The following is a 60,948-nucleotide window of genomic DNA, read 5'->3' on the forward strand; positions in this document are numbered from 1 at the left end:
AAAAGAATATTTTTTAAAAGAGTCCTACGAGAAAGGAAGTGCTAGAAGTCAGGAACAGTAGGGCCGGGTGGCCCTCACCTTTACTCCCAGCACTCAGGAGGCAGAGTGAGATCAGTGAGTTCCAGGCAGGCCTGATCTACTCAGTTTCAAGCCAGACAGGACTGCACAGTAAGGCCGTGTCTCAAACAAAAAGAGAGAGGTGGGAGATAAGAGAAGAGACAAGACTAGTGGTCTAGGATAAGATCAAGGTCAGTGAAGGGTGAGGCTGAGAATCTGAGACCAGGCATGTAGGCCATAAAAAACGAAGACATTTCTCCCTATGCTCTCTAGAGACTTGGCAGAAGGGAAGGTATGACCACAGCAGAGGCTAAGAAACTTCTAGAAGAGTAATAAGAAGCCTCCAAGTGTGGACCTATTCTTTGCCTAGACAAGGGAGTATGGAGAGTGGGAGGTTTGCTGGCTTGGCTCAGTGCAGAACCGGTACCTAGTAAGTACCTAGCAATATGGGGAGTCATCAAGCTCCCTATTGGGAGCTAGTCACAAAGCTTTAAATCCCACAGTCTGGGAGCTGTGGGTGACTGGAAGCTAAGAGAGTCAAAGGCAGAGATTAGTGATTTTTTTCCTGAAGACCAAAGAGTACCCTGAGAACAGACATTTTCTAATGCCAGTTATAAGGTTTCCCCCCTAGGGTAGCAGGCCAGCTTCCAGAAACATCAGGAAAGTTCCTGAAATGTCATAGACCTGAGACACCAAGGACTGTAGCAAAAAGGTTTGGATCCCCAGGGTCCAGTGACTTACAGAAAACAGCCTGAAGCACAATAGAGGTGACCAGCACCAACGCCAGACAGATGAAGGCCGCACAGATACAGTGAGGTTTCCTTAGAACTGGAGTCAGGTCCTGCTTGGGAGGAGGCTCTGGAAGGGACAGAGAGGTCTGTTAAGGATCCGTGAAGAGCAGTGGTGGGCATAAGCACCAGGTGGGCATGGAACAGTAGCTGGCACTTGCCTCGAGGCCAGAGAGAGATGTTCTGTTTGTCCACCGTGAAGTGAGCATCAGGAACCTCTGTCTCCTTCATCTCCACCTCTGGCATAGGAACATCTCAATGGCTGTCTCCCCAAGGACCTTTTTATCCAGAAAGAAACAGGAAATGAGTCAAGAAGCAGTTCCCTGTTCTTGGCTTGGACGATTTGCCTGACAGAGGCCACAGCTTCATCCTTTCCACAAATATCTGGACTTTGAGGAGGGAAGCCATCTGACTTCTTTCCTGGTACACAGACATTTTAATCATCTTTTTTTTGTGGGTGCAGTGAACTTTATTGATGGTATTCAAGAGAGTAGAGAGGGCTCCCTAGGCCCCTCCTGTTATTATGGGGTCTGGGATGGAATTGTGAGGGAGATGCTCAGTGTTGGGGACTGAGTTGGGATGGGGACTCCTCAGCAACTGAGGGCCTCTCTCTTGCTCTCAGTGTCCTTGCTGGGCAGGGAGTGGGTGGTCCAGGGTTTTTACTCCTTGGAGGCCATGTAGGCCATGATGTCCATCACCCTGTGGCTGTAGCCATATTCATTGTCATACCAGGAAATGAACTTTACAAAGTTGTCATTGAGAGAAATGTCAGCCCCAACATCAAAAGTGGAAGAGTGGGAGTTGCTGTTGAAGTCACAGGAGACAACCTGGTCCTCAGTGTAACCCAGGATGCCCTTTAGTGGGCCCTTGGATGCCTGCTTCACCACCTTCTTCATGTCATCATACTGGGCAGGTTTCTCCAGGAAGCATATCAGATCCACAATGGATACATTGGGGGTAGGAACACAGAAAGCCAAGTCAGTGAACTTCCCGTTCAGCTCTGGGATGACCTTGCCCACAGCCTTGGCAGCATCAGTGGATGCAGGGATGACATTCTGGGCCGCCCCATGACCATCACGCCACAGCTTTCCAGCAGGGCCATCCACAGTCTTCTGAGTGGCAGTGATGGCATGGACTGTGGTCATGAGCCCTTCCACAATGCCAAAGTTGTCATGGACGACCTTGGCCAGGGGGGCTAAGCAGTTGGTGGTACAGGATGCATTGCTGACAATCTTGATTGAGTTGTCATATTTCTCATGGTTCACACCCGTCACAAACATGGGGGCATCGGCCCAAGGGGTGGAGATGGTGACTATTTTGGCCCCACCCTTCAAGTGAGCCCCAGCCTTCTACGTGGTGGTGAACACATCAGTAGACTCCACGACATACTCAGCACCAGCGTCACTCCATTTGGTGTTAGCGGGATCTCGCTCCTGGAAGACGGTGATGGGCTTCCCGTTGATGACAAGCTTCCCATCCTCAGCCTTGACTGTGCCGTTGAACTTGCCGTGGGTAGAGTCATACTGGAACATGTAGACCATGTAGTTGAGGTCAACAAAGGTATCACTGATGGCAATAATGTCCACTTTGCCAAATGCAGAGCACGAGGCAGCCCCAGTAAACAGGCACCAAGTTTGTTCACACTGACCTTCACCATCTTGTCTGCGGGATGAGGCTGGCACTGCACGAGAAGATGCGGCTGTCTCTGGAGCAGGGAGGAGCAGAGAGCCCATTTTAATCATCCTATCCAAAGGTTGCTCTATTCTTGTAAAGAGTCTTTCATCTATTGCCCACCCATTATCTATCCACCCACCCTACAAATTCACATTGAGTGCCTTCTAAAAGCTCAACCCAGGACCCCAGAGATGAACTTCTCAGTCTTCTCACTCAGCAGCTTGCAACCTGATAGGAAAAAGCAGTCTGAGCAAGTGAATTACAAGATGACGAACATGGCAGTGAATGGATAAGCACTGTCAAAGTCTATACAGGGAGCAGGGTGGTGGACGGGAGTGCTGATTGAGGGATGGCCACACTCAGGGGGTGGGAAATAATACTATAGGATACTAGGGAACCTGTAGATAGCTCTGGTCCTGTATACATGTGTGATATGTGACAGAGGTGGGCAAGGGTCTAAAGAACCATCTGGTGTCAGGTGATGAAAGTCCTTTTGAGGCATCTTAAGGAGTTTTACTTCCTTCTTGTGAGTCCAGGCAGAGGACTGGAGGACAGGAAAGAACATTCTGAGGGGCTAGGGAGGTGGTTCAGTCAGTAAAGTGCTTGCCACATAAGCAGGAGCTGTTAGATCTCCAGCACCCATGTAAAAGCCATGTACACCAGCTGACACCTATACTCCCAGGCTAGGGAGGCAAAGACAGGAGCATCTAAGGAGATCACTGGCTAACAAGACTGACAAAGAGGGACCCTATTTCAAAAGATAAGGTGGAAACTGATTGAGGAAGTCACTGGACATTAACTTCTGGCCTCTAAAGCATCCACATACATGTATGTACATATGTGAACATGTGTAAAAAAGAAACGTCCCTCTGGCTATGGTGAGGAACATCGACTACGATACAAGAATCTGAAAGCAGGGAGACCACTACAATAGAATGTTTTCATATGATCTCAGATGTTATAACTATAAAATATAACACAAAGACTTACATCTTTAAGTCTGAGGCTTGGACATCTCACATAAAGTAGAGTTGCTCAGCTGCAGTCGACCCAGACATTTGTCTCTTCTCCCCTCTTTACTCCTCTCTGGAATCAGAACAGAATTCCTCATGTAGAGGGTACTCAGGGTTCTGAGGAACTGACCAGGGACTCAGTGAACAAGTAAGTTTTATCCTGAGAAGTGTTTTGCTTTGAAGAAGGCTGCTATATCTAAGAACTTTGGTAGAAAGCAGACTCTAGACAAATATTCCTCAGAAGGTAGGAAAGAGAGAAGGGTGAAGAAGAAAGGAGAAAAAGAACAGGGAGGAGATGAAGGAACTGGCACAGATAATTGGATGGATGGATGATGGATGGAAGGATGGATGGTGGATGGATGGTGGATGGTGGATGGAAGGATGGATGGAAGGATGGTGGATGGATGGATGGATGGAAGGATGGAAGGATGGTGGATGGTGGATGGATGGTGGATGGATGGATGGATGGTGGATGGTGGATGGAAGGAAGGAAGGATGGATGGATGATGACTGACTGGGTGATGGATGGATAGAAGGTAAACAGCTAGGTATATGAGTAGAAGAGGATGGGATAATGAATAGAAATGTGTGAATTGATCAGTGCTTGGACAGAAGATCAATGAATGGACAGAGAAACAATGGGTGATAAGATGAATGAAAGATCAACAGGTGGATGAGTGGTGGAACAATTGAATAGGTGGATAGACGATAAATGAATGGATGTATATGAATAGAGAAGCAATGAGGATTCTGTGGATAGAAGATCAGTAGATGAATAGATAGGTGATAAATAAACGGGCTATTTGAAGGCTGATCAGAATTCTACCCAATCTATAGCCAGGAATCTGTTTTCTAGAAGTTTCCATTTCCCACCACTGAATACAGCCCCCATTTCATAGAAATGCATAAAGAGGTGTGGCTTATACCGTACATAAGAATTAATAAAAGCTCTGGCCACAGGGCTGGACAGCTGACCTAGCCTCCCTGTGTGTTGACCCTGGATAACAAATGGGTGATATCAGGATATCAGGGCAGCAGGGTAATCAGCAGGGTCAAGGAGTTGCCTACTGTTGCAGGGAACTCGGGAGCATCCTGCCTCCCTGCTCAGCATGGTTCTGTCTAGCATCCTGCTGGGAGCACAGGCGAAGATCCTTGTGTCCACAGATCTCCAGAGAAATCAGGAATGTTAGGCGCACAGGATTGTCTTTCCAAAGCACTGGGGATGATATTACACCAGAAAGCTTTTTTCCATGCTGTATTGTATTTTAAACATGTTGACAATAAACCACCTGGCTTCAGACTGCCCAACGTCTTGGTCCATGTTGATGAAGTCAGTCTGAACCTCATCTCTTCACAGCTCACTTCCCTGTCTGGACACCCCAGGGTCCTCCTCAGCATCCCTTGGAAGTGACAGCCCTCGCTACCTTTGCTAGATGACTGAGCTCATGCTGGAGCTGAGTCTCTGGGTGGGAAATGCAGATAGGATCCCACCAACCATTCACCGTCTAGCCACAGAAAGGAAGCTGGGAAGGGAAGTTGGGGCTCCAGCAGTCCTGTCTCAGGTTCTCCTGCCTCCACTCTGTCTGCAGCTGGTCTGATCTGGCTTTTGGCAGGAGCACTTTCCAAGCCAATTGCTGAACTTGAAGCAATGCTGCTCTGAACTTTCGAGAATGGTGCTGCCTCTTCTTGCTTCCATCCATCTTGGTTCCAGCCATGTTTATAAGGATGATAATAGCGTCCTGTTTCTGGACCTTCCTGGTTAATTTTAATTGTCAACTTGGTTGGATTGATATATGCCTAGGGTGTTAGTGAGGGACTCCTCTGGGTGCATGCGGGGGAGTTTCCAGAGAAAGTTAACTGAGAAGGGAAGACCCTCCCTAAATGCTAATACTACCATCCCACGACCAGGAAACAGATGTGGAGTAAGAGGAAGAAACCAGCAGACCTGGTACTCCCTTTTCTCTACTTCCTATCCACCAGGATTCGAGCAAGCATTCTTCTGCTGCCAGACAGGAACCAGTGCCTCCTCATAAGTCTGTGTAAACTGTATCCCCTGGGCCATGAGCCGTGGTAAATCCTTCTTCTTTAAGTTGCTTCTTGTCAGATATTTGGCCAGAGCAATGGGGAAAGTAGCAATCCAGTGCCCTGTGTAAGCTAAGTCACTCCAGCCCTCTGTTCCAGGCTCTACAGCAGCAACCTGGGGCCAGGGCCAGGAGGTGGAGGAGAATAGAGTACAAGATCCTGGCAGAGAGGCCCAGGTATCCTAGGGCATTGCAAAAGGGGCTGCCACCTAGTGTGTGGGGTGTCTGGTCCCTTCCTCCTCTAGTAAGAAGCTGACTTTTTTTTTCAAGAGACACGAATAAGGAAGGATATTGTGAATATACATCATAAAAGTACAATATAAAAATTGTATATGTAGAACACATTTTTAGCCACGAAGAAGTATAAAATGATGGCTACAGAGACGGCTTGGTGGTTGAGAGCACTTGTTTCTCTTCCTGAGGGCTAGGGTTTAGTTCCTAGCACCCACATTAGGTGACTCCAACCAATTGTAACTCAAGAGTCAGAAGATCAAACACCTCCTTCTGGCCTTAAAGGATACCTATGCATACACACAGAGGCATAAACCCAGTGATACATGAATTAAAACAGTATACATATATTTTTAAAAGAATAAAATGTCATTGGCAGAAAAATGGATACAAGCACAGAGCATCCTATTAAATTAAGTCAGTTGCAGAAAACAAATATATGGCTTCCCTCATTTGTGATTTCTAGAGTTTATGTAGCTATATAAAACCACATGCATATATGCATCATGTATATAGACATACATATGATTTGAAAGTACAAGTGAATTTGCTTAAGAGAGCCAAGGGTGACCTTGCCTGCAGAAATAAGGGTCCCTAATGGTGAGGTGTGGGGTGGGAGCACCAGGGATCGAGGAATAGAAATGACAAAAGCAATAGCTGGGATCGGGAAGTCTGACCTGACATAAGTTGACGACTTATGCCAAGCAAGTTTATTTTTAAAAAAATGGTATCCTATATACTATTTACAGGGTAAAACAAGAAAGGTCAGCAGAGGTCAGACGGACAATGTTGGTGAGGAGAACATGGGGTACCTCAGACACAGCTGCTCTAGGACTGATAACCACGTCCAGGGGGAAGTCCACTCCTGGACAGGACGCAGAGCTAACACTTCCTTTGTCCTTTCACTAGGGCTTCTGAGAAAGTCCTGGGTCAGTCTAGCTCCCAACCAAAGGGGAGCAGTGGAAATGGGGAAGATAAAGGGAGAATGAGGGGTTCAAGGTGAATAGCCCAACACATGATCCACACACGCACACAAAACCACTTAATCTCTTTAGGATGACTTTCTGTTGGGCATGGTGGCACAGGCCTTTAATCCCGGCACTCAGGAGGTGGAAGTGGAGGATCTTCATGAGTTCAAGACTGGTCTTTTCTACATATTGAATACCAGGGCAGCAAGGACTACACAATGAGACCCTGTCACACACACACACACACACACACACACACACACACACACACACACACACACACACAGACGAAATTAAAAATAGTTGACATTTCCCAAATATGAGCATGTTTGTATGCTGAGTGAGAGGTCTCAGTGGTCCAGGAGGCATCTGGGAGCTCCAGCAGGCTGGGGCTCTCTTTGTGGGAAGAGCAGAGGGGGAGACCTGCTGTTTATGAAACAGGTGTGTGGTGATGATCTCTGAGCCAAAGGCTGACCAGTGTGAAAGGAAAAAGCAAAGAATCCTGCTTGGGAGCCACTAGGGGTTCAGGAGAAAAACTCCCAGGCCATACAACTGGCCCCGTCCTCCCCCAGAGGAGACAGACAAGGCAAGAAGGAGCCTTCTTGGTTAGGAAACCGGTCAGGAGCAAACCAGCTCTAAACAAAGAGGAACTCTGCTTTAACCTCAAGAGACTGAAAATCACTCTCTGATGAGAGAAAGAGACGACCGTACCCATTTTTCTGTTCCCCCTTGCTGTGTTCCTGGGGTTCTCAGACTTCCTATGGAGAAGGGAAGAAGAGAGGCCAGCCAGCCATGTTTCTCCTTTTCAGGCGTCCCAGCTGGGGGAGGGAAGCACCGTGAGGGTGACTAAAGGGGGGGGCCATCATCTCAGACCCAAAGCATTGATCACAGAGAGCCAGGGGCATGCTAATCAGAGGAGAGCGTGAGCTTCTCTCATTATTTGACTGGATTTTATGGTTAATGTGATCATGGAGGGTATATACTGTGTGAGATTCTGCCCCAGGATGAAGAGGAACAAGCAAGGAAGCAGCTTTGAAGGAGAAGTGGCAGGAGATGTGAAGTTACCCTCTAACCAGGGCAGTTCCTCTCTCCTGGGTGCAGACTAGTAAAGTTAGGAGACCCTGTGTGACAGTGACCTGGACCCAGCTCTTCCCTCTGCAGCATTTGTCTTCAGGATCACACAAAATGAGCTGCTAATTATCATCACAAATAGAGAAGGAACCCTCCAGAAAACCTGAGCGCAGCTTCACCCGGCATGGGAAGATGTCATAGAACACCCCAAGGAGCCCGTAAGAGGGAAACTGTCCACTTGGCCACAAGTGGTCAGGGGTTAGCACGAGTGCGTCAGCAAGGAGGAACTAAAGCTGATGACAGCAAGAGTCCTGGCAAGGGTCCTGCCATTCATCTATTCAGATGTCACACTGCTGTGGGCCAGTGTCCCCTCCTTGGGGCATGGTGGACCTGGTGGGCAGTGTGCAATGTCATGGTGTGTGTGAATCACAAGTGACGTGCTTTCTCAGGCCTCATGTGTGTGCGTTTGTTCAGAGAGCAATTACCTGGATCTTGACCACAACTGTCCGGTTTGCTGATCAGATTGAGTTTTCTGATGCCCAGAGTGGGCAAAAATGTCCTGCCCTGTGTGCCCCAATTGTCATGCAGAGTCCTGCGTCCAAACCCAGAGAAAGAGTAGGGCTGCCAAGACATGAAATCCCACAATCATACATTTGTATGGGTTGTCAACTTGGTAGGACTTAGAATTTTCCATGAAGCCAGTGAGGTAACTCAGTGCTTTGCTCTACAAGCCTAATGAGTCCATCCCCAAATCCCATATGAAAAGAGTCAGATATGGTGGCACATGTTTGTAATCCCAGCATCCCTATAGCTATAGGTAGTCAAGAGCACTGGCTGCTCTTCCAGAGGACCTGTGTTTGGTTCCCAGCACACAACCATCTGAACTCCAGTTCTTCTGTCTTCTGGAGGCACTAAGCAAGTTCATGGTGCACATACATGCATGTAGGCAAAACGGTCATGCACATAAAATAAAAATGAATTTAAAAATGAAAACTACGTGGAGTGCATTACATGGAAATGCCTAACTCAATAACGCTGAGCATGATGTGCCCCCTACCCCCAAGGTCACATGGACAACAAAGGTATCTGAAAATCTCTTGCTGCTATAGCTCAGAGTTAAGGACCTTGAACCCCTTCAGTTCATTCTGCAGCCACAAAATTAGATGTCCTGACTTAATCCACACCTTAGCTGCTCTGGATCCTCAAGAGTGCACACCAAGCCTTGAAGAGAGGCGCCCACCACCCACCTGTCACTCACAGACCACAAAACACATTTCCAGGGAAATAAAACTTATCAGAGCCTTTCAAGTCTATCTCATGACTTCTATGTGCCAGGTCCCACATAGGTATGCACCAGGCAATGGGAGGCAGATGCAAAAAGACCATCATAAATTTGAGGCTAGCCTGGGCTATATAATACCTTGTCAATAATAATAATAATAATAATAATAATAATAATAATAATAAGCTATATTTTGGTATGTATTGGTTTCTTATACTGTTGCTGTGATAAAATACTCTGACAAGAGAAAGTTAAGGAAGGAAGTGTCCGGGGTTGGGAATTTAGCTCAGTGGTAGCAAGCGCAAGGCCCTGGGTTCGGTCCCCAGCTCCGGAAAAAAAAAAAAAAAGAAGGAAGTGTCCATTTAGCCCACGGGTCCAGGCTGTAGTCTGTCATGGTGGGGTAATTATCATGATGGGGTAGTTATCACAGTGGGGTAGTTATCACAGTGGGGTAGTTATCATGGCAGGGTAGTTATCATGGTTGCGTAGTGATAATGTTGGGGTAGTCAGAGCAGCAAGAGCTTGAGGGAGCTTGTCACATTGTTACAGCAGAGGACCCCAAGTTCAGGTAATGTCAGGCCCATAGTTAAGATGGCTCTCCCTGTATCGATTAATGTAATCAAGATAATTCCCCATAAGTATGCCAGAGGCCCATCTCTCAGATAACTCTGTCAGCAATGAACACTAACCATTACACGGCAAATCCTACTGAGATTCTGAGTCGAATTTTACACAGTTTTGTTTTTTTGTTTTTTTTTTTTTTTCGGAGCTGGGGACCGAACCCAGGGCCTTGCGCTCGCTAGGCAAGCGCTCTACCGCTGAGCTAAATCCCCAACTCCCTGAGTCGAATTTTATAAAGCTATAAAATAACTCATTAAAGACAGTTTGCAGGAGGGAGTCTCTTTCTTTTGTATCTGTTCTGACTATATGTTTTCAGTTTTTGACTGATAATCCTGGTTTGTATTTCATTTAGATTTATTTTAGTTTATATGTCTGAATGTTTTGCTTGCATGTATGTATGTCCACAATGCAAGCCTGGTACCCTCAGAAGTAGAAGAGGGCATTGGATTCCCTGAAATTGGAGTTTCCAATAGTTGTGAGACACCATGTGTGTTCTGGGGACTGAACCCAGGTCCTCTGCAATCGCAACGAGTGCTCTTAACCATAGAACATCTCTCCAGTTCCCAGTCCCAACAACTTTTAAGGGGAGAAAAACAAAAGTATTGCTATTTGTAGCTGATACAATTTTTAATTACTTTTGTGAGACTGGGTCTCACTGTGTGTACCTGGCTGGCCTGGAATTTGCTATGTAGACCAGGCTAGCCTCAAACTCACAGGGCTCTGCCTTTTAAGTGGAGGGGTTAAATGCATGTGCCATCATGCCAACTAAAACTGCTTTTTAACCTATAAGAAGCATTGTGAAAAATATTTAAATTAGAATTCAATATTCAGACAGTAAAAAAGAGTTCACATGAGTAACTTTTCTACTTACTTATTTGTGTCCTCTGTTTTGTTCTATAATACCTGCTACGTAACCAGATTGACCTATAACTCACATCACTCTTTAGCCTCTCAAATGCTGGGGTTACAGGCCTATGTTTCACAAATAATTCACTAGAAAATATGGCTATCAAGCCAGAGAGATGGCTCAGTGGGCAAGTGCTTGCTTCTAAGCCTGACGACCTGGGACATGTGAGGTGAGGAGAATGGACTCCCCCAAAATATCCTCTGAACCTTCAAATGAGCACACACATAAATAAATGTAATTTTTAAAAAAGATTTATTTACTTATTTCATGTATATTAATACACTGTTGCTCTCTTCAGACACACCAGAAGAGGGCATCGAATCCCATTATAGATGGTTGTGAGCCACCATGTGGTTGCTGGGAATTGAACTCAGGATCTCTGGAAGAGCAGTCAGTGCTCTTAACTGCTGAGTCATCTCTCCAGCCCTAAATAATAAATTTATATTTATAATTTTTTTAAAAAATATGAATATAAAGATACGTCAAGGGGATTCAGACAGGATTGGGAACAAAATTAACAAGATGTAGCCCTGCTTTGGTGTAGGCAGGCTGAGCTGAGGCTCACGGACATGACAAGATCAAGGCCTGCCTGGCTTGCCTTTAGCCACTACCTCTCAGCAGAAGAACCTTGAGGCGACACAAACTCATTCCAGTCCTCGGGTGGTACTTCCTGCTGTCCACATCCTCTGCCTCACACACTGCTCCTCCCCTGTCTCCCCTTTAACAGGGCGGAAGTGCAGATTGGCTCCTGCCCCTCACCACCACCACTTCCAGAAACCTGCAGGATAATCTGAAGATAGTTCCATTTGCTCTTTCCTAACAGCTCTGGCTGTTCCTTTGGAGGACAAAGATTCAGTTTCCAGCACCCACATGGCAGCTTGCAACGATCTATGACTCTAGTTCCAAGGTATCTGACACACACTCTTTTGGCCCCTAAGGATACCAGGTCTGCATGTGGTAGACATACATACATTCAGACAAAATATCCATATGCATAAAGTAAAAAATAAATATGGTTGAAACTCGTGATCCAGCTATTTTACTGCTGGGTGTATAGCCAGAGGATTCCACACCCTACCACAGAGATACTCACAGGGCCAGTCTATTGATACTGCGTTCACTGTAGCTAGGAAGTGGGACCATCATGGATGTCCACCAGCAGGGAAATGGGAAATAGAAATATGGTACATATGCAAAATGGGATGCTAGTCAGCTCTGATGAAAAACTAAATCACAAAATTTTCAGGAAAGCAGGTGGAGTTAGAAAATTAAGCAAGGCCACAGAATCTCAGAAACAAAAAACACTTATTCTCCCTCACATGTGACCCTAGAAACAACTGTGTGTGTGGGTACAGCACACTGTGTAGGAGGACAGGAAGGGCAAGGCTAGGAGATTCTAGTTTAACTCTGTCCAGGACTTTTTGACTTACCGCAGTAGAGAAATGCATAACAATGGAACAGATGGTGTGGGTGGGGTCCCAAAGAAGAGCCCCACCCACCACCTTAGAGTGGCTGCTGTTCAGGAAGCTGTGGACCTGGGGTCCAGGCGGGAGACTGTTTGACTGGTTACATTAACCCAGATCTGTGACCTGTTTATCTATTTGCAAGTTTCTTTACAATAAAATGATTTTCATTTAAAGACAAATGCTTCCCGCTTACGGTACCTGATCATGATTGTACCAGTCCAAAAAAACTGAACAAAAAAATAAAAGAAACAAACACCCTCTGTTAGACTCTTACAAACTGTCCTGGAAAGTAGGCTAAGGCGTGGTTCAGTCTCTGTCCTCCACGGCCTCGTCCTCAGCACTCAACGCACAGGATCCACTTCAGGGAGAAAAGATTTCTTCCTGTGTCTCTAAGTTTTGTTTTGTTTTGTTTTGTTTTTAATGAACAACATTACCAACATCAAGTCTTCTCTCAAAGTTAAGTTCACTGGTCCAGGAGAAAAGTTCCGAGAAAATAAAAATAAAGAAAAGAATTTTAAACAAATGGAAATGCGGGTGCAACCCACGACAGCGTTCTCTGTCCAGTGGGGACCCTGGTGTGGCGTATCTGCCGCCTGCCATATTCCCACGGTAGCAAATATTCTCACGGTGTAAATATTCTCACAGTAGCAACGTTCAGGTTGGTGCAGTGTCTCCACACACAGTTGAAACAAGGCACACTGGGGACTCTCAAAAGTCTGCAAGGCCGGTTCCTGCACATCTCCACAGGACAAGAACTGATGTTCTTCTCAGGCCTCAGACTGTCCAATAAAGAGGCTTTCTCCAGATGTAGTCTCCAGGGAGCAGAGAAGAGCCTCTAACTAGAGACTTAAGATCAAAAGATTGGGACACTGTCAAATGCCATCAGGGAGAAACACAAAGACCCCAGGACGAAGTTGAGCCTGAGCCCTGATCTCCTGGGTGTTCTCTAGCCTCAGATGCACCATCCATTTTCACCAGTTCCACCAATAACAGATATTTGCTGGCTGGAGGTTCTGCCTGTGATCTCCAGAAAGAAAGGTTTCCCTTTGCTGGCCACAGAGCCTGCCAGCCCCACAACCACAATGCCCTATGTGAGCATGGTTCCCCACCCTGAAAGTCATGGTCACATTCTCAAAGCAGGTGACTTGCTAGGGGAAACCCCCTGGAAACCAGGTACTTCCTTGGAACAAAATCTACCCAGACCACAAAGCCATATGCTTGGCCACCAGAGACATAGTAGGAGAATGACTATGTGTCTACAAGAAACAAAGTTCCTTTTTATGGGAGGGACAAAATTCTAAGCATAGGAAGACATTTCTTGGATCTATGAAGGCAGTGGGATACATAGCAACTGTACAGCAGGACCCAGCAGAGGTTGAACAGGGGGTGGCTGGGCAGAGCTCCTTGAGGTTGTAGCATCTCTGGAAGCTGATAGTTTTGGAAGCTTTCCTGACTGTATTGTTATTATGGTTGACACTAATGACTCCATTTTAATTCTGACACCTTCACGCATCCTTCCCAGAACCTTCCAGGTCTAGCTGTCTTGATCTGTGACTCTGGCTTGGAACTACAGAGTCTGAGGGTAAGAATCCTCAGTAACAGAGGCAAAACCTTTCAAGGAACTTTATCAAAAGCCTGTGAATTACAGACCCCATGGTGCAGCTGATGAGGTCCAGCCACCATTCTTTCCCATCCTTCCTGCCTCCTGTGTGTGTTTGCCTGCTCCAGTCAGTGTTCACTGCAGGGATCGCTCCTGCAGATCTCCGTCTGACACGGTGGTATAGGTGTATAATCCCACCTCAAGAGGCTGAGTCCAACATGGGCTGCAACGTGAAACCCTATCTTAAAACCAACTAACAAAGAAGTAAGTAAGAAGGACTCTGGTCTCGAGCCAGGGGATTACGTCAGGACAGATCCTCCGGGAAGCAGACTTCAGGGCAGGATTAAACAGACATTAAATGTGTGGGGCATGATCATCACTGGTCGGAAGGAGGCTGACAGCCAGGAGACCACCGTGACAGCCTGACTTCCATGGAGGTTGGAGGAAGGGAAGCCTGTGAGAGCGTTTATCCCAAGCTGGTGTCTGCTTAAGGACTACAAGACACCTACGAAGGGCGTCATGTGCTGGTCCACAGGAAACAAGTCAGGTTCACACATGGCTCAACTCATCTCTCCTGTTGCTCTGAAGCAATTTGTCACTTTAAAGAAAGATTATGTCACTGTGGCATTCACTTCTCACAAACCAACAGGAGTCTGGACTTCGGTTCCGGCTGAAGTATTGTTTGACAGGGCCAGACTGTTACTAAACTCATGCTGTGCACTTTCCTCCATGACCCACAGATGGCGCCATTACCTCTGCATAAACGCAGGACCAGAACTCCATTTGCATCAGGGTCAGGAACCTGGTCCTCCACAGTAGAGTACAGTTGTATAACTGGATCCTGGAGTTGTGACTGGGGCTGGGGCTCAGTTTGTAGAGTGCCTATCACACATGAAGCCCCTCTGCACTGTGCTGATGGACTCCTGTGATCCCAGCACTTGCGAGGCAGAGACAGAAGGATCAGCCACACAGTGAGACTAATATCAGTGTGGGCTGCAACGGAATCTCTCAGGAAAAAAAGGAAAAAGGAGTGGGTCATGGTGGTGTGCTCCTTTAATCCCAGCATTAAGAAAGCAAAGGCAGGGGGGGTTGGGGATTTAGCTCAGTGGTAGAGCACTTGCCTAGGAAGCGCAAGGCCCTGGGTTCGGTCCCCAGCTCTGAAAAAAAGAAAAAAAAGAAAGAAAGAAAGAAAGAAAGAAAGAAAGAAAGAAAGAAAGAAAGAAAGAAAGAAAGAAAGAAAGAAAGCAAAGGCAGGCAGGTCCCTGAGTTAGAGAAAGAGAGAGAGGGAGAGAGAGAGGGAGAGAAATAGGAGACAGAACTAGTGAGAGCAGCAGGCATGTGACCTCCTTCACTCCCTATGCCAGGGCCCAGGATAGTTTAGCAAATATCAAAGCTGCTGTGAAATTTAGGCCCAGGATCCAAATGTGAGAGAAGAAAACCAACCCCTACAGGTTGTCCACACACACACACACACACACACACACACACACACACACACACACATCCCTCAGTGTTCTTAGAAGAGGATTTTCTGCCATGCATATACACACACCACCCTCCTTCAACCCCTTGAGATGACCTGGAATTGAAGAGTGTACCTGAACCTCACAGCAGATTCAACCATGAGTTTCTAGCACCACACAGAGGGCCTGGGATGTGCGCTAGTGACCAGCAATGAGCAACTTCCCAGGAAGTGGCCCACCATGCCTGGGACGCAAAGCTGGAGCACACAGGCTCCAGCTGGGATACCAAGGACAGGCACTAGTTGGAGAAGGTATGGATGACCCGGCCTTGCGCTCGCAGGTCAGCACTAGGGGCGCCAGGAATGTTACACAGGCAGGGTTTCCCTTCTAAGGGAGGACTGTGTGTCCTGTCTTCTGCCCAGAAGGCTGGAGCAGACCTGGTTAATAGCCTTTGTGCTGTGTGGCTGAGACCACACTGGACCCCCCCCTCCCTGACACTTGAGGTGTCAATCTATAAATCCTTTATGGGAGGTGTCACATGTAGTCAAGCTGTAGAATCCATCTTTATGGAAGAGGTCGCATTACATTACGAAGAGTTTTGATGGACTCATGCCTTGAGCTTTATTGTGCACACAGGATTGAGTTAATTATCACCAGGAAATTTTTCACCAAATTGCCCTGTGCTTAAACATGCATAAAATAAACCCTCCAGGGTCAGACTCCTCAAGTCTGAACCAACACCAGTGACTTAGTCCTTGTGGAACCCAATCGCCTTCTTGCCTCAGATTGCTATTCTGCTGGCTGTGGAGGTCAGAGAGCTCCCCCCCACCCCCAGCCTGAGTCAGGGGAGATTACACCTGGTCTGCAGGAGAGAGGTTACCAACTCCAATTTCTACCTATACAGTTAGCACATCTATACCTCTGGCGTGGCAATGGAAGACACAGGCTTGCCATGGTGTGTGGCTCTGAGCAAGTTCCTACACTAACTGAGCCTTGATTTCTCCATTAAGCCAGTGGGGCTCACTGGGTGGCTAAGGAACTCAAGCATGCAAGACAAGGGGCAGAGAGCCCTTCGTATCTCTCTCTCTCTCTCTCTCTCTCTCTCTCTCTCTTAATATGTATGGGTGTTTGACCTACATAAATGTTGTGTATCACATGCATGTCTGGTGCTCACAGAGGCCAAAAGAGCACATGGAATCCCCTGAAACGGGAGTTGCAGATGGTTATGAGCTACAGTGTGGGTCCTGGGGCTTGGCTCAGTCCTTCTGTTGAGCGCAGAGTAATCTCTCCAGCCCTCAGCACATACCTTAAAACTCCACAATTGCCTGGCTGCAAATCTGTTTTATGACTCGTTGACTCCAGAGTGGGCACCAACCATTAGCAAAGTGACAAGCCCACCTAAATGTACCAAGGAGAACCAAGGTGAACCAAGTTTACTTGGGATTACTTCTGGGAACATGAGTGCCCCGCGACTGTCTGCCATCACAACGCTGGTGTGGTGCTGCCCCTGCCACAGGTGGACAGGGAGGAGATGGGGATGAGAGGCGGGAGAGGGAGGAGCTAGGCGGCACCTGAGGCACTGTGCTCAGTGCAGTGAAGGGAAATTGGGAGCACGGCTTCCAAAGAACTGGACATAGGAAGTTCAGGCCAATTTGAATAAATTTTTATTTTAGATTTCGGGGCACCCATCTTTCCAGCATTTGCCAGAGATCCCAATTCTATTGAATGGGCATCCCAATTCATAGTCTGAGATCGAACGAAGAGTTTATGTGGGGGCGGTAACCTCAGATAAGACATCTCTATATCAGGGGTTCACCCAAAACAAAGACCTGGTCTTTATTCGGATGGGGCTAACTGGCGGGACTGCAACTCAGCAGAGACCCCGGAGGGTCCTGGACCCGGAAAGGCAGTAGCTGGGGATGGGTACTCACTGAATCCAAAGAGAAGAGAGACAAGTGGTCCCCCACGTGGGGGCCTGGGGACTTAACTTCTCCCGAGTTTCAGCACCATCTGATAGGTTATTTCTCCGCTGCCGGTGAAATGAGCCAGTTTAAACCAGATTATATTATATTAAAGACAGGTTTATTGGGAAGCTGCTCTCAGTTTATTGGGGCGAGTTCATTGGCCCCAAGGACCAAGGCCAGGGAAGTCGCCATGGGGGAAAGGTGGAAGGTATGGGAGGAAGAGAATGAGAGAAGGGGCAGCTTGCAGAGAGAGAAGAGAAGAGGAGGAGAGAGAGAGCGCGCAAAATGTCTGGATTATATAAAAAAGAGCCTCTGGGGGAAGGGCAGCCCAGAGTCTGGGCTGAAAAGTTCAGGGTTTGGGACAGGGTATTCCAGGTAGGGACTGAAGGATGTTGGGAGGCCAGGTCTGCTTTGGTGTGTAAAATATACCCTCAGTCCCTTGTCCTGGGGTCCGAAACCAAACACCCAGTTTACAGCCAACCTCCCTAAAGAATCTCCTCTTCCCAGAAATCCATTACTGTTTTAACAGCCCCTGGAAAGCCGGCCCCATCCTGAGTCGGCTCCCTCCCCGCAGGAGAGAATGCTTCCACTAGAGGGAGCTAGAGTCTCTCCTTTCGCAGTTGGGAAGCTTGATAGAAAAACTCGCTTGAACTCGCTGTCCAAGAGATCTCCCTGAGTAGAAGACTCTTGTCAGCCATCTTGACCCTGACAGGACCCAGTATTGTCCCAGATGGGCTGGCTGCTCTGGAAGCTGGAATATAGTCAAAGAGCTAAGCAGAGTTATGATGATTTGAAAGAGAAATGTCTCCTTAGGTCCCTCCCCGATTGGTGGCACCATTTTTGGGGAGGTTTAAGGTGGTACAACCTTGCAGGAGGAAGTATGCCACTGGGGGTGGGCTTTGAAAGTAAAGAGGTCTTACCTACTTCCGGCTCTTTCAGCTTCATGCTTATGGTTAAACGATGTACATTCTCAGCGTCCAGTTTCTGCTGCCACATCTGCTATTTCAGCTCCGTGATAGATGCGTATCCTCTAGAGGATAAAATAAACCCGTTTGTAAGTTCTCTTGGTCGTAGTGTTTTTCACAGTAACAGAAAAGTAACCAAGACCAGGATGCAGGTCCTCACTGGCCCTCAGTGCCTGGCTCAGACCACAAACAGAATTAGCTACCTGAGCCCCGTCCCATCCCCTCCGGCTCCAGCTCCCTGGAGCATCCTGGAGCCAGACCTTTGCTCAGAGAAAAGAAGAGCTGTTCTCAAAGCCCACCCGGCAGCCCTCCTCCTCAGAGTCCCTAATACCCAAGAGTCAGCATCTGCCGGGGTCCACCTGCAGCTGAGATTTAACCCGCACCACTGTAGTAATGCATTATTATGAAAATATCTTGTATGTTGTAAAACACAGGAACTTTTGCCACACCTCACAGCCCAATTAATAATGAACCTTGAGGTCACTTAAGACCTAAGACTGCTATCCTACTGTGTACTTAGCCTGATTGTTTCATCTGCCTTTAAGAGAACAATGTAAGGGCTGGAGAGAGGGCTCAGCGGTTAAGAGCCCCGACTGCTCTTCCAGAGGTCCTGAGTTCAATTCCCAACAACCACATGGTGGCTCACAACCGTCTGTAATGGGAACTGATGCCCTCTTCTGGTGTGTCTGAAGACACCTACAGTGTACTCATGTGAAAGAGAGAGAGAGACAGAGAGAGAGAGAGAGAGAGAGAGAGAGAGAGAGAGAGAGAAATGTAACAATCAGCCTGACTTGCCTGGGATTCCCCACGTAGTCAGTTTTTACAACATAAGTTAATGCATAACTCTAATCTTAAGTTATATACTCTCGGGGCTGGGGATTTAGCTCAGTGGTAGAGCGCTTACCTAGGAAGCGCAAGGCCCTGGGTTCGGTCCCCAGCTCCAAAAAAAAGAACCAAAAAAAAAAAAAAAAAAGTTATATACTCTCCTATGTCACTGATGCTTCAGTAGTGTGTGTGTGTGTGTGTGTGTGTGTGTGTGTGTGTGTGTGTGTGTGTGTAGGCTAAGGTAATAAATGCTGGAAGAAACCCTGTCAATAAGTATCTGCCATTTTTTAGTTGGAAACAGCATACAGGATTCAGTGCAGCCCAGAGAGTGGTGGAGTGGGACCTGGCTTGGAGGCAAGGCTGCCTCACTGGGAACTGCTGGAGGGGCACTTCCCTTTCAGGAGTTAGTTCAGGAGAGAAGTCTTGAAACTACTAGGTGGTTTTACATGGCTGTTCAGGGGCCAGGAAGCCTGGAGCACTGTCTCCCCTGTGTGGCTCAGAGTCAGAACCACACCCCACACAAGCATCCGAAGGAGCAGTTTGGCTTTGTCCAGTTTCTGACTGTGTTTAACTTCCCTGTGCACAACGTGCAAGCTGTACATGTGGATCCTACCAGTCTCGTGGACCAAGAATCTCTTCTCCTCGGGTGAATGCCCCTGTGCACACTCCACACACCAAGCCACAGAGACTCATTCCTGACAGGAGAGGTGCACCTCCCTGGGGCTCCCCTCAGTGGATCTGAGGAAGTGCACTCAGAGGTTTCCAGAAGCTTGAGGCCTCTTCCACCCTGGCCTGCACATGGCCACCTACTCCCAGCTTCAACGACTCCTCCCATCTCTAAAGTAGAGAGTTCCTCTCAATGCTGCGGGCTTTCTCCCCCAGCCTGGCACCCCTGATGGAGTGCCTGTTGTGCATTACAGATTGACTGTACATGCACAGTCACAGTCAAATACAGTGCCTACTATGTGTGGCACCACTTACAGAAATGGGCACAAAGATATAAAACTAAGGATGGTTATGGGAGCATCATGAGTTTGTGTGTGCACTGTGTGTATACATGTTAGTGGGAGCATCGTGTGTTTGTGTGTGCACTGTGTGTATACATGTGTGTTAGTGGGAGCATCGTGAGTTTGTGTGTGCACTGTGTATATACTTGTGTGTTAGTGGAAATTCATCAAGATGCCCATTCACAGAAAAACACTTTAATACCTCATGGGCCACACAAGCTGTGGGTTTCTATGCAGCTGACAAAAAGCTTTTTAAGGCACCTTAGTGGGGCAAGGATCTGGAGAACAAAATGAACAGTCTGATTCTATGTAGGTTTTAAGCAACTCTAAGCCCTTTCTGACTACAAGTCCAGACCTTGAAAAGCCAAAGACATGTTGGGAGAACACCCAAGATTACCAGAAATTAGAAGTAGGGAAATCCAAGGAACAACAAAAGCTCCTTCAATTTTGGTTCATTGAAGGTGGAAGACCGGAAGCCACAAATGGGACATTTACATTGAACCCAGGGTTCGGGGACATTTTGGAAAAGGGCAGAAAGACTATAAGCATTTGTGAAGGAGGAGAGTGGACCAATGTCTTTTGAACATATCAGGACCTTGAACTCAACAGCAGCTTTGGCCAGCACAAGACCAAGTCAGCCAACGTTCCAGCATGGACTAGGGAAAGGCTCACAGCCCTCACCTCTAGCTGAGGATGTATTCATAGTTCATGTCTGCTAGAGGAGAAGGGTCCATTCTCTTTAAATGCTGTCCCTTGTAAGCTGCTGATGCTCCACCAGATGGCTCCACACTCAGGAGTATGTGGAATGCAGTGATTGGACCCTGTAGGCTAGGAGAAAAAGGAGGAAGACAAGATGATATCATGAAGTCTGAAGGGGAACAGGGGGTGGGGGTGGGGGTATGCCAGTTCAGGAGGAGATGAGCTGTCCAGATCTAAAATACATTGTATACATGCTTGAAATCCTCAAAGAAAATCTTTTAAATTTTTAAAAAGAAATTCTTTTAAAATCTAAGAATAGGAAAATACAGGAGAGGATGACTCACACCTTTGATCCCAGCACTGTGGAGACGGCAGGTCTCTGTGAGCTCCAGGACAGCCGGGACCTCCTATATATATTTGAAGGTGGGAAGGAAGCTGGCGAGGGTGGTGGAACAGCCCTCGGTGGGCTGCTGAGTCAAGCCCCTCCATGCCACGGACCCAGGGGCTCTGCTCCTGAGCTGACATCTCAGATCCTCTTCTGCAGGTGATTAGGGAAGTGTGCAAAGGAGGCTTGTGGTGGTGATTTTTGAGGTGGCAAGAGTGGAGCCTTTTTTCCTGGAGAAGAACAATAAGAGGGAGTGGTCACACACAAGAGAGTCACTGCAGTCAGGAGAGGGTGTGATCTTTAAAACCTTTCCCTTGAGAAAAGTCCCATCAAAAACCAGTGGGTGGGGACAAACCAGGCCAGGTTCCCCACCCCACCAGGAAGGGTGTATGCCACAGCAACCTATTGCAGTCTTGGGCACAGTGTCTGGAGTGGATGCCTATGCCCCAATCCCAAGTGTCTCTAGGTGAGGAATAGGGTGGTAACAAGAACATAATAGAGGAGTCAGCTCTCTCAGCACCAGAGGAGAGAATGGCTAAACAAGAAAGGGGAACCGGTAAGAGGGGGCGGGGCAGGTAAGCGGGGGCGGGGCAGGTAAGAGAGGGCGGGGCAGGTGAGCGGGGGCGGGGCGGGGCGGGGCGCGGTAAGTAGAGTGCTCACCTATGCTGCAGAAAGCCCAGTGATTCCCCAGCGCTATATAAACGGGGTATGGTGACTCATGCCTGTAATCCTAGCCCTGGGAAGGTGGGAGCTGGAAGGTCAGCATTTTAAGGCTACATAATATGGGGCCAGCATGAACTACATGAAAACCTGTCTCAAAGAAAGAAAGAAAGAAAGAAAGAAAGAAAGAAAGAAAGAAAGAAAGAAAGAAAGAAAGAAAGAAAGAAAGAAAGAAAGAAAGAAAGAAAGAAAGAAAGAAAGAAAGGAAGGAAGGAAGGAAAGAAAGAAAGAAAGGAAGGAAGGAAGGAAAGAAAGAAAGAAAGAAAGAAAGAAAAGCAAAAGAAAGGAAGGAGGGGGCGAGGAAGAAAGAAAAGGTATCAAATGTCTTTAATCTCAGCACTCAGCCAGAGAGAGGTGGATATACATAGTGAGTTCCAGACCAGTCAGATACACAGTGAGGGGGGGGGGAACAAAGAAGAACAGGAGAACTATAGCAGACCCTTTGGTTAGGCGGGAACAAATGGTTCTCAATAAATGAAACTGAGTGTGTGGACAGGCTCCACCACCCTCTGGGAGGACTTGCATCTGCACCCCAGTAGCATGGCCAAAACCAGATGGAGCCTTGTAAATCATGCTACATTAGAGGGCCAAGATGCCTTAGGGAAAAGACATGGCTGCATCAAAACCAGGGCTACATAGATAGCACAGAAAACCTCACGGAAGTGTGGATCCCCTGCCAGAAAGTAAGGAATGTTAGAGGTAGGGCAGAAGGAACACTACTTTGCTTTTCTTTTGGTGCTTTTCTTTTGGGCCTCACACACGCTAGGCAAGCATTTGCCAGGGCACCACAGCCTGGCCCCTGAGGGTTCTTTTCTTGGTGATGGTAATAATCTAAAAGATTGGCTCTGAGAGTTTGCTATATCACAAGTAACTCAGACCTCAATAAAACTGTCACCAAAAGAAGGACAAAGAAGCGACCTTAAGGGACTCCAACACTGGGGAGAATAAAGTCATAGCGAGAGTAAAAAGTAACATATTTGGCACCCAGGAATCCATCTGATCACAATCTCAAAACTCTTCCCCATAAAATGCAAGTCAATTACGAAGCAAAGCGGCATTTTAGGAGAACATCTGCTTTCCCCGACTTTCTCTCTGTTGCTGTAATGACACGCCCTAACAAAAGGCAGCTCAGGGGGAGAAGAGGGCATTCAGCTCACACTGCCCAGCCGTGACACAGGCCAGCACTGTGGAGAAATCACGAAGGAACTGGGAGGAGCCAGTCCCATCCAATGTCAGGAGCAGAGAGAAACATGTGGAGCATGCTCAGTTCAGCTCACTTTCTCGGCTCCTGCACAATTCTAGACCTAAGCTCAGGAAAGGACACCACTCAGATCTAGGCTGGGTCTTCCCACATCAATTAACATAATCATGACAATCCCCTAAAAACAAGCTGACTGCCTAACCTGATCTACATCTCTAATCTCCTCTCAGGTGATTCTAGACAGTGACGAGTTGACAATTAAAACTAACCGTCATCGCCATCGCCTTCAGCAAAATCCCATCTCCCTCTCCAAATGGCAGGTAGCTTCTCCAATAATGGGTAAATCACATCCCACCTGAGAGGATGTGGTGAGAAAAGGTAGTTTCTTAAATGTTCCCATTACAGGTGCCCAGTCTGAGTTGGGTCACAAGAATACATGAGGCAAATCCACACTGGGGTACATCCCTCCAGACAACTGGCCATGAAGGTCTGGGAAAAACTGTCCTTAAAGGTCTCCAAACCGACCAGAGAGAAACAGTAACCAAACACAAAAGCTAAGAACCTGGATCCACACATGAGAAACACTTCTGGAACATGGGTGACAGTGACCTTCGCAGGGCTGAGAATTCTGGGATAGTGCAGGTTTTCTTATTTTAGTGACTGCATTGTGACCCCAAGAGAATGTCTTTGTTTGTTAGGATGCAAAGTAAAGCATTGTGAAGGCAACTAATGCACAAATAGGTCAGGACAAGGGTTCTTTGTACAGCTCTTTTCTGTATCAGGTTATCTAAACTAAAACAGGGAGTAGCTGAGGCAGGAAAATCATGAATTCGCAGGCTGCTCTGAGCTAGGTAGTGAGACCCTGTCTCAAAAATCGAGCTACTAATTAGAAAACAAAAATATATGTAAAGACTGTGTGTGTCCTTCGAAATTATGTTGCAAAGACAAACAAAGAAGTAAAAGAACTGTTTCTATCTAAGAAAGACCAAAAGGATTCTAAAACAGAATGCAACAGACAATACTGGATTCAAATATGGGCCAGGAAAAAAAAAAACAAACTAAAAAGGATACCATTGAGCTAGCTGATACAATGTGAGCAGGAGTGCAAGCTACATCAACCCCTCCTGAGTCTTCTCTGGACCTCTTCTGATATAAGGGACCTCATGCCACTTAGGAGGCCACACTGTAACTGAAGAGGAAGGACGCTGTGTCTCAGTTTACTCTCCAACTCCAACAGTAACTACACAGAAGAACAGATAAGCGGCTCTGGCAAAGCCCGGTGTGCTGGGGCCTTTCTACTACTACTCTGCTAACTTTTCCATAAATTTGACATTTTTATTTTCTTATAACCCAGAGTGGCCTCAAATTCAAACTATGACCAATAGTAGCTTTGAACTTCTGATCCTCCTGCTGCCACCCTGACAAAAGCTAGAGGACAGATAAGAGGTGCCAGAGAGGTGGGGTAGTAGGAAACTTTGTTGTAAAAACAGAATAACTTAGACATATGTGGTTACTGCAGTCATACATCTCCTGAAGCAAAGACTAGAGACTCCTACATATTCCTGTTTAGTAATATTATGAGGTTCTGCTGAGTCCTGATTTTTTTTAAACCAATCTTAAGATTTTTTGTTTAATTTTAGCTAAAAAATTAAAAATTAGTCTTAAAACACATACATATTCTCGTTATGACAAAATGCAAATACTGCATTCAATTTATTAAATTGTTTACATTGTGCCCTGGAGAGAGGGGTACACACCTATTACCCCAGCATTAGATAGTAAAGGCTAGAGGATCAAAGGTCCCAGATAAGCCTGAATTCCAGACCGGTTCTCAAGAAAAAAAAAGAAAGATTTTTTTTTTAAACAAGCCCAAGTCACTTAGAGTATCTAATGATACTCTAACCTTCTCAAGTCCTACAAATGCTGCAGGATGAGATCTATTTCCCAGTCCCTTAACCATGGACCAGCCTTCCGTGGCTTTCCCACCTACACTCTGAAGTGAACCCACTACTATAAAGTGTCCCTTTGCAAACCCAAGAGACAAGAGTCTGTGCCAGGCAAGATCCTGGGGTTGGCTCTGGGGTTTCTCCTTTTCAAACACCTCCTCTGAAGCTTTATCCGAGCAATAATGTTCACCTCGGAGATGGGGAAGGGAGCTTGAGCTCGTCAGGTTGACCTCTCTTCCTTCGTCCTAGAAGTCTCTCCTCCTGCGCTCTGTTCAGGAACACCCCTGCATAGGTTCGAGCTCAGAGGTTGTCTTAGACAGTATTGGTGTCTGAGATCCGACTCTTGCCAAACAAATTCCAAAGAAAATGCCTCACCGTCCCTTTTAGAAAGCAGATCCAGTGATGGTTTCTCCACAGTGGAGATGTCTCTGTGTGTTGAGCCTATAAAATAAACATCCAAAGGCTTGCTCTGGGCGGAGAAATGGCTCAGCGGGTAAAGTCTCCTGTTGCCAAGCTAATGATTTGATCCATCCCGAGAACCTACATGGTTGGACAGAGCCCATTCCCAAAAGTTGTCCTCTGACTCCAGGCTTGCTAATACGCATGAATGTATACACATAACAAACAAATGTAATTTAAACAATACTAGTTAAGGGCGGTAGAGGGATGGCTGGGAGGTTAAAAGACCAACTCTGGCTCCAGCTATAGGAGATCCGATGTCCTTTTCTGTCACACACACACACACACACACACACACACACACACACACACACACACAGCGAATCCTTTAAAAAATTACTAGTATACAAGTTTGTAAAAAAAAAAAAAAGAATAGAAAGAAAGGAAAAAAAAAGAAAGGGCTACATACTTTCAGCATAAATTTATTCAAAATCAAAGGTGCAGAGGCCGGGAGAGGGGTGGAGGAAGGCCCAGAAGAGCAGGGGAAGTCGGAAAGAGGTAGGATGCTTTCTTGCCATCAGACCCATTATCTCTGCTGCAGCAGCTGGAACTGTAGGCCGGTCGCAAGCCGCGATCAGAGAATGCCCGCCTAAAGAAGGAAGAGACAGCGTCTTCAGCAGCGGGCTTTTTTCAAGGGGAGAGATAGATGTCAGGCTCCGCGGGACTGGGAACCAAGAAGGGCATTTGCACTCGGACGGAGCCCTGCACCAGCCGGTCCATCTCAGTCCGCAGCTTTGCACCGATTTCTATCCTGCACCCTGCACGTTCTAGCCGCATCCAGGGCCTGCAGTGCGGAAGCATTCCAGAGAGGTCGCGGGAGCCGCCCGGGAACTCCACAGCCCAGGCCTCTCCCAAGCCACCTCCTCTTTCCACCGCTCCCTGCCACCGCGGTTTCTGTGCTTTTCCCAGTCCTCAGAGAGCTGGGAAGATGAAACTCTCCCCTGCAGGGATCCAGTCGAACTTTCTCCGTGCAAGCACCCCGACCGAGGCCAGACCCGCCAAAGTCCACCCGCGCACCCCACTCCCCGGACCTGCACAGCCCGGGGGCGAAAAAAGAAAAGAAGCCGGAGGTCCCAAGCGAGCACCGGCTATTTGCAGCTTGGGGACGCTGGAAGTGAGGACCCGGGAGGGGCAACGACCATCGGTGGAGATAGACGATTCATCCCCACCCCCGCCGCTCTGTGACTTGTTCTTAGGTAACCAGCAAGATCAGTATTTCGAATGTCACAGTGTCTCCACCTTTGTTCCCTGTGAAAACTCACAAGCCTTTTGGAGGAAAAGGAGGAATATACAGGGCCCTACAAACGTTTGGAGCTCAGAGTTACTTCTGAGCCTTGGGAAAGGGAAGACGTCGGCTATCAGCTGTCCCCAGCTTTTCCTCGGTACCGCAGGTACTCGCTCTGGGAGAGAAGGGTGTGACTCGTTTATAGTGTCTCAGAAGTCCCCCCTCTCCCCTATTTGATCCACATGGCCCCGATGCCAGTAAGAGAAAGAGACTCTTGAGAAGAAAATTCTGCCTGCGTGGGTCGATATGTTTATCTAGTCGGAACGGAAAGAGATAGTATAAAAACAAAGAGGTGAGACGTAGTGAGACAAGCCTGTGATCTCAGGAGTTCCGCCGACTGGGGCAGGAGGATGGCCAACCTGGGCTACATAGAGAGGTCCTGTCTCAAACATAAAGAAGGAAAGAAAGAAAAAATAAAAATATAACAGAGAAATTCTGTCTTTCAGGAGGCTACACGCTCAACAAGGGAGCTCGAACCGGGTCCTGTAAAATATTGCAGACGCACAGGGGTTCCTGTTGCAGGGCTCTGGTTCCAGGCTGGGCAGCTGCAGACCTGTGCGGCTCCCTGCAGATCGCCCGAGCCAGCCTTTGCCAAGGACCTTGACCTAGCATGGACTTGGTCGCCACGCTTAGCTCCCCCTGACCTGCTTTTGAACCCGCTAATCCACCCCAACTCTTGCCCCAACGTTCACTCCACGCGCTAATTCCCGCTGGCCCCACAGCCCCCACTCCCTCTCGGCCCGAGGCTCTGAAGGGCACCACCGGGGCTCCGAACTGAAGCAAATGGCCTCAGCTACAAACATCCCTCTCCTTGGCTGCCCTTAATTTAATTCGTTTTTTTTTTTCAAAATAATAACCAGACGAATATCAATCTTCTGGAACGGAGACGAACCTAGCAAACTGGTGGTCCGGTAAAGAAGTGGCCACCTTGGCTGACCAGCGACCAGGGCCTGGGAAGGAAAAGCCAGAATCTGGTGCCCTGCAAGAGCGGAAAAAGGCCGGAAGAACCGCAGACACAAGGAGTTCGTTCCAGATTTTAAAGAGGGAGATTTTTGTCTGATATGACACTAGTGATGGAGCCTGGGTCTGGAGGGAATAATTTGCCCTTATATAATTCTTCGTATCTAGAATTTTCATAGATGTATGTTTTACTCTGTAAATTTTAAAACTTGTTATTATTTTAAAAGTTGGTAAAATTAGATCACACCTGCACAGATGCCCCAAAGTGTGGGTCTGCAGGTTTGCTAGAAGCTGTTAGATTTGTTTCGTAGCTGAACAAATCTTCCTTTCTGGTTCTCAGAGATCGGCTGTGTAAGTGCGTCCTGCTTTCCCAAACTGTTAAACTAGATACCGGAGCTTAGACCCTAGGCTTGCCTGGTCGGCATCTGGGAACCACCTGGTGGCCCCACCCAATGAGGACCTCTGAGGTCTCCAGCCTTGGCTCTGCATCACACGATATATTTGGCCGTCCAGGGGCAAAGCTGTTGGAAGATCTCTAGAGATGCACGTCCATCCGACAGAGGAAGGTTTTTCTGGAGTGTGCAGCTATTTCATTTCGGGAAAATTGAGGAAGTCAGGGGCATCATAGAATAGGCTCATTAAGCTGTAACTGCGATGAAGGGCTCAGCGGATGGCTGGGATCTTCAGACACTCCCAGGAGGCTCAGGGAGCACCTGCAAAGGCAGCCGCACTGTTCTTCAACTCCACGTATTGGAAGTCACTTCCCAGAGTCGAGAGCTTGTCATACAAAAGATCCTGTGTTCAGTCCCCAATGAGACAGGATGCAGAGGGGAGCTCACCCAAGGCTAGGATTCTCCTACATTTCCCCGGCCACCCACCAGGGAGCAGAGGCCTCAGGTTCTCCTTAAAGCAACAGGACTTTAAGATCCTCAGTACTGGTGCCCTTGTGCGGTAGTATTCCTTCACATGGAAGCAGGGTGGCCAGAGAGGAAATTTAGTCTGTTATTCCTGATAGACGATAGAAGCAAAATGTCTCTGTCCCACTGGAACCAACCGTTTTTTAAAATGCTGGTTTACTGGACTCATTCAACAGTGACAGTCCACAAAAGTCCTGGCGCTGTAGGACTTGAAAGACGCTGGTGTTGTTTCTAGGCTTCTCCGGGAAGGTAGACAGAGGAATAGTATGGGCAGTTTACCCTAGGCTTCAAGCAGCACCTGAAAATTCCAGCCTTAGGGGCTGTTACTTGCTGGGAGTGGGAGGCGGCTCTGCCAGCCCCCTCTACCCCTGGTTCTTCCAAGAGAAGGGTGCTGTCTAGTTGTCTGCCACAGTGTTCTTCTCTGGGGCTGGGAAAGGCTACAGGATTGGTGGCCAAGTGGGGCGCCTCAGGCTTGGAAACAGCTCAAAACTAGTTTCCATGTGGCCACTGGACTAGAACTACTAACAAGAAAAGATGGGCTATAGTTGTGCCAGGTATCCAAGTTGGGTGCGGAAGAATGGGGCTTCTAGATTGGGCTTCACAGCTAATGGCTCTTTAGAGAAACAGAAGCCATGCTGGCTGGTGTGCTGTCCTGGAACCCTGGTGGCCAGCTGAGCTCTTTCTGTACCTCCACCTGGGACAGACTGAGGGACAGCTGAGGTCATGGATGAAGCCATTCCCATGTCCTCCTTGGCTACCATAACTTCCTCTGGAGGAGGAAGGGGGATCATCAGAAGCTATGGTGTGTGCTTGACTTTAAACCTGAATAAGCAAGTGTCTGTTATTCCCCTGGTGACAAGGACTGTCAGGTATGGGAGCCAGAGGTCTGCACAAATCAATTAACCTGTGATAACAATTCTAGGGGTTGGAACTAACATTCCCATTAGACAGGTGGGGACACTGTGACACAGATGCTAATCAACCCACTAGTGACTACTTGGTGGCATAAAAGATCAGCCAAGACCCACAGCTCTGAGTCATCTATCCAGTGCCATCATCCCCACGAGCCCGAGTCCAGAAGCTCCTCATTGGACAGAATTGGGGAAAATGATTCCACAAGGTGACTGAAGACATACAAACAGCCACCAGGTGACCAGCGATGCTTCCCTGAGCCTCCTCTCTGACTACTCCTCAGAAAGTTCCTCTCCTGGCTGAACTGCTGGTGGGACACCCAGAATTGGTGGAGCTCAAATGCTCTCACCTAGGATGCAGAGGAAATTCTTTGACTACAGTGTAAACACAGAAATGCCACTGTCACACAGTGGATGCTAGCTGCTGTAGGAAGGAGTGGGATGCTGGTGTATACTACACACAAACGAACCTTGAAAACACGCTGAGAGAAAGAGGCCAGCCGCCGGTGTGCACACTGTTAGATTCCACTCATATGAGAAAACCCAATTAGGCAAATCCATAGTCACAGGAAGATGATGGCGGTTCAGGGCTGAGAGGGAATGGGAGTTTGTGGGGTGAGTTTCCCTCCAAAGTCTCTTGTAGCCCAGGCTGACCTTAGACTTGCTATGAAGCCAGTGGTGGCTTTGAGTCCCTGATCTTGTCACTTCCATCTCTCAGGAGTTGGGATTGCAGGCTTGCCCAGCTGGTCTCTGTGGTCTGGGAACTAAACCCCAGGCTTTCTGGTTGCTACACACTTTATCAGACAGCACCCTTAACCTATGAAAATGCTTTAATATTTGTGGTGGGGATGGCTGTGTTTATCTGTGATACTCTGAAATCTACAGAACTGTACACTTTAAACAGGTGAGCTGTGTGAAATTGAGTTATATGCCAATGTAAGTGCCACTGTGACACCATAGCCAGCCCTGGGTACCCTTCTGGCTAGAAGCAGGAACATAGCAGCTATGTGAAGTCTTCAGCTCCTTGCTAGAGGGCTGGCACATGGACAGCATGTATTGGCTCACTCTAGAACTATGACAGAATTTGGGCTAGGTTTCCTGCATGAGCTGAAGAATCAGCCTGGATACCCACAAGAGACAGCTTAGACAGGTCAGAGCCATACCAATGGAACCCAGAGTGTGGGGAGTGGGGATCTGGAACCAGTTGACTGATGGTTACCTGCTCTGTGGCCTAGAGCACTTCTGCCAACCTTGGACCCTTGTGGACCAAGGCCAACAAAACTGTGGCTGGAATGATTGGTATCCTTAGCTGGGATCAGTTAGCACTAGTCTGCTTAAGCTCCTGCTCCAGCCTCAACAGTGACCAACAGTTCTGTACCCACTCCCATTGTCCTACAGCACAAAGGTACAGCTCCTTGCAGATCCCCAGATCACAAACACATCATCACCATCTCATGTTGCTTTAAACGTGTCCATGGGGCTGGAGGGGAGGGCTCAGTAAGAACACCTTCTGCTCTTTTAGAGGACCTGGGTTCAATTTCCATCACTTACTGATTTACAATCATCCATAACTCTAGTAATGCCAGCTCTAACAAATCCAACTCTTTCTCCTGACCTCTGCCAGCAGCAAGCTCACACATGGTGCACAGACATAAGTGCATGCAAGGCACTCATTCATAAAATTAATTCTTCTAAAGAAAAGTATATGTCACTATGCATGACAAACACTGAAATGTTTAGCTTTCTTTTAAGATCTCTGTGAACCTGGAGGGGCTAACCCAGGAGGGGGCTAGGCATGAGAACGTGAGGAGCCCGGCACATCTCTGCACCCACAGGGACTTTTCAGAGAACTCAGTCTCCCCTACCTTCCCCCTCCTCATTCAGCATGGTTACTCTGCTCAGAAACCATCAGCTCTCTATGGGAATGGGATAGGCAGGAGAGCAGCTCTCCTGTAGCATGAGTGGGCAGAGGCCTGGCTCCCAGATGGGAGGCTGGAAAAGGAAGTGAGGCGTGGACCCTTTTTGTAAGGTCTGCTTCATCTCTGAGCTCTATAAGCACTTTGCACTGCTCACCCCAAACTCCCTTTAGCGATGGGAGAAGTGGTGACAAACCCAAGTGCTAGATTCTCTGGGGACTCCCAAACCAGGAAAGAGCTTGGCAGTGTGCAAGAGGGTAAGCTCAACACACACTCCTGGAGGTTGAAGTAGAGCCCCCCCCCCCACACACACACATGCAAGAAGGAAGCAGCAAGCAAAAACTAGGCTGAGCTGTCCTTGTGTCCTCCTGTCCTTCTCCTCCACCTTTGGGTTGTAATTTCAGCTGCCCCCTCAGACTCTTCAACACATTTCAGGGGAAAGGCAGATGTAACTCAACAGAATGCCTGCCCAGCATGTAAGAAACTGTGAGTTTCATCGCTAGCCCTGCACAAGCCCTGCATTTAAAAAAGGGGATGACACACACCTATAACTCCAGCATCCTAGAGGTGGAGGCACAAGAATCAAAGGTTGATCATAGCTAAAGAGCTGTGAATTTGAGGCCAGGTTGTGCTGCTACCCAAGACCCTGAAGAGGAAGGGAAGGATTGAGAATGAGGAAGAAGGGATCTGGGAGAGGAGAAGGATGGGGGAATTCTTTAGGGTTGTGGTTAGGTTGGGATGTGAGCAAAGCAGCAGGCAGGCACTGATGACCAGAAGGACATAGTAGGAATAAAACCCAGGCCTCCTGGCTCCCTAACAGATGAGAAAAACCTTCAGCCTCTTAATTCACACCAGGCAGAACTCATAGACTCAACCTGCTGTCGGCTCTGGGAGTAGAAGGGATCCTCGCAGCCAGACCCTGTCGGGTCTTCAGGTGCCTCCCTTCCCAGGGCACCTCAGACATTCAGAAAAAGCCAACACCATCTCCCTCACCCACCATGGACTGTGGCACTCACTGGCCAAATAACAATGCAGTAGCGCTCAGACTTCCTTTGCCAGGACTGAACTAAAGAATGCAGTCTCCCTGAGTGCAAAGATTGATCAGAGACACTAAGAACCAATCAAGTGAGTGCCTACAGGTCACCAGGAGACTCAGAACAATCCACTCTCCCAAACCATCAGCCTCTCCAGGAAGTCCAGCCATCAGCCTCTCCAGGAAGTCCAGCTCACTGTGAACTAAGCCAGAAAAGGCTCCTGGAACAAGACTTGACCTCCGCCATCAGCGAAATGAAGATTTAAAATCACGAAAAGAAACTGGTGGTGGTATATACCTTTAGTCGCGGCACTTAGGAAGCAGAGACAGATCTCTGAGTTTGAAGCCAGCCTGGTCTACAGAGTGAGCTCTAGGACAGTGAGGGCTACACAGAGAAACCCTGATTGGAAAAACCAACCAACTAAAACATTGCAAAAAGAAACAACTCTGCTTTTGTTGGCACAAAAACAGCTTCGTTGGTGTCAGGGGGAGCCGCTTGGGTGGAGGGTATAAGGTCTAGCTGCTGTTAGCTTCTTTTGCTTCTGTTTTGCTACACTGGATGTAAGGCATACTTTTAAAAATTGAGAAAGCCAGAGATGAGATAAATGCAGACGGCCCAGGTAAGGTGGTCAATGTGGGGGGAGGGCACTGGCCCCTGTGGGGGCTGCTGAGAACTCCTACAGGCTAGGAGGGGACTAGCACAAGGCTGGCCACTTTGCCCAGATCTCAGTTATCCAGTTGCCTTAACTATGCCAAGCACTGGTGCTCTCTCAGCTTCTCTCTCTCTCTCTCTCTCCCTCCCTCCCTCCCTCCCTCTCTCTCTCCTCTCCCTCCCTCTCTCTCCCCTCCCTCTCTCTCTCCTCTCCCTCCCTCTCTCTCTCCCCTCCCTCCCTCCTTTACTTCCTCCTTCCCTCCCTCCCTCCTTTCCTCGCCCTTCTTTCTTCCCTGCCTCCCTCCCTTCTTCCCCCCCTCTTCTCCCACACAACCAGCATGATGTGAACTTCAGACACCTACAGTTAGTCCGCACTGCCCCCTCTGCGGGTCCTAATTGCATACCATGGAAGCCATTCCTCCTCTATTGTCTCTGGCTCAAAGCATTCTGGCTGCATTCCCTTCCTTCTCCCACCCTTTCTGTCTTCTTTCTTCCTCCCCTTCTTTCCGAGTAGGGGCAGCAGGCATCCTCTCTGTGCCCTTTTCTTTCCTTTTCTAACACTACAAGAATCAGTGAGAGTGGCATAGTCACTGGTGCACATCTACCAACATCCCCTTTGGCTAAGGACACCCGGGATTGGACAATACCCAAACCATTCATTCACACACAAGGAACACAGCCAAGGCACTGACTGACTCCCCACACCCACACACCAGTTCACTCTCAGAGACAGAGACCCCACAAGCCTACCTCTGGTGGTCTTGGGACCACCAGATCTTGGGACCTCCTGAAGTACCTTGGCTTGGACTCGTACCAAGCATTTGGCTCACCTAGGGGGACCTGATTTATTCCAGATCTGCAAGTGGAAGATAGGAAGAGTCTAAGGGATCAGGATACCAGTCTTTAGAGAAGGAGCCATGGACCCTCGATTACACACACACCTTCCATCTCAATTTTTCCCTCAAAGCGCTTTTGAAGCTGAACCAAATACAATGAGGCTGGTCCCCACCTCCTGAAGCTGTCTAAACAGAAGCTGGACCCTGCAGAACGTGTAGCCAAGAGGACACCTCAAAGCTCCAGGCTCCAGTCCAGGGTGCACCAGGCTCCAGTCCATGGCCCTGTCCTGGGCCGGCACTGAACAAGGGCTTCTCCTACACCGAAAGCGCAAGAAAAAGCCCAGTCTCGTTCTCGAGGTGTCAGTCCGGGGGAGTAACAACCTCAGCTTCGAGAAAGCCCAGCGTTTGCTTCTGGCAGTACAACTTGGTGGTCTGCCGGTCCAGCTAGGCACCTCACCCCGGCTGGGGATGTGCATGGGCCTCCCGAACTTGTCTAGCGAAACTCGTGGGATATCCACGATAGGTGTTATTCTATGTGCCTGAGTGTGAGTGTTGGCTTGGCTGGAGGACGGGCGCCTTGAACCCCAGGCCTACACCCCACTCTTCACCCCCCAGCCCCCACCGCACCAAGTTCTGGAGCCCAGCAAACCTCCTGTTTTCTGCCGAGTCGAGCCGGGGTCGCCTTCCTCGAACTCTGGGTTATCCATCAGGCGGAGCTAGCCTGAAAGCTAGGTGCATTTCTCTGGGGACACAGGGAACAGAGAGAAGAGGGGCGAGAGGGATCAATAGATGGGAGATAATAAAGTTTATGAGAGGTATGGGGCGGTCTTCTGTACGACGGGGCCGTCCTGTCCTCCTCCTATTGCCAGGCTCTAAACACCGCCCCACGCGAGGAGGCGCGAAGACACTCTCCCTCCCCCTTCTCCACATTTCCCCCTCCCTATTATCCCTCCTCCTTCTCCTCTTTCCCTCTCCTCGTCCCTCTTCCCCTCACCCCCTCCTCTTTTCCTCTCCCTGAACATTCTCCCAATGCGCTGCGCCTATGGAATCCACCCAGAGTCCTGGAACCCCAGCTCGCACCCAATCGCAGACGGGGGCGGGGCCTGTAGAAGGGGCGGGGCCAATGGAGGAAGGGATGGGGAGGGGCAGGGAAGGACCTGCTACCCCGAGCCAGGACTAGCGGCTGCTGTGGGCCAGGCAGCAGTGGCGGCGGGCATGGGCGATGGGGGCGCGGAGCGGGACCGCGGCCCCAAGCGCCGGGAGGAGCCTGGTGGCCGCAGCGGGTGTCGTGGGGAGCACCGCGGAGCGGAAGATTTGCGTGCTGACACGGGTAGCACGAGTCCGAGGGAGATTGCTGGGACCTCCGCCTCCAGCCCTGCAGGCTCCAGGGAGAGCGGCGGGGACAGCGACGGACAACAGGCGCTCGGTGAGACGGACCACTGCCGCCGCATCCTGGTACGAGGTAAGGGGACGGCTGTCCTGGGCCACCAAGCTGCCTTTCCTGGGGCCTCCGACCTCCCATACAGCGTCCATCTCTCGGCTTATATACTGGTTCATTCATTCAGCAGTTCATCCTGTAAATACTCCGAGTGCCTATTGTGTGCGGGACACTGAGCTGAACGCGGGGGGACAAAGCAGGGGGCTGGAAGAAGTCCTTGTTTCTCCGCCTTGCAGTTCATCCTGCCAGACAGGTCCTCTTTCTCTAGGCCCATCCGGGCTGGTTGGTATAGAATCAGTTGGGGAAGCCGGACACCAAGAGCCAGGGCCTCTGAGTCGGGGTTCTCAGAGCAAGGGCGGAGAAAGTCACGCGCGCGCTGTAGGGGCAGGATTGGGAGGGACCCGAGTGGGTAGCCGCTGAAGAAGGCTGGGCCACGTAGGCGGCCGGACGGCTTCAGCCCAGTCTTGTTTCCCAGCACCTGGCCTTGCATAGGTTGGTGCTCAGAGACTTGGTGCACACTAAGGTAGGGTAGGCTGCCCTGCCGCGGCTCCGCGGCTCCAGTTCCCACTCGCTCGCTCGGAGCCGCCGACTCAGGCGCTCCTCCGCCTGGCTTGGCTGACGCTTCTTCCTCGGCTCCACCCACCCTCACCCGGAGTACAGCCCCTTCCCCCACGCGGCGAACTTGCATTCACAATACTCTCTTGCTCTCCTCTGTCCAGATCCAGGCCCCTAATGCCAGTGTCCTCGGTCTGGGCCGAGGTAGATAATTGGAGAAAGAAGTCTCCGGTCCTGAGGTCAACTTAATCCCGGGCCTGAGGCCTGTTGTTTTCCACCATCCTGGGGTTTTGGATTTAATTCACTGAGCTTCCCCTAGCTGCCTCCCGCAGGCCTCAGGAGGCCAACGACCATAGCCAACTTTCTTTTACCTAGGAGAACCTAGGTCTCTCACCCAAGTCTCACATCTTAGAGCAAGTGGAATACAACTTTCCTGTACCCTACCACCACCACCACCACCACCATCTCAGATCCCGGGGATCTAAGATCAAGCTACGGCAGGGCACAGAGGTACAGGAAACTTTTTTGAATGGAGCCGCTGGCAGGGATCCTACTAAAGAAACACTCCTGGGAATAGGTGTGGTCATTAGAAGGTTGCTGCCATTCTAGGGACCGGCTTGGAGTTAAAGCTACATGGGAATCTCGGCAGATGTGAGGACTTGTCGGTTACTTGGGGTTAATATGAATCCCATTTTGTCATCTGAGGGCTTCTAAGGGCAAGGCGTGACCACCAGTTGAGTTTCGTAGAGGAAAGCTGCAAGTCTTCCAGAGATGAAGACACAGCCTCTATGGCTCTCAGGCGAAGGACCTTGCTAGTGCTAGGCATTAAGAACAGGCGGTTTCCCTGGTCAGGATGGCTGAGTTCTGAGCCCAAACACCACCCCCTCCATTCTACCAACCTTCGTGTAGAGCAAATAAATTTTGTTCATGGGCATCAGTGGGATTGTCTCTGGTGCAGACTTGCAGATGTGGGAGTAAAATGTGGCCCTCCATCCTCTGGGGTAGAGCCATTTAAGTCAAGCAGCGAGACACATATATGTCAGTTTGCCCAGGTACGTCCTCAGGGGCATACTTTTATAATGCACCCACACAAAGTAGTTCCCTTACATTAGTAAAATATAATGAAAATTTTAAACATGAAGTACAGTTAGCCACCGGACTGAAATAAAAAACAAATGCAGAATTCACAAATCCCTCTGCCCCTCCCCCATTTGATGATGGGGCTGTTATTACAGGCCTGAAGTGCCCAGGACGTCATTTACCGCTAATCCCTCCTAGGCAGGGTCACCCCTGTCAGTCTCTGCTCAACTACTCAGTTGAAGCCCCACCACAGTTAAGGGTGGAGGCTTCCATAAGTAAAGCACCAACACTGGGGAAGGCAAAACTTCGTCGTCCAAAATGAACAGCCCTCAAAAAGAGTCCTCAGCACATTGTACCCCTATCCTTCGGTCCTCGGAATACATACCCCCCATATCTTCTAAGGAAGCTATTAAAAGGTGCAAGGAGAGGTCGCTCTGGGCATAAGGCTCTCCTAAGAAATGACCCCACCCTCTCCACTTCTTTTCACTCTCCTTCCCACCCACCCCTGGGTGTGGGATTTGTTGAAAGAGGCTTTTAGCACTGGAAAGGCCAAGGACAGCTGGAGGCGGAGGTAAGCAGAATTCGTGTCTCACCTCCTACCTCCGTGATTTCCTTATTTCCTGGAAGCTTGCTTCGGATTCAAGATCCTGTCAGAAACACAGACAACACTCTGCAGGCTCTCCAAAAATATTTGTGAAAGGAAGGATTGGGTAGGACTGGAGAGTGACCTATGAATCCTGTCTAATCGATAGGGTGGTGTGACTTGTTAGTCAGAAGCCTCTCTTAACTATCCCCAACACACACACACACACACACACACACACACACACACACACACACACACACACATTATGGCCCCAGGGAATGAGTTGCTGTGGAAAGACTGCAGTTTAGAACCAGCTGATAAAGGAGAATCAGACCACCTTGAAAAAAGAAAAAGAAAAAAAGCAGTGAGTCTCTCCTCGGTCCTCTGAGTAAACCTACTTGGCCAATGTCTCAGATTTCCCCTGAGAATACAATGCTGGGAGCCTCGGAAGCCCCCCACCCCCACCCCAGTTCTGTTCACCCTGCCTTCAAAATGGAGGTGTTGTCTCCAGCGGCTGGCATAAGTACTGTGCCACCAAGATGACTTCCACAGTGAGGCTTCCTCCAGGACTCCACAGTCTTTAAGGCATCCCTTGTGGCCTGGCCGTCCCTTGGCCAAGGAGGGGTAGTTCCAGAAGGAATGGGGCCTCCAACTCTAATCTCACCCTGCAGCTGGCCAACACTATGCTGATGTTTTACTGGAGCAGAACTGGGACAGGCAGAGGAAGAGGGAAAAGAGCCCAGCAATGGGTAATCCAAGCCTGCCGCCACCCATAGCAACCTAGAAGAGAATTCAACTGATTTTGATTGATCTGCAAAGGCTCCACAATTTTATGGTCAATGCCAAGAGACACCAATAATCTGCTGTCAGGTCCCTTGAAACCCAGGGCCTCCTCAGCAGGTCTCCAAACAAGATGCTCCTTTCCAGCCTCCCACAGCCTTTGCAAGGTCTCTGAATGGCAGATCCTTCCTAGGAGCACCACCCCGGGTGGTCATCCACTCAGCTAAAATGCTCTGGAGTGGAAGCCCGGTACTCAGAGGTCCACGGGGTCCCCAAGCCTTTGACTTAAACCCTGACCTGAGCACGATTTGCCCGTTCAAAACCTTCAGCCAGCCGTGACGGAGCACCCAGCAGAATGGTCACTTGGAGCTGGCCCCTGAGCCTAGGAGACCTCCAGGCTTCAGGCCTGGTCTTGCTGAGCAGGCGCTGTGCAGCAAAGCCAGGGCCGCGTTGGACTGCAGAGAGCTGGTCAAGTGCACAACCAGTCCTGGGCCTCTCAATCTGTGGCCGCATTCGGAAACCTTGCTCCCATACAAGCCCGGAACATATGCTGTGGGCTGTAGAAGAGCCGTTCAGAAAATCGCGCTTTGGGAAAATTTGAAGTTTATTTTAATTTTTAAAAATTTTTAACTCTTGCGAGGAGTCCTTTTAAATTTTTTCAGGTTGCTTCGTTTTATATTTTCACCATTATTTCGTTTGAGGATGGCCGAAGACCCGCAATCTCACCGCTGGTCTGTGCCGCCCTTGATTTGGGTCTGTATTTCCCCCTTTATGTTCTAACCACCCTCCCACCCCACAGGAATCTGGAGCAGGTGGCAGAATGTGGCATTGTTTCGGCTCTTTCCAAGCCTCATTTTTAGAGAACCGTGGAGACAGTTCTCTCGAATGGCTCTGTTCTCTCGAGCTTTCTTCTCCTGCATAGTCACGGTGGATCCCCACATCCACGGAACCCAAAAACTGGGGGGTGAGGACAAATTTTTGGAATACTGGAACTGAGAGTGTGGATCCGGTGTTGCTAGGGAGATCGAGATGTAGGCGGGCTCGCCTCCAAACTCCTCTTCATGATTAGGCATCCATGAGAAAGGGTATCTATGCATCCTTTAAGCCTAGACGCCATTGCTCAACTGTATCTGCCTCCGGTTCTTTCCTGGTTGGATACATTTCTCCTATTCCATTTTAATCGGGGGCGACAGAGGGAGCCTTTTGTTTTGTTTTATTGCCTTCTTTTTTCTGTTTGTTTAATATGAGAGAAATCCAGAGGACCTGGTTCTCCTGAGATCCGGAGACTGTGAGGACTCGTGTCTGCACCGCAGGTCTGACCGAAAGGCGTGGAGGCCAGCAAGCCCTGCCCCGGGAGACCCAGAGTAGCCTCGGAGCCGGGCTTGGCCTCCCTTGAATCCGGAATGGCGGTTAGGGTTCTTCCACTTTCCAAACTCGCCTGGGATTTCCCGCGGCCTAGACACTGCGTAGAGAGGGGGCAGCGATCCTCGATCCTCGTGGATCTGGCCTTCCTGGCCGAGGATGAACGCAATCAAGTTCAGGCCTCGAGATTGTGAGCTGAAGCCGGTGAGGTGTCAGCCGGAAGAGGCAGTGTCTCTCTCAAGCCCTTAGAACGCAGAGCTATGCACTCCTTTCTTCTTGACTCCGTCCACAGACACCAATGTCTCTGTGTACCTGAATGATTGAGCCTGGAGATTGGCTGTCTGTCTCCTAAGGCTGTAAAACTGTCCGCACTGGACTCCTGGATCGAGCGGAGAGGGAGGGAGCGTCAGGAGAGTGCCGGTGGAAACCGAGGAGGAGGAGGAGGAGGAGGAGGAGGAGGAGGAGGAGGAGGAGGAGGAGGAGGAGGAGGAGGAGGAGGAGGAGGAGGAGGAGGAGGAGGAGGAGGAGGAGGAGGAGGAGGTCTGCCAAGCCCCTGCCACTTTTCCGTTCTCTGCTCACAATGGGCACCCAAATATTTGTCAAACAAATGAAGAAAGAAGACCATTCGTTACTATTACCTATTTTCTAGGCATGAGACGGTTAGTGTCCACTCCCAAATGTTCTGAAATTCCTTTTTTTCTTTTGGCGTCACGTTCGTGTGGACAGGAGGAGCATCCTACTTAACTGTTAAAGTGTGAGATCGACAGCATCTTATTTTTAAATTTCCTAACTTTGAGAGTCATTAAGAACTAAGACTGAACAACCTTAATTTTTTTCCTGTGCACCTGTGTGCTTGTGCATGTGCACATGAGAGAGAGAGAGAGAGAGAGAGAGAGAGAGAGAGAGAGAGAGAGAGAGATCTATTATTGCAAGGTCTTAGGAAATGCAGAACCGTTGTGCATGCTTCTATGAGGTTCCATAGTGGTGGTCGGGTTGGTAATGCCAGCACACTCTAGGAGGCAGAGATAGAAAGATTACCTCAGCTTCAAGGTCAGCCTTGAAGTCTACCAAAAAACAAAAGGAAAACAAAACTTAAAGCAAACCAAACCAACAACAAAATCCAAGAACAAGCTAGCTAAACCACTAGATAAATCTGCACCCACCAACCCATAAGATAGAGTGTCTTAGAAAAAAGAAATCGCTCCCTTTCCCTGGAAACTCGATCTCACTCTGGAGTTGCAGGGAGGATCCCACCCTCAAGGTGCAGCTTAGGCAGGCCTCCCTCAACTTGATGGACTATCAGGCTTTCCTTTCAGAATACACACTTCAGTGGAAAACAGAACCTGAGGAGGAAGGGAAGACGGCCAGAAGCACCTCCCTACCCTTCGAGGCACTTTCCCTATGTTATTTTGAAACTCATCTTTAAAATTTTTAAACTGCTGTAGGCATTTGCAGTTCCAACAGCTCTGTGTCCTCTGACCGTGCAGTAAGCTAATTCTGTAATGGGAAGGACCTGCACTTGCTCTAATTTAATATAAATGCAGTGAAATGAGCTCCGAAGGCCCCTGGCTTTGTGTAAATTTTTTAATGTTTCAGTGAAATAAGTTTCTAGCAGCAAAAGTGCTGATTTGAAAGCCTACGTGATATTTAAACTATTTCATTTAACTGTCAAGTGGGGAATTCACCAAAACTTCCTTCATACATACCTGTTTGTTTTATACATTTTTTTTTGCATACCCGGGGTAGGCAAGCACATGCAATCGTGTGTGTGTGTGTGTGTGTGTGTGTGTGTGTGTGTGTGTGTGCACGTGTGTGTTTGTGTGTGTGTTCACTCTTGTGAAGTCAGAGGACAATTGTCAAGAGCTGGTTCCTGCCTACAGTCTGAGTCCTGGGGAGGCAACTCAGGTTGTCTCTTCCCATATCCACTGCCTAGAATCTGCTGAGTCCTCTCACCACCCCAATCCCCGCCTCCCTTTTAAACTCTAAGATAAAAAAACAAAAAACAAAAAAAAAAAACTTTTAGCCGTGTGTTTGCACATCTGTACAGCTATGTGTTTATTTTCCTCCCACTGCATTTTAGATACAAAGAATCCTTGCCTGCCTTTAACAAATGTATGGTGTTTCTTTCTACAGAAATCTGTCACAGAGCTAGTGCACAGTCATGGACACTGGGCTACTGCTATTGCATACATGCTGTGTAAATAAACTTGTTTGTTTTGTTCAGTTATTTCCACTTGATGGGTATATTCTTTGAGGGAGTTCCTCAAAGTGGGTTACTGGGTCAAAGGGTGTCTATGTTTATAATTTGAAAGATAATTCAAACTGCTCTTGGTGGTGACAATTTACATTCCTACCAAGAATGCTGAACAGTTACTTTTCCACACCCATTCTGCACCCCAGGCTGGGCAAGCCTCTAGGTTTTCAGCTATTTTCCTAGCCTGTTCACTCAATTTATTTTATTTCGTTAAGTTTGTTGATTTAGGATGAGTTTGTTGTTGTTAAATATTTTACAATTTTATATTTGTGTGTTGTGTGTGTGTGTGTGTGTGTGTGTGTGTGTGTGTGTGTGTGTGTGTATTTACATGAGGCCAAAAGAGGTTACTGGATCCCCTGGAGCTGGAGTTACAGACTACAGACAATTGTGAACTGGGAACCACCGTTTGATCCTTCCCAAGAACAGTGTGCTCTTTCTACAAGAGAACGATATGCACCCTTAACTGTTAAGCCATCTCTCCAGCTCCTGGTTTGGTTTTTACATTTTGTTTGTTTGTTTGTTTGTTGGTTTCTTTCTTTCTTTCTTTCTTTCTTTCTTACTTTCTTCCTTTTTTCTTGCATGTGTGAGTGTGAGTGTTTGGAGGTCAGAGTCAGCTCTCTCTGCCGTGTGGAACCAGGGGATGGAACCCAGGGGAAGGTCCGCAGGCTTGGCAGCACAGCCCTTTGACCAGCTGAGCCATCTGCTGGCCCCTGGTTTTGGTGTTTTAAAACATCTGTGTATGTAGCCCAGGCTGCCCTAAAACTCATTATGTAGCTAAGGTTGATCTCAAATTCTGGATTTTCTATCTCCACATCCCCATTGTGTGTGAGAGCCACCACACCTGGCCTATATGCATGTAGATAGTTATTGTCAAATTATTCTGCAAAAAAAAAAAAAAAATCTAGTAATTCACCCTTCTACCTTTGCCCTTCCCGGAGCATTGTGGATCAGTGACTGACATTTAACCTCACTTCTTTGTTAATGAAGCTGTGTCTTCCCACACCTGTGAGCCCAGCAGTAGCTCCTTTCCGTATTGGCTCAGCTCTGTATTTTAGTCCCCTTGTTGCTTTCAGCCTTACTGAGGTTGTTCTGGTGTATAGGTTGCTTCTCAGTTTTGTGACGCCTTTGTTTTCTGAGAAGTATGATGTCTTCTCAATCATAAAGTCCGTCAGGTTGGAGAGAAGCTCCTCACTTTCCTGCATGATCTATGCCTACTCCAAGGATGTCTCTAGTAATGGGAAAGCATAAGCCTACAAATTATATATGCAAAATCATGCAATGTTTTCACAAACTCCTTTTCTCATTCAGCAAATATTGTGTGGAAATATATCTAGAATGCCTTCATTTCTTTTTGAATAAATTACACATTGTGCCATTGCGTGTAGCTAGCATGTTTTTTATTTAACTAATCTCCTATAGATGGATATTCAGGCTGGTTCTTTTTCTTTTTTACAGTGCTTAACTCTGTGTGTGTGTGTGTGTGTGTGTGTGTGTGTGTGTGTGTGTGTGTGTGTGTGTAAAATGCATGGGAATGTGGGTGCACATGCCCTGAGCGCCTAGTACAAGTACATGCAGAGGTCAGAGCAGGACAAGGTCTGTTGTCCTCTATTTTTTTCCTGTCTAACTGCCTTGAGATAGGGTCTCTCACTGAACTGGAAGCTCCACATTTTGCCATAGCCATCAGGCTGGCTGGCTGATGAGTTCAGATCCGGTTGCTTCTGCCCTCAAGTGCTAGGGTTTCAGGCACAAACCAGCTTTCTTTGTGGGTGCTGGGGACTCAAACTTAGGTCCCTGTGCTCTCAGAACAAGTGTTCTTACCCAGCAAGCCGTCTCTTTAGCCCCAAGGCTGCATCTTAATTTAAACAAGTAGGTTTTTTTTTAAAATCTTACTTTGGAAAATATAGTAGCAGGTGAGATCTTTCATTAAAGAGTGGTTGCCCGGAGGGGTTGGGGATTTAGCTCAGTGGTAGAGCGCTTGCCTAGCAACCACAAGGCCCTGGGTTCGGTCCCCAGCTCTGAAAAAGGAAAAAAAAAAAAAGAATGGTTGTCCAGGTTTTGCTGTCATTTTGTTTTGCTTTGTTTTAATATGGCATCTATCCCTGAACTTGCAGTAATTCTCCTGTCTCAGCCTCCTGAGTGCTGGAGTTGCAGGTGACCCCATCATACTTGACATAGAATCATTAATTTTTGTTGTAGTAGTAGTAGTGGTTAAAAATTTTTAGAGGAGTCTTTTGTGGGTGAAGTGACATGATGTTTTGTTAAAAAAAAATGTGGCCATACCAAAGGAATAGGACTGTCCCTGCCATGAAGACAGAGGAACACCGGGGACGGTAACCATCTACTGAACTGTTCTCTAATTCTGTGGGCTTGAAATCTTCATAACAAAATATCTACAATAATTGAAATCATTTCACAGATACATGGTATGGTTACAATTACAAGATAAATTCTTAGAAGCAAAATTCTAAAAACAAACAAAGCCATTATAGATATTTATATATTTTATGCCAAAACATGGTAGCTCACGTTCCCAGCAAGCAAGAAGTCATTCACTGCTTCCTTTCAACTGACATTATTACTTAGCTTCTAGAGTAAAATCTTTTCAAGTGAACAAACAAACCACAGTTTTCAGCTGCTAGTGATGTTAGACCTGTGTCACTCTGTGCTTTGCATTTTAATTTTCTCCACTGTGCACTTAATACTTACGTGTTGAATTGGCTTTCTAGTTTGGAAGAGCCTTTTTTAAATTTAAGATTCCTTATTTTGTGTGTAAAGCAGGTGCAAAGCTGCCTGCCTGTGTGTGTGTGTGTGCCTGGTATTGCTTCTGAGCCACTCTGTAGGTGCTGGTGGTGGTACCTGGGGCCTTTGCTAGGACAGAGGAGCTTGTGGAGTCTGAGCCTCTCCAGCCCTGAAAGGCTATTTACACACGAAGAAAACAGTCCCCCTTTCTGTGGCTTGGTGATGCAGACATCCCTCGGGTCCTTTTCTTTTTTTAAAATCTTTCTGAGATTTGTGTGTGAATCAGAGTTGAAACTGTCATCACATCTAATGACTGTCTCCTTTGGGGATGCTAGATTTTAGTCTCTGATTAGACATGGAGGAGGGAGGGAGGGCACAGAATTGTGGAGGGGTGAATCAATTCCACACAACCACAAGCAGCCACTTATCGCTTATGCAAATGGTGCTGGGTGTGGCTTCAGCACGCACATTAAAATTAGAAAGCACAGGGATTAGAACGGCCCCTGTACCAGGGTAACATGAACATTTGCAAAGCTTTTCATATAAAAAATAAAAAAGGAAGGGAGGAAGAAATGAAAAGACAGGGTGCTGGTCGTGATCTTGCACCCCCACAAACCCCCACATCCCCTGGCTTTTATCCTCACCGGGGACACCCAATGCCATGCAAATGCTATGCTAACAGTCCTTAAACTGCATTGTTTAGGAAACTAAACATTTTGATCTGCATTCACTTGAATCCTTGAATATGCACACAAATACACAGTTTGAGAGTCTGAGAGTTAGGGGTGAAGGTTGGGAGGACAGCGGGAGAGCACTTATCCCTTACCTTTCAAGGAACTTGGGTCTTCCTCAGTGCAGGGTGCTGGGATGGGGGCGGGGAGGAAGGTTCTGTTTCGAAGCAAACTAAATACTTTAAAAAATTATACAAAGGAAGGTGAGAGAAATTTTCCTACTCTGGTCAACGTCCTCAAAGGGAACAGAAGGGGAGGTGTTTTTCTTGACAGAGTATTCCCGAGTGGGTACACACGAACACACAGGGAGTTTACTGTACAAATAAGCAATACACACAAACACGCACGTACACACACCCACACAACCTCACACACACTTGCTGTTGCACTTGGCAGTGTCTGGAGAATGTCCATCCAGGTCAGTCACTGAAGACATTCCTCATTCTTACCAAAGGCTCCCTGGGTTCTTCAGCCATTCGCCTGTTACCAGGTTTCTGACACAATTTCCATTTCTTGTTTGTCTGTTTGTCTGTTTGAATGAATTTGACTTTATGATGAATTTGACTTTATCAAGCTTCCAGTGTTTGTTTAGGATGGAAATCTCTTCAGGGGTTCTAGAAAGGACTGTGTATCTATTTGGTGTTTGTTTGCTTGTTTATTGATTATGTTGATTTTCTGTGGTACTGGTTTTCCCACAGGAAATGGCTTTCCAGTGCACACTTTGATCCTAGCACCACCCCCAATCCCTCCCGTTAGTTCCCTCCCTTTCCTCCTTCCCCTCGTTACCCCACTTCCTGTTTCTCTTCTTTGTCATGGTTGTCCGGGTATATGAACCTAGGACCTGAAAGTGAGAAAGAACATGTGTTTTTTGTCTTTCCGATTCTGTTTTATGTCATGTAACTCCCATTAATACAACCTCCAGGTGCATTTTTTTCTAGTAATTGACTTCTTTAGTTTAAAGCCTACTTCTTTAATTGAGAATTCCAGGTATTTATCTCTGTGTGCATGCGTGTGTATGCATGGTATGTCACAGCATTTGTATGGGAGTCAAAGGACAACTTCCTGTGAATCTCTTTTTCTCCTTCCACCATGTGGATCCAGGAGATAGAAACCAGGTCACCAGACTCTGTGGCAAATGCCTCACCCCACTGAGCTCTCACTGGTCCCCAATTTAATTCTTCTTTATGGCTGAATAAAACTCATTGTGTAACCACATTCTATTTATCTGTTCATCGGTTGATGGGTTGATGGACACATAGGCAGACCCCATATCTTGGCCATTATGAATACAGCTGCAGTTGCCCCCCAACACCAGTACTTTTCATACTGTGTGGATTTATGTCTCTGTTAACAGCCTCAGAGAACCTAATTACCCTGACTCTAGCCAGCAGTTTCCTAGTGTGAGAACTAAAATAACAATGTTTCAAAAATCTGAAAACCTCTGGAGCTGCTCTCCTAGTCCCTTCCCGACTTGCTGTGAGCCTGAGTACTCTCCCATTTTATCTTTTTCTAAAGGTTCATTTATTTATTAAATATATACAAGTTTATTATAATAATATATTATTATTATATATTAAAATACAATAAATCTATATTATAATCTTATTTTATATTATATTATAACAAGTATATAATCAATATATCAAAATATATTTATAATAAATACAATGATAAAATGCCCAATAACACATAATAATACAAAGTATAAATAATTCATTACATATTATTATTTTATGTGCAGGAGGAGTTTTTCCTGCATGAATGTCTGTGCTCCACATGTGTGTCTGGTGCTCCTGGAGATCAGGAGAGGGTATTTATCAGATAATCTGGAACTAGAGTTCCGGAGGACTGTGAGCCGCCATGTGGGCGCTGGCAATCACGTGACAGTCAAACCCAGGTCATCTTAGAAGAGCAGGCAGCACGGTTAACCGCGGAGCCATCTCCCACCCACACTTAGTGTTTTAATTAGCCACTTGGGTTGCTTCTCCTCTGGATAGCGTGGTGTTCTGTTTCCACTGGACTGTCAAGCTCCCCCTGGTTTTGAGCGTCTGGCTATGTTCTGTTCTGCACATTCCGGAGTCGGAGTCTCTACTTGAGCTCTGCCCTTAACTCTTTCACTTCCGAAGAAACGGTGGGATTGTCCTTGTTTTCCTTGCCGTGTTGTGTGTGTTTCTTTGGTTTTGAAGCTCTGTTTTTCACATTTCAGTGTTAATTTGGTAGGTGTGCAATGTCAGATGGTTTGGCTAATCCCAAACAATGAGCTAACCGTCCAACACCCAGGTCTTTAACAGTCCTGTCCTTTCCCCAACTAATTTGAAATGCCATTTTTGTAGACACTCAAGGTCCCTGCGGGCCTGTGGCTCTGCTTGGAGGCTCTCTTTCCAGAGTCACACCACTCTAGTGACTCTTGATTGTGATAGATTTTGCTGTGTCGGTGATGTAAGAATTGCGTTCTCTCTCTCTCTCTCTCTCTCTCTCTCTCTCTCTCTCTCTCTCTCTCTCTGTGCATGTGTGTGTGTGTGTGTGTGTGTGTCTGTGTGTGTGTCTCTGTGTGTATGTGTGTGTGTGACACAGAGTCTCTCTATTTCCTGGCTGTCCTTGAATTCCTTATGTACACCAGGCTGGCCTCGAGTGCACACATCTTCCTGCGTCGGCCTCTCAAGGGCACCACCACACCCAGCTCTAGTTTGATGATTTGTATAGTCATATAGTCACTGAAAATGGTGATGGGTTCACAGAGCCATTTTTAAGAGTCTGGGATGATGATTTTCTGTAAAGCACCTATGGTGGAGGGGAGCAGAAACCATGTGGGTCTGTTATCCCTGTGCTAAGAGGCTGAGACAGGAGGATCCCTGGAGTTACTGGTCAACAGTCTAAGCAATCCATGAGCTCCAAGTTCACTGTGAGATCCTATCTGAAAATAAGGTAGAAAAGAATAAAGGGAGATACCCGGCATTGACCTCTGCCCTTCACACGCCTGAATACCCACGCGTACACACACAAAGGCATGTCATACATATGAATCAAGTAATTTGGCTCCCTCCCTTCTACTTCTCCCCCTTTAATTTTTCCTATTTGTTCCCCTAGTCTTGATTCTACTTTTATATCATATATATATATATGATACATATATATATATATCATATATATATTTCCATGCATCTATATAATATGCATATATCCAGAGATGAGGAAAACATGTAGCATTTGCATTCTGAGTTTGGCTTATTTCAATTAATACAATGATTTCTGTTTACACCCATTTTATTGCAAACTTCATACATTGATTCTTCTCTATGGCCCCCCAAACTCCATTGTGTAATACACATTACATTGTCTCTGTCCAGTCAGCTGTGGTGGAGAGCTAGGGTAAATAGTGTTGCAATGGAACTGGGTAGTCACGTGTCTCTAACGTACTGAATTTTCCTCTTCCTTCATCTTCCTTCCAAGACTTCATCTTAATTATTTAAAATTCCGAGTAAACTTGAGAGTGAATTTTCCACAAGTAAGTTTTACAGTGGCAACATACGATTTCTGGATGAAGGCAAAGAGAATTTTATCTCAATTAGAAGCCCACGCATTAAAGCAAAGTCCAGTGGTTTATACCTGTGATCCCAGCGGCCAAAGCAGGGAGATCGCTGAGTTCAAGGACAGCAGCAGAGCATGACCTTGTCTCATAAAATCAAAATGAAGATCAACAGCAACAAAACCACTTCACAAACAGCTTCAGGCAGAAAGGGTCTTTCTGGACGAGGTAGGAAGGGAAGTCAGGGAGCCCTTCAGGGTCCTGTGTGAGAGGGGCCAGAGGAACCCTGTTTGTCTGAAGATTGGGTTTGTAGCTTCCCGGTTTGTTTAATTATCGTCTCTGCTCCCATTGATAGCTTGTCCAATTTAAAACTAATTTTTTATTGAAAAATAAAATAATATTTTGTAATAATAATAAAATAAAATAATTTAATTTAAAAATAATGATTTTATTTTTAAATTAAATATGTAAAATTAAAACATTAAATTAAATTAAAACATTTAAAAATAATTTAAGTGTATTATCTCTTCCTCTCCCTTCCCAGCACAGGACCTCTGGAAGGTCTACTTTGTTGGTCCCTGTGTCCTCAGACTTCACAATTGATACATTGATAAATATGTATTGAACGGTTGAATACATAAGATTGTCCTTATTGACATAAATGAGATGGTATTGTACTATTTTTGAACAGTAGTGTTTTTTCAATATATTTCAAAAGTATTGTATTTTTTTACATTTATCTATTTTATGTATATGAGTGCACTGTAGCTGTCTTCAGACACACCAGAAGAGGGCATCAGATCCCATTACAGATGGTTGTGAGCCACCATGTGGTTGCTGGGAATTGAACTCAGGACCTCTGGAAGAGCAGTCGGTGCCCTTAACCGCTGAGCCATCTCTCCAGCCCTTAATTTACCATTTTGTAATTGATGGTTTGTTCACTCGAAACTTAATGGCATGAGGAAATTTTCACTTAATCTTATTCCAAACAAATAATCTGTAGCCACCAGTATGTTTAAGCTTATCACCACAGCAGGAATGTCCCTCACGGGATGGAGGACTGGCTCAGTAGAGCACCCATCACTCTTTACAGGACCTGAACCCTAGCAGCCATTCTGCATGGCTCACAACCACCTGCTTCTAACTCCAGCTCCAGGGGATCCAACAGCCTCTTCTGGCCTCTGTGGGCACAGTTTACACACTCGGGGCAGGGTGGTGGTGGTGGCTAGTTCTAGAATGTGGCTGACCATGGCCCTGTTGCTGTACACACGTGTCTGATAGTGAGTGTACCCTCATCTCACCTCTGGCACTGCCACTTGAGCACGCTCCATTTCTGACGTCACCGTAGTCCACTTATTTACTTAGCGTTTTAGGATAGTGCACTTTTGCACATTTATTTATTAACTGGGGGGGGCGTGTATGTGAAGGTCAGAGGATGATTTTCAGGAATTGGTTCTCTTCCACCATGTGTGTCTGTTCCAGGACTTGAACTCAGGTCATCAGGCTTGGCAGCAAACACCTTTACATGCTGCGACATCTTTGTGGCTCTAAAATTGAATACTCACTTTAGTCTCATTTGAGCCATGTAAAATCGTTTTGTTTTAGTTGCTTTCCTGTTGCTGTGATAAAACACCAGGACCAAGGCGACTCATAAGAGAAAAGGTTTATTTGGGCTTCTGGTTCCAGAGGAATCGGAGTTCATCACCATCCTGGCAGGGGAAGTATAGCAACAGGCAAACATGACAGCTCGACTAGCAAACTGAGACTCACATCCTGAACGGCAATCACTAGGCAGAAAGTGTGTACTGGGAACTCTCAAAGCCTGCTCCAGGCGACTTCCTCCAGCAAGACCACACTTCCTAGAACCAAACGTCGCCTCCTTCTGGAGACTAAGTGTTCAAACCAACCATCTGAGTCCATGGGGGACAATTTCATTCAAATTTAACCTACACATGGATTAAACTGTTCCTAGCAAACATTAAAATAAGTTTCAAAATGGCAGGCATTTCTCATGTGCTGTTTTAAATCATCTTATAGCCACAGGGTACACAGAGACGCAGGGGACCACTACTGTCCTCTCTCTCCATTGACGAATCTGTGTATTTGGTGACAACATAGAACCCTGGCTTTGTTCTTTGTTTCTGTTGTGGTTAGCTTCATATTTTGAAATCCTTTTAGAGCCACAAGAAGTGGTACAACCGGTGCAGAAAGATCTCAAGTAACCACCACCCTGCCTGGCTTCCCTCATCAGGAGCATTTGCAGCACATCATCAAAGTCAGAGGACAGAGTCAGGCCTGGTGGTGCACAATTGTAATCCCAGCAGTCAGGAGCCAGGAGCCAGGAGAGTCAAAAGTTCAAGACCAGTTCAGGGTACATAGAGAGTTCCAGACTAACTTAGATTTCAGGAGTTTTGCCTCAAAACACACAGTAAAGCAAAAAGCAAACAAGAAAAATCACATAGAAAATTGTGAGTGGGGAAGGCTGAGAAACAGCCATCGACCTCCCGAGCTCCATCCTTTGTGCTGTCCCTCACTGCGTGTCTAACAGTCCTGTGACTCCTCCTCTCACTCATACCTCCATAAAGTGGCTGAAATGCAGAAGCGTTGTCTCAGCACGAAGGCCTTTTTCCTTTCTTAAAAAATTTTAAAGACTTATTTTATTTTTAATTCTATAGTATGTCTCTGTGTGGTATGGCACAAAAGTACAGGTGCCCTCAGAGGCCAGAGGCAGACGCCTTGCAGGTAGAGTTACAGGCAGCCGTAAATTCTGACCTGGCTGCTGGGAACCAAAACCAAGTCCTTTCCAAGAGCAGCAAGTGTTCTTAACTTGAGAGCCATTGCTGTCCTGAAGTTGTACCCATGTAATCCAGGGTGTCTTTGAACTCATTTTGCATGTATGTAAATGTCTTGCCTGCAGGTATGGCTGTGCACCACATGCATGTAGCGCCTGGGATGGCCAGAAGGGGGCATCAGATCCCCTGGAACTAGAGTCACAAATGAGTGTGCTGAGATTAGAACCCGGGTCTTCTGGAAGAACAACCGGTGCTCTTAACCACTGAGCCACGACTTTTTCCAGGTCCGGCTTCTTCACTGTGTGCACCGAGCTTATCAACACTGATCCTTCTTCTCTGATGAGCAGCATCTCGTCGTATGGTTTTAGCATGGTGCTGGAAAACATCTTATTTCCTTTTGGAGGCCAATAAAAAAAAAAGTGGGGCCTGGGGTGTAGCTCAGTCTATCATGCATGAAGAGGACTTGTCTATCATGCATGAAGCCCTGGGTTTAATTCAGAGTACCAAACAAACCAGGCATGGCGGATAGAATATGCTTGGAATCCCAGCAGGAAGGTCAGGAGTTCAAGATTGTCCCCAGCTACACAGAGCTTGTGGGCAGCCTAGAGTCATGAGAGTCCATCTAGAAAACAAAACAGGTCCTGGAGAGAGGGCTCATCAATTAAGGGCACTGGCTACTCTTCCAAAAGACCTGGGTTCAGTTCCCAGCACCCACATGGCAGCTCACAACCACCTCAAGTCCAGTTCCAGGGGATCAAACGCCTTCTTCTGCTCTCTGCCGTAGTGATTTCCCTCCACCCACCCCACATCACTCCCACCCCACTCACCTGCTTCCAGGGCTGACTGAACATGAAGGTGAGATGGACCAGAGCCAGAGCTCACCCTGAAGGCTGAACATCCACTGAAGCAAACAGGAGCCATAAAGTCAGGGCACGGGAAGGAGCGGCTAAGGCTACTGATCTGGAGCCGAGATTCTAAAAGTAGGACCATAGTCCTCTGGGGCTGAAAGACGGGCAGCATCCCAACAGATATCCTGTCTAGTGTTCTCCAAAGGAACAATGGGCTTCTCCAGAAGATTCCTTCTTTACTCATTGCTAAACTCTTGGCTGAGACTTGTCGACTGCTATAGTAAGGATGGCCCGCGTGTGCTCATGAAGCAAGGCTGGACCGCAGCTGTGGTTTCCATGCTGGGGATTGAACCTTGTGCCTCCTCGGCAAGCTGCTCCACTGACCTACATCTCCAGACCCTGCTTGCTGCTGCTTCTGTTTGTGGAGAAAGGCTCTCACCATGGAGCCTGGGCTAGCCTTGAACCTGAGTCTTCCTGCTAGTATCACCCTAGTGGTGGGACTTCTTATTACCGTTGGCATAATCAGGGCGTATCAGGGTTTATTGAATGCTGACAGTGGGACCTTCAGGAAGTTACTTAAAACTTGCTCCTCCTCTGTAAAGTGGGAAATGACAGTTCCATCTCCATGGAGACACTGGGAAGGTTCAAACTTAAGACCAACACCAGACCCAGGGCAGGGATTGCCTACATTATGACTAGAGTCACTACCCTCTTAGCCCCACCCTCACACCTCTGGACTCCTTCACAAGTCTCCTGCTTTTAAATCTTTTAAAATTAATTACATGTAAATGCTATGGGGACATATGTGCACGTGTGTATGTGTACCCATGAGACCAAAAGAGAGTGTAGGATCCCCCAAAGGGGAGTTGTAGGTGTTGTGAGCCTCCAAACGTGTGCTGGGAACAGAACCCAGAGTTTTTTGTTTGTTTTTGTTTTTTGTTTTTTGTTTTTGTTTTGTTTTTTTGTTTTTGTTTTTGTTTTGTTTTGTTTTGTTTTGTTTTGCAAAAACAGTAACTACTTTTCACTACTGAGCAGAATCTACAGCCTTATCTCACCCTTCTTAGGATTTGGCACAGAAGCCAGTCTAGGAGTAGCTTCCCAGCACACAGCAAACGCCACCTCTGCGCCCCCTGGTGGAAGTGGAAGGTTCTTGTGCAGGAGGTGGCATTTGCAGGGGCTTCCTGAACAAGGGCTGCCTAGTTGCTAAATTATTGTTATTGTCGTTGTTGTTGTTTGGTTTGTTTTGTTTTAAGACGGGGTCTCTTATGTGCCAGGCTGGCCTTGAACTCCTGGCCCTCCTGCTTTCACGTCCCATGTGCTGGGATTGCAGGGGTGCAGCACCATGTCCTCCTGAGGTGGTGGTAAGCTTTCCAGGCTGCTCTCCTCCTCTAGTGGGGACCTGCTGCTACTTCTCTTTTGTGGTGGATGGCTCACAGGTACAGTGCTGCCTGATTCACTGTCGGTTATTGCCCGTGCTAACAGATCCGTGACAGAGAGCTTAGATTAAAGCCTTTCCCTTCCCCGCTGCTCTGTGCTGATGGTGATCATGGGCTGCAGGTCTTTGGCACTTCTTAGATGGACTCCAAAGCACCAGAGAGGCTGTGAAAACACACTAAAGCCCGAGGTGGCTCAGGAGTTCGGGGACACAGCAAGCGCAATAGTTCCCTGGAAGATAACCCACCCAGCAGCCTGGCAAGGTGGTACCAGTCCTTGGGCGCCTCCTGGGGTTTTCAGTTCCAAATGTGCCCCCTTGTTCACATCCACTAACCTCCTTATGGACCCCAGGAGGGAACAGGGCTCCGAGTCTCCAGAAAGCCTTCTATGACTGACCACATTCAGTTCTAATCCATCTCCTCTGGACGTGAGGCCTTGTCTCTGGTCTGTGCCAGTTATTCCTTACTCTGCAGAGAGAACAGAATCCTGGATGAACCAGTGTGAGTCATTTCTGCCCAGGCCATGAGAGCCGACCTGACATTTTTGTTAAGGCTCACTCACTCTTCTCCCTCCCTCCCTCTTCCCCTCCCCCTCCCTCTCCCTGCCCCTTTTCTTCTTTCTTCTTTCTCCTTCCTCCCTCTCATCACCCCATCTTTTCTGTCTCCCTCCCCCTCTCTTCCTCCTCCACCTTTCTCTCATTCCTTCCCTATCTACTATCTATCTATCTATCTATCTATCTATCTATCTATCTATCTATCCATCCATTCATATATCTCCAAGCACATGACTCCCTGCATGGGGTTGCCAAGGAAGCTCAGCTCAGAGAGGCTCAGCAAGCTCTCTCAGATTAAGTGTTCAGGCAGGGTCCTGAAGATTCCTGAGAGAACCCTATATGAGGTTATAAGTTCAAGGTCAGACTGAGCTACACATGGAAACCCTGTGAAGAAGAGGAAGAAAGAAGAGGAGAAAAAACACAGATGATCTGGCCCAGCTAGTGAATTAACCTAGCTCTCTTCATGGTCCTTGCAGATGCCAAGGGGACCATTCGGGAAATTGTCCTGCCCAAGGGCCTGGACCTCGACCGACCCAAGAGGACCCGTACCTCCTTCACAGCAGAACAGCTGTATCGTTTGGAGATGGAGTTCCAGCGCTGCCAGTATGTGGTGGGCCGAGAGCGCACAGAGCTGGCCCGCCAGCTGAACCTCTCTGAGACTCAGGTGAGAGCCAGGCCAGGCTTCCATCATCTGGTCCTGGTGACCTCCTTGGTGTATGGTGAACACCACATACCTAGGGAACTCCTTGGTGTATGAGGCCAAGGGCTGACATAGAGGGGCATGACTTGGGAGGAACATACACACATGAGGGAAAAGCTTAGAAGTATAGGTAAGGCACAGCCAACAGTGCCAACAAGAGGTCTGGGCTGGGAGTGGTGGCACACACCTGTAATCCTAGCGCTCGGGAGTGCAGGGAGCATGAAGACCTGGAAGCCAGCCTGGATGACATAGTGAGACCTGATGTCAAAGCAAACACCATTTAAAAGATAAAGAGGAAAGGAAGGGAGGAAGGAAAGAAATGGGAGAAGATTCCACGGATAAAAGTACTTGGACAAACATAAAGATCTGGGTTCAAGTCTCTAGAACACACATTAAAAGCTCTGAGTGCCTGTAATCCCAATGCTCCATGGGGAAACGGGAGACAAACCAACAAAGGCCACACCTCCTAATCCTTCTAATCCTTTCAAATAGTGCCACTTCCTGGTGGCTAAGCACTCAAATATATACTCTATGGGGATCTTTCTTTTCAAACCATCCAAGAGATATTGTCAGGTAAGGTGCCTTGGGATAGTGATCACTTGGCTTCCGGGAGCAAAGATTCCAGGGAGTACCAGGCACAATGGCAAGAGCCTGCAGTCTCAGGTTCTTAGGAGGGTGAGGTGATAGGATCATGACCCAAGAGTTTAAGACCAGTCTTAGCAGCCCAGGGTGAACCCAGATAATAAAAACAAAGGATTCTGGGAAGAAATGAACCATGACAGACTTCTCTCTTCTTCTAGGTCCTTTCTCAACCTCTGTCACCTTCCCTTCATCTTGAGGTGACTGAGTTCCTCTTGTGTAAAGGAAGGGCCAGTCCCAGTGAAGGGCTGCTATTTTAACAGTAGTATGCTGGTTGGGGATGTGACTCAGTTGGTAAAGTGTTGGCTTAGTATACATGATGCTCTGGGCTGGATCCCCAGACTGTATAAACTGGGTGTGGTGCTATACACCTGTAACCCCAGCACTCTTGAGCTGGAAGTAGGAGAGTCAAGAGTTCAAGGTTATCCTTGGCTACATAGTGAGTGGGAGGCCAGTCTGGACTACATGAGACTGTGTCTCACACCATGCCCAGAAGAAATGAGAAAGGATGGAGTTTGAGTGAGGGAAAGGTGAGGTGCTGAGTCAGTGGTCCTCTCCCTCAAATGGCCAATGGATGGGCTGAGGACAAGTTGCCAAGCCCCAGGGCTCACTGGGACACCAAGTAGCTTCGGCAATTGTCTTTAGTACCAGTCCATTGCCCTGCCTTAGAACAGCAGACTAGAGGGGCTACTCTAGCGTAGGAACGAAACCCACCTTCCACACTCCAGACTCAGTATGAGCCCATGGCCTTTAAAAGATGAATGTCTAGTATCATCCCTGCATTCAGGAGGCTGAGGCAGGAGAAAGCAGAGTTCAAAACCAGCCTGGGCTTTATAGGAAGACCTTGTCTGATATCTAAATTGTTATTAATGTCATTTTTTTTTGAGTGAACAGCCTTAGAATTGAGCACTACCTTTAGGCCCAAAGAGATATTCTCCTGGGGTCAGAGGTAGAGCTTCCCAGACCTGGAATCTGTGGGCCTTGGTGAGCCAGTATCAGAACATGAAAGCCACCAAGCATTCCTTGAGATCCAGGTGGCCAAGGTGGGAACACTCAGAGACCCTCTGCAGGGTACTAAGGAGCCCGGCTGGGGCAGGTAATGCCCAGGAAACTCCACAGGGACGGGCCCTGGCTCTCCAGGAGTCGGCGGCAATGGTTTCCTGCAAGAGGGACAGAGCAGAGGCAGACAGAATCAGTACAAGAGACAGAAGAAACCAAAGGCTTCTGGAGGAGAAGGGATGGTTCAGGGGTCTCTGAGCCTTATGAAGCAGCCTCCGGAAGCCCTGGGACTGCTGGTGGGACACAGAGAGGCACCCGTGTCGGGAGTGCTCTACCAGCAGCACACTGGACATTTCTGGAAATCCTGATGCCTCCCTCCTGACCCAACTCTAATAGAAAGTTTCCAAATGAGCACAGGGCACTGGGTTTACAATGTACACAGGGAATGTGTGTGCAGCCAGGCTTAAGAATCCACACACGACAAATGAAAAGCCAGGTCCCAGCCCCAGCCCAACCTTCCCTCCCCTTCCCTCCACCTCTGGTCAACCCAGGCTTTCCTCTCCTTCTGCACACAGAACTCTGCTTGCTGGAAAGGGCATAGTGGGGCACACCCTCCGTCTGCATTGGCCACACCCCTTGTCATTGTCATCCCCCTCTGCCCACAGTCGCTTTGTTCCTTTCCTAGCACAGGGGTCATGACTTTGGAGCCCTTCTCTCGTGGCAGGACCTCTGAGGTCCTATGGAAGCCAGAGAGGATGAGAAAGGCTTCCGGCCCTCCCCTTCAAGGCCTCTGGGCCACGGTTCCTACTCTTCTGCTGCCGCATGCTGTCCCTGCTCATGTATGCGTAGTATATGGGACACAGGATGTGGAGCTCAGTGGATAGTTTGTCCAGCATGCACACAACCCTAGGTTGTATCCCTAGCAAGGTGTGCAACTGGATGTGAAGGTACAGGTCTATAAGGCAGCACTGTAACCCCAGCAAGGGGTTCAAAAGTTCAAGGTCATCCTCAACTACATAGCAAATTCCAGGCCAGTCTGCGATACTTGTCTAAATAAACATAAATAAATAAGTAGCCTTTAGTTGCTTGGCTTGGATCGCAGTTTAGAGTTCTGGGCCAAGGGCAGTTGAGAATTACCTACATATAAGTGATGCCTAAGACCAGACATCTGGCTTAGAGCAAAGGACCTGCAAACCCTACCTTCTCCTGTAAGCCAATCTACTCCTGTGGGCCAGAGTCAGAGCGGCAGTGAGTGAGTGCTTATGCCTTGAGACTTGACTCAGCTCCTGAGAATAGCCTGGTGTGAGAGGACACTAACAATCTGCTCTTCTTTCCTCTCCTGTCCTCCCCACCCTTTGCCCTGTTACCCTACCCCACCTCGGAACTTCCTCTCCTTTCATCTTGGCTCCGCCTCCTGCTCCTCCCCTTTCCCTTTCTGCTACCCGGTGTGCCCTCTGCCCCAAGGTGAAGGTCTGGTTCCAGAACCGCCGCACCAAGCAGAAGAAGGACCAGAGCAGAGACCTGGAAAAGCGGGCATCCTCCTCCGCCTCCGAGGCCTTTGCCACCTCCAACGTTCTGCGACTTCTGGAACAGGGCCGGCTGCTCTCCGTGCCCAGAGCTCCCAGCCTCCTAGCACTGAGCCCTGGCCTGCCAGGTCTAACCGCTGGCCACAGGGGCACCTCCTTGGGTGACCCCAGGAACTCCTCCCAACGCCTCAATCCAATGCCCTCAGCCTCAGCGTCGTCCCCTCTGCCACCCCCTCTGCCAGCCGTCTGCTTTTCCGCAGCTCCACTCCTGGACTTGCCCGCCAGCTACAAACTGGGGTCCTCGGCTTTTGAGCCCTACAGCAGACTAGAACAACAGAAAGTAGGCAGCCCTGGCCAAAGTGACAAGAAAGCTGACATTTAAGAGTCCCATCCCCGTGTGACACTGAGTCCCCAGCACAGCACTACCCTAGCCTCCTGGCCCCTGTGGACTATACTGAGCAGGCCTGGAAGAGGAAGGATGGGCACAGCATGAGCCTCTCCACCTGCCCTCAGCTCAGAGACTGAACCAAAATGACTTTGTACTCTCTGATGTGTGAGTGCTATGTGCGTGCGTGCGTGTGTGCGTGTGTGTGTGCGTGCGTGTGTGCGTGTGTGTGTGCATGAGAAAGAGAGAGAGAGAGAGAGGGAGAGAGAGAGAGAGAGAGAGAGAGAGAGAGAGAATGTGTCACTGAAATAAAGAAGGGAACTGTCCCAGCATCACCAACTCTCCCTGCTGTCCCTGTCCTCAATGTTAGCAGAATGGGAACCACAAAAGGGAGGGGGTAGGCACAGTCATGGATCCACCATTAACAGCTTCCATCCAGGTGCCACAGCCCTGAAGCACCCGTGCTTTCCCTGGTTAAGATGTCACTTCTATGTAAGCTTTCCTTTCAAACTTCAAAATACTCATTTCATGGGCAGTAAGCCCTTCAAGGAGCTGAACGGTACATAGTGAAAGATCTGAGAGGGATCAGAGGAAAGCCAGAGCAAGACTGCGGTCTGGAGAGGGCCTGTGCAACATGAAGCACTCAGAAAAAGCTCATCTTCTTCAGTTTGTTTTCATGCAACCTTTGTTGGTAGCAATGATTACAGGTTCTCAGGAAGTTGTCCACCCACTGTACCACTAACTTTTCCAGTTACTGCAACAGCACATGTAGCAGAAGCGAGGTGAGGAAGGAAAGGTTTATTTGGGCTCGTTTATTTTATTGAAGGTGCAGTCCATCTTGGTGGGAAGGCATAGCCACAGAAGTGAGGCAGCTGGTCACACTGCACCCTCAGTCAGGAAGCTGGGGTGAATGCTGGTGCTTAGGTCTCTTTCTCATTTAATGTCTTCAGTCTGGGACCCCAGTCTGAGGATTGCTGTCTCCACATTCAGGTTGGGTCCTCTCTCCTCAGTTAAAACCCTGGAAATGCCCTGACAGATATCCAGAGGGATGGATAGTAGGATGACTCTAAATCCCATCAAAGTGACAATCGATTACCCATCATCCCCCTCACTGCTAATCTGGCACATAAACGTCACTTCTCAACAACACCATTCCACCTTGGGCTCTAAAGTCTGATGTAAAGTTAAAGTGTGTTTAATCCATCTTTAAGATTCTTAAAGTCTTCACAATTCCACTGTTGCTCAAAGTGTGGAGATTCAGACAAACACAGACAAAATAACGGAAAGACCCTATTTTTAAAAATTACATACTAATTTTTTTGTCTTTTTGTTTTTGTTTTTGACACTGGGTTTCCCTAGTTGTCCTGGAAACCACTCTGTAGACCAGGTTAACCTCAAACTCAGAGATCCTCCTGCCTCTGCCTCTGCCTCTGCCTCTGCCTCTGCCTCTGCCTCTGCCTCTGCCTCTGCCTCTGCCTCTGCCTCTGCCTCTGCCTCTGCCTCTGCCTCTGCCTCTGCCTCTCTGCCTCTCTGCCTCTCTGCCTCTCTGCCTCTCTCTCTCTGCCTCTCTGCCTCTCTGCCTCTCTGCCTCTCTGCCTCTCTGCCTCTGCCTCTCTGCCTCTCTGCCTCTCTGCCTCTCTGCCTCTCTGCCTCTCTGCCTCTGCCTCTCTGCCTCTCTGCCTCTCTGCCTCTCTGCCTCTCTGCCTCTGCCTCTCTGCCTCTCTGCCTCTCTGCCTCTCTGCCTCTCTGCCTCTCTGCCTCTCTGCCTCTCTGCCTCTCTGCCTCTCTGCCTCTCTCTCTGCCTCTCTGCCTCTCTCTCTGCCTCTCTGCCTCTCTGCCTCTCTCTCTGCCTCTCTCTCTGCCTCTCTCTCTGCCTCTCTGCCTCTCTGCCTCTGCCTCTGCCTCTGCCTCTGCCTCTGCCTCTGCCTCTGCCTCTGCCTCTGCCTCTGCCTCTGCCTCTGCCTCTGCCTCTGCCTCTGCCTCTGCCTCTGCCTCTGCCTCTTGGGTGCTGGGATTAAAGATGTGAGCCACCACTACACACTGTCAACACATGGCGGCACAGAGTAAGTTTTCCTGTTCCAAAAGGGATGAATGGGCCTGTCTTATTGTTCCATTGTT

At 48.0% G+C, this 60,948-nt stretch overlaps 2 protein-coding genes and 1 pseudogene across 3 annotated transcripts in view; 1 reads left to right on the forward strand and 2 right to left on the reverse strand.

Moving 5' to 3' along the window:
- Positions 1 to 1,125, reverse strand: part of Cd207 (CD207 molecule) — a 6,332-nt gene extending 5,207 nt beyond the window's left edge. Inside the window, exons 1-2 of one of the 2 annotated variants that reach the window (XR_015685792.1) lie at positions 1,007 to 1,125; positions 799 to 915 (exon numbers count right to left, since the gene is read on the reverse strand). Coding sequence is in view for 1 of the 2 variants with exons in the window: in NM_001427630.1 (NP_001414559.1) it covers positions 799 to 915; positions 1,007 to 1,091 (202 nt within the window). In the remaining variant the exon portion in view is untranslated. 2 annotated transcript variants of the gene reach the window in all.
- A 379-nt stretch (positions 1,126 to 1,504) lies between these two features.
- On the reverse strand, positions 1,505 to 2,578 carry Gapdh-ps70 (Glyceraldehyde-3-phosphate dehydrogenase, pseudogene 70; annotated as a pseudogene).
- Positions 2,579 to 35,070: 32,492 nt separating this feature from the next.
- Positions 35,071 to 59,172, forward strand: Vax2 (ventral anterior homeobox 2). The gene is given in 3 exon segments (NM_022637.3): positions 35,071 to 35,365; positions 55,058 to 55,245; positions 58,384 to 59,172. Coding segments are annotated over 3 exon segments (879 nt in total). The 5' UTR covers positions 35,071 to 35,118; the 3' UTR covers positions 58,828 to 59,172.
- Positions 59,173 to 60,948: the final 1,776 nt, after the last annotated feature.

This window comes from Rattus norvegicus, chromosome 4 (assembly GCF_021556685.1).
Source record: "Rattus norvegicus strain SHRSP/BbbUtx chromosome 4, alternate assembly SHRSP_T2T, whole genome shotgun sequence".
Lineage (NCBI taxonomy): Eukaryota > Metazoa > Chordata > Mammalia > Rodentia > Muridae > Rattus > Rattus norvegicus.